At 32.9% G+C, this 72,089-nt stretch overlaps 2 protein-coding genes across 5 annotated transcripts; both read right to left on the reverse strand.

The window, feature by feature from the left end:
• Positions 1-21,604: 21,604 nt before the first annotated feature.
• On the reverse strand, positions 21,605-25,299 carry LOC112288707 (transcription factor HY5). The gene is made up of 7 exons (XM_090254314.1): positions 25,256-25,299; positions 24,930-24,975; positions 24,727-24,850; positions 22,830-23,114; positions 22,573-22,732; positions 22,144-22,300; positions 21,605-21,929 (listed from the first exon to the last, which is right to left on the reverse strand). Exons 4-7 carry the CDS (start codon positions 22,948-22,950, stop codon positions 21,864-21,866), a joined length of 504 nt encoding a protein of 167 aa, XP_090110440.1. The 5' UTR covers positions 22,951-23,114; positions 24,727-24,850; positions 24,930-24,975; positions 25,256-25,299; the 3' UTR covers positions 21,605-21,863.
• Positions 25,300-27,516: 2,217 nt separating this feature from the next.
• LOC112288706 (mitogen-activated protein kinase 15) lies at positions 27,517-32,548 on the reverse strand. Of its 4 annotated transcripts, none has more exons than XM_024533192.3 (11): positions 32,083-32,548; positions 30,846-31,254; positions 30,226-30,353; positions 30,015-30,074; positions 29,747-29,896; positions 29,342-29,497; positions 29,062-29,199; positions 28,867-28,940; positions 28,632-28,733; positions 28,383-28,510; positions 27,517-28,015 (listed from the first exon to the last, which is right to left on the reverse strand). In XM_024533192.3, exons 2-11 carry the CDS (start codon positions 31,249-31,251, stop codon positions 27,759-27,761), a joined length of 1,599 nt encoding a protein of 532 aa, XP_024388960.1. In that variant the 5' UTR covers positions 31,252-31,254; positions 32,083-32,548; the 3' UTR covers positions 27,517-27,758. The 4 variants fall into 4 exon arrangements, with proteins under 4 accessions (XP_024388960.1, XP_024388963.1, XP_024388962.1 ...); XM_024533195.3 differs by having other exon boundaries at positions 32,054-32,548; XM_024533194.3 differs by having other exon boundaries at positions 32,003-32,548.
• Between the last annotated feature and the right edge of the window lie 39,541 nt (positions 32,549-72,089).

The raw sequence follows: 72,089 nt of genomic DNA on the forward strand, positions 1-72,089 counted from the left end.
AGTCACTAAATTGACTTGCTTAGATATTTAATATAAAAAAGATACTTATTATGCTTTAAATGACAAATTTTGTGAGTTAGTAGAAAAAGTCTTTAGTAAATAGAAAAAAAAGATTGCTAGTAGCAGATATGCAACTTAGATAGAATTTATTGAAAAAAAATTTCATAATGAATATATTTTTTGTAGTTAACATTAAGTAATAGACTAATAAGATTAGACTTTATTATCAAAAGAAAAGAAAAAAGTTATTAATAATTAATATATATATATATATATATATATATATATAATAAATTATAAATTCGAAGAAAAAAATGAGAAGAAGGAGAAAAGAGGGAAAATAAGAGAAGAAGAAAAAAATTAGAAGAAGAGAAAGAAAAAAAGAAGGAGAAAGAAAGAAAAAAAAATAAGTAATAAATAATAAAAAATAATAAGATAATTAAGAAGATAAGAAACTACCCTTAAATGGCATTAGCATCCTTGTTAATAGGGTTCTAAGATACCTTGATATTGTATTATGTGAAGCTTGCTTGAGAATACACCAAGCAGCTAGTTGTACAAGGTAATATTATATTTTACAAGTATTTAAGAAATCTTAATAGGTTTTAATTATCTAAATACAAAGTAATTAAAATTTCAATGCAAAAAGATTAGAGCCATTATAAGTGCTCAAAGACACTTTTTTTATCAATTCCAAGTAAGCACAAATCCAAATTTCTTTGTTACTTCCATATCATTGCAACTTTCAATTTTCTTTTCAAATCCCAACTCTAAGCAATAAGCTTTAATAAGTTGTAATTTTAGATCTAACTAACTAATTGATACAAAATATTTTCCATTAATATCATTGCAAATCTTCTATATGCTTAAGTAGTTTCAAATTAATCCAACTTCTAGATCATGAAAAAATGCCACAAATCTAGTCTAATATCTCTCGGTAGTTATATTAAAAGTTGATGACAAATTTTGAATAGTAATTTTTCCTTCTCCAATTATTAACTTCTACTCTAAATTTTTATGCAGCTTGGTCTTTAAATCTTCTAATACCATATTAAATTTCACTTTGTTCTAATTAATAGATCTTTAGATATCACAAAAATCTTAATCAATCCTAAACTACCAACTTTTGGTATCTTTTTGCACCTATGATTGAATATCTCCAAATCGCATCTATATAATAACATAAAATTTTACACACCTTTGTGACATCCAAACAAATAGACATTGATAAATTTTGAATCATAGATATTACACTAATTGCATAAATCAACCAAGAGTGCTATTCCTAATTTTATTGTATAAATTCCAAATTACCAATACCAACCTTGACTTCAAACAATGATTACAAAGTCTTTTCAAAACTTAAAAAAATGAGTCTTATGCCTCTACAAGAAGCTTACTACTAGCTCTCCAAATCCATTTATTGATCTTTGCAATCTCTCCTATTTTATCTTTTGCCTCCGTTTTAGTGGCTAGAAGTTTGATTTTGATTATGACATACAAATGGTCATTCCACAAGTATCAATCCAACTTATCTTAGGAATTTTTAAGCAAAATCCTATCTTCAGAAGTTGTGCTGCTGGTTCATTTCTTGTAGCAACTGCGGTTAAGGGTGGATTTACACTGTTCTATTGTTTTTATTTTATTATTGGTTCCCGTTGGTAGCGGGTAGTGCGATGCGCGGAGGTGCATCGACGGAGTCTGGAGCCCATTACTGTTGACCTCGGTGCGGAGTCGAGCAGGGCGTTGAGCTTAGCTGGCCAGGGTAGTCGATTTCTGCGTGCGGTGGCACTACAATGCGACGACGGCGGTGAATGGGTGGCAAGGCGTTGTACAATCAGCCCGTAGGAGCTCCACGCTCTCGCAAGAACCTTATTATCGATGAAGCAATCTAGTCTGAGTCTTCTCTCCTCATTCTGCATCAAGTTGTGGTAGTTAAGAGCATTTACTTGCTTTCAGTGGATGCCAGAATTTAGAGTACAATAGTTGTTGGAACTGGAGTGTGAAAACACGGAAGTTCCTATTAGAATTTTGCTTCTGTTGCAACACCGTAGTATCAAGCAATCGTTGGAAGATGCTCATATCTGCATAAGACGATCTTTACGATCAGTTGAGACCTTGGGGTGCATTTTATGGATTCTTCGATGTTATAATGGTAGTGCGACGGTTTTGCATGCAAAGGAGAACCTGCAGTCGTGCATGCTTTAGAATGCACTGATCTCTACGTCGATAGATGAGGCTGTAGACGAAGAGTTTCTGAGGCTCAATAGGAACCTCGTGAAAGATTGTCAACTTCAGAGAGACGTTGCCCAAATTCGCGCTTGCTGTAATATTTTGACTTGGAAGTGATTGGGTGCTGATCGGATTCTGAGACATCTCATAAATTCAGGCAAAGAATTGTATGGATGGCGGCCTGAGGTGGTGAGGCTTCTGTGCTTGAAGGACAATCAGTTCACTGATAAGAAGTAGAATTTAAATTTCGAGAGCACAAGCTCAAGTTGTGCTACTTCCATATCGAGATCAGTAATCAGCACCAAGTCGGCGAAAGAGGAAAAAACAAAAGACTCTCACTACTTCGAATGCTGGAACAGCCGTACTTGATCATCACCTCGGTTGGCTTCCGGTTAGGCTCCAGAGAGGTAGCCTTGATCCCACGGGTTATGAGTGCAGTCTTCAATGGAAATTATTTTTTCTAAAGAAATTTGGCTTGATAATTGGATCTCATTTAGTGAATGCAGTTGTGGTTAATGCATGGAATTTGTGCATGGCTGACATTAAAAAAAAACGTACTAAATTATGTTAACTTGGATTAGGATTTTGAACGAATTAATTTTAGATGAATTTTTGTAGATGAAAGATTATTTAAGGATGAATTTTTATTCATGGATGATTTTTTTAATGAATGAAATTAGTTAAAATTAAATAAAAAATAATAATAACAATAATGATATAAAATAATAATAATAATAATATAATGATAAAAATATAAATAAATAAATAAATAAAGAAATTTTTATGGAATTAAATTTTTGAGTGATTTATTATTGTGAATATGAATTATTTGTAGACTTATGGCTTGATTGCTTAGATTATTTGAGAAGAATAAAGAATGATTTGATTAGGATTTAAATAATAGCTATAGCATTTAAAATTTACATAATTAATTCACATATTGTGAACTAGAATAAACTTCCAATTAATAAAGAGGATTTAATAAAGAGCCTCTTTATTAATTATTAATAAAAAATTATTAGTAGGAGATTTGAATGCATTGCTTTAGTGAAGTAAAAATATGAGCCAACTAATATTTTTTACTTGAAAGAGGCTTGATCTACAAAGGTAGAATTTTGGAAGTAGCTCATCAAGGACATATTGTACAAACATGGAGAGTTTAAAAGAGATGGAGAAGTTAGAAAGAGGTTCTTTTGTTATTGTATTTAAAGCAATGTAATTGAAAGTTGACATTGCTAAGAAGATATTTTTGTTATATTCAAGGCATTTTTATAGAAAAAAATATATCAAAATTTTCTTAAGATAGAATATTGTCACAATTAATAGTAGATGATAAATTTCTTCTCATAAATTTTTATTTGAATATTTTTCAAGATCCAAGTTTAATTATAAGATCCATGATAAAGAGCTTTTTCAATTGTTGATTCATTTTAAGAATGGCACCAATATTTGGTGTGAATCATGAAACTAACTCTTTTATAGCTTTAGAATAAAAATTGCACTTATGGTGCCAAAACCACAATTAATAGGTGAAGTTAGTATAGGAAAATTTTATATGAGAAGAAATTAGTATTAATTATAAAGAGAATTATTGACAAAAAATTATGTATAAAATTCTTAGATAATTATCTCTTCTTAGGATAAGACTTTTGATTATCTTATTGCTGATATTGTTCTTAAAAGCAATTAATAATGGATCAATCAAAGTCTTTCTATACAAACAAGATTCAAAGAAGAGTGTTAAAAAAAAATTCAAAAAAGACCAAAAATGAAGATTATATGAATTGAATTTTTTTATCTCATAATAAGCCCATATTAAAAAAATCTAGATTAAAAGAAGAAAAATTGCTAGAATTTAGGAAAAGAAGGCCAAAAAGAATCCAAAAAATATTATTTTATCTTTTTATTTTTTTTCTTCTTAGATTTTAATTATGAAAGATTTAACATAATGTGGCTAGTATTGTATTATTTTTGGCTTAGTTGAATCTTCTTTTATAGTAGAATTCTTTTACTTTGCAACAACTCTCATTAAATTTTGCCAAAGTAGTAATATTTTTTACTTTGCAGTCATTTTATGTTGTGCAAAGAATCTTTGATTTTTAGTAGCTCACCATTATATAGTAGTATTGCAGTAAGACTTATACTTTGCAATTTGGCGTGGTCCTTCTTTAGTTGATTCCTCTCTAGTTATATTTCTCTTCTTTCTATTCTTGTTTTGGCTAGAAGTATAGCAACGGTGTTGTTAGGTTAACTTGTGTTGCTTAGTTAAAATTGTTGCCTTGCAAAAGATTATTGCTACAACAACTGAAGATCTTAGATCTTCATTCATTATAGTTTAGGTGATTATAATATTATCATTCTAAAATCAATTGTTGATAGCTACTAATTCTTTTTAGTTTGGTATTTTCTTGCACTAGTATTGGATCTACTTTGAAGCTACGACAACTCTCTTGTATTATTTTTTGTTCTTTCCTTGATTGTTATTGTTGCAATATTGTTCGAAAAATCAAAGTATTCTTGTTATAGTTATTGTTCTTAGTTTTATTTCTATTATGTAGTAGTCAAGCATAGTAGAAATATTAAGTATGGCCATAATGTCAATTTAATTTTTTAATATTAGGTGTTGGTCATTTTTGGCATTGTATGTTGATTCTAGTTCTAGTTGTTATTTTCTAAATTCAAAGTCTTGTAGATGTTGCAATTAGAATAAGGCTATGGAGTACTATAAATTTGAAATATTGTATTGTTTTTTTGGCACTAGTCCCTATTTAGATCTATATTTTTTTGGTTTTGACTATAGATGTTTTTTTTTAAAAAAGTAGCAATATTGTATAATTTGTTATCTTAATTAAAAAAGTTCTAAGCACTTACCTATAAAAAAAATTAAATTAAAAAATTAAAAATTAAAATTAAAATTTCTTAATAATTCTAATAAAATCCTAGATAAAATCTAATTAAACCTATGTAATTCTAATCAAATCTTAATTAATTCTTATAAAATCTTTGAAAATTTCTAAAAAGAATTCTGAAATATTAAAGGATTTTTAATTAAAAACTTATAAATAAATTTAAAACTAAATATTTAAAAAATACTAAAAAATCATGAAGAAATATTAAAAATAAAAATCCTAAGTAAATCTTAATTAAATCTCAATAAAATCTCAAAAAAATCCTAAATAAAATCTTATATAATCTTTAAAATATCCATAAAATATCCTAAATAATTCCTAATTAAATCATGATAACATCTCAATAAAATCCTTAAAATATTTTTAAAAAAATCTTAATAAAATCTTAAAAAAACTTAATAAAATCCTAATAAAATTTCTATAATAGATTTAAAATCCCAATGATTATTATTTTTTTATTTTTATTAAATTATTTTTTGCATTTTAATCTTGAAGCAAAAAAAATTACACAAATTTTAAGAAAAATTGTACATACTAATTGGAAAAAAAAACTCCTAATATTTTTAGGTGTTGGTCATCCTCTTCTTTAAACATGGATGTTGTTCTTCTAGCAACAATTACTTCTTATTGAATTGTGTAGTTGCTCTTCAAATTCAAAGCAATATAGAATTCCAAATCTATAATGCCCTCACAAAATTTTGCTTAAATTAAATAAGCAGGTTTTTCAAAATCATTGAAAATCTCTTTGATCCTAAAATTCAGATATTTGAAATACTAATCCAATCAAACTCTTATATCTTTCATTCTAATCATTGATTGACTTGAGATTCATTAAAAACGTTTGAAACAAGCTCATTTAAAAATTCACAAAATTTCACTTGTATATCTATTATTTTACTTACAAATTTCTTCTATGTTTAAATTAATTTTTATTTTTTAAAATCCAAATACATTGAAAATATATTTTACTTTAAAAAGCTTTCAAATTTCAATATAAATCCAATTCACTCAAAATAAATGCTCATACAATCTTTTTAAATTTTTTTCTCTAATATTATTTTTTAATTAAAAAAAGAATCCCAAAATTGCCATAGATGCACAATTTTGTATCTTATGATCTAGTTTCAATCTTAATTCATAACAATTCCTCTATAAATATCAATTTCTAAGTTTTTAAGATAAATTTTGCTACAAACTACTCTTTATTTTTTCTTTAAGGTATTTTTATGTATATTTTTTTAATCTAATATATATATATATATATATATATATATATATATAGTTTTATTATGACCATATAAAATGAATAGAAGCCCATCTTATAAAAGGCAACATTTGCACTTATTAATTTTTCTACTTTCTTGACTATTATCTCAATTTTTAAGACAATTGCTTCAATATTTTAAATTAATCTTTTTTTCTTTTTTTGATCTAATAGTTATATTAAAATATAAAAATAATATATTTTTGCTTATTTCTAATTTTCTTTTTTCTTCTATGGTTTGATGGTGAAGATGTGGTGTAGTTGTTGTGTTGTTAGTTGCAGCATAGAAACAAGTTGCTTATGGTGGTATTTGTGATTCAATATAATTTAACTAGAAGAATACTATAGTTAGATATTGAAACGTAAAGTACACTTGGTTGGTAATAAAGACTATAAGCTCTATCTAGTTACTTAGCTTCATTCAATGTATAAAATTATTTAAGAAATTGGTATTGCTATTGAAGGTTGTTGTTACATAGTTTGAGCTGGAATTGTTGATTTTCTACCAATTTCCTTCCTTGTTGTTTTGCATGCTACAATAGTATCAAGTGTAATCCATGAATGGTTATAATGCAATCAGATAAAAATAGTTGGTTGGTAGTAGATTATCAATTATAGTAGAAAAATTATTTAATTGATAAGCTTAGTTTCTTCTTGCAATGAATCTTAATCTTAAATAATAAAATTTAGTATTGTTTGATAGCAATTAACAATAGAAAGTGCAAACAATATCTAAGATTAATTTGGAAGTAATTTTTGTTCAAAGTTCAAGTTGGAGGCAATTTTTGTTCAAAATTTAAGTTGAAGGCAATTCTTATTGGACATATCCAAAGAAAAATTACATCATTTCTATTATCATTGGCTTGCTATATCTTTTCACTAGGACATCAATAATTAGTATTATATTTAGACTTGTTTCAAAAATAATCTATCTTTTTTAAAGAATTTTCAAGAAAATAAACTTTGTAAAAGATAAACAATTGAAACTAGGATAAAGTTTGATTGTATGAAATTAAGTTGAATTTGGATAAATTTAAGATTTGGATGAACTTAGAATTTGAATGAAATTAGAATTTGAATAAACTTAGGAGTTTGATGAATTTTTATTTGTGGATGAAATTTTATTCTTAAATAAAAAATCATTAGTAGATGAATTATGATTAAAAAAAAAATTCTTAATTGCATGCAACTTTTTGAATTGATTGATAGACATGTGCTAGATAAAAATTTCTATAAAAGAAAACAAAATAGCTATTGATCAACAACAAACATTTTGATTGTAGATAAAGTAATTTCATCTTTGAATAATAGAGTCAATATTGATTGTTGATTTAATCTTTTTTAATCAATTTTAATTAAATATGTCCTTAGATGTTTTTATATATTAAATTAAAAATAATTCTTTTAAATCTCATTAATCTTTTAAATTTGAATTCAAAAATAATCTTTTCTATTTTAAAATATGCTTATATATTTCAAAAGATGAAGTACAATAAATTTTTCTTAAAGTTCATCACAATATTCTATTTGTTAGATATTTTAAATACAACAAGACCTTGGATTTAATTTCAAGAGATTTTTAGTGGCCTCAAATACAAAAGACAATAAAAGACTTTATACAATCATATGATACTTATTGATGATGAAAAATTCCTTATTATTAACCTTATGAACTTTTCCAACCATTACTTCTATTAGAACAACCATAGTCAATTGATTATATAGATTTCACTAAAAATCTTTTAATTTTAAGCTCTTATGATTTTTTATTTATATTATTATATTTTTTTACTAAGATGGCACATTTTGTAAAATATACAAATAAATATTATAAGTGAAGAAACAACAAGTCTCTTTCTTTATAACATCTATTGCTATTATTGAAGGTGAATATAAAATTATCTTTGGCCTTCTATCTTCAAATTGATAGACAAATAAAATAAGTGAATTAAATTTTAGAATAATATTTAAGATATACAATCAATTACTATCAAGATGATTAAAAAATTCTTTATTATTAAAAAAATTATTATAATAATTAGATACATTCTTCTAATCAATAATTATCTATCTATATTAATTATAATTATCATCTTTAATTTAATACCTTTAATTTTTTAAAGTTGATAATTTGATTACAAAAGATTTGGAGAATTATTTTCTCAGAGCTACATGTGAAAATAAAAGAATAATTAATAAAATCTTAAAAATAATATTACATCAATTTAGATGTTTATTGCAAGGAACAACCTCAATTCTATGTAAGCAATAAGATATGATTATTATTTTGCAATATCAAAATTATTTTTTTTTATTATAATTTGGTTTACCATAAACTTAAATCATTTCTTATATATAAATATATCAATCTCTTTGTACATCAATTATATTTATTAAAGTCTATGAAGACCTATCTTATATTCTATATGTCTCTTTTCAAGTCATATAAAACAATGGATAAATTGAAAAGAAGACAAATTCCACATCCTTCTATAGAAATAAATAACAATCAAGATTTTCAAATAGAAGAGATTTTAGACTCAAGGCATTGTTAAAATAAGTTAAAATATCTTATACCATGGAAATGATATGATATTAATAAATACATACATTACCATTCATAAATCTTGTAAATATAGCAAAGAAGATTGATAGTTTTTATTAACTACATGCATCAAAATCAAGATGAAGATTGAAGAAATTTCTTGCTAGAAAGCAAAGCAAGTTTAATAAAGATTGCATTCTATTTTCTATCTTAGATTATGATTCTCTTTACAATTGTGGCATTCAAAAGATGAAAGATAAACAACCTATACCTTCAATTCAAGACCTATTTTATATTAAATTATGAAATAAACCATTAAAATTGTCATAGCTTTCAAGATAATGTAACAAATATGAATATTCTCAAGAACAACATATTCTACATCAAATAGATAGCAAAGTACAATGTATTTAATATCACGGCCTTCAAATAGACTCTTGATGTTTGGTGATATTATTTGAAGTAAGAACCACTCTTCATGGTATTTCAAATATTTTTTTTGAAAGAATTTATAAAGATATCAATAATGATTAAAGAACAAGGTAGACTTTTAATCCTAATATGAGACACTATCAATAATTGAGAGCACATATCAACTACTATTGTCGTATTACGTGTTGTCTTGCTCGGGAATGCACCAGGCACTTAGTTGTAGAAGGTGACGTTGTGTTTCACAAGTATCTAAGAAATCCTAATAGATTTCATCCATACGAGAAGAATATAATCTGAAGTTCAATTAAAAAGTACTAAAAACACTCTTCTTAGTAGCCTTAACCAAACATAAATCCCAATTACCTTGTTACTTTCATATTTAAGCTATTTAGATTTTTCTTGTAAGCTCCAATCCTAATCAGTGAGCTTTAATAAGTTGTAACATCCAATCCGATTGTCCACTTGATGTAAAATTTTGTATGTAATTTTCAATGTAAGTCTTCTATATGCTCAAGAAGTTTTAGCCCAATCCAACTTATAAATTGTAAAAAAACCTCCAAAAATTGCACTGATGTCACTCGATCGCCAACTTGAAAAGTGAAGTAAAAATCCCAGCAGTGATTTCTCCCTTTCCAACTATTAACTTTGACTCAAAATAGATGTATAGCTTAATCTTCAATTCCTTCAACACCATGTCAAATTTCACCTTGATCCAATTGATAGATCTCTAGATATCATAGAAATCCTATCCAACCTCAAACTGCCAACTTCCAAAATCCTCTTGTGCTAAAAACTAGATATCTCTAAACCATGCCGTTAGATTATCACAAAATTTTGTATACACTTAGCCCACCTAATAATCCAAACAATATCAAATTTTCAACCATAGATGTTATACCAATTGCACGAATTAGCCAAAATTGCTAGCCCTAATTATATTATATAAAACCCAAATCTCCAATACAAACCCAAACTTTGAACAAAAATTGCTAAGTCCTCCAAAATCCTCCAAAAACAATCCTTATGCCTTTGAAAAGAACTTCAAGCTAGCTCTCAAATTCTATCCTCAAATCTTCAAATGAATCCTTATTTTGCCCTAGGCCGTCGTTTTTGTGGCTAGAGGTCTGATTTTGACCCTGTCTCACAAACGGCCAATCCCCGAGTATCAATCTAACCTATCCTAAGAATTTTTTAGCCCAATCCTACTCTCAACTTAATCTTAGTACCAAATATAGTAATTATTTACCTCTTATAATCTGATTTTATCAATTTATGGTCTTTCTAAGGTAGTAGAAGAGTCTCTACAACCTACAAGGTAAATTTACTAACTAACTTTCAACTTATTAACTATTAAGATAAGAAAATAACCTAAGAGGCTTTTATAAAAGCCATGTTTAGACACTTCAAATTATAATTAAACTAAGATAATTAGATATTAATTAGAAATTCAATTTTAATTATAATTTTATTATAAAGTCGTATTACATCACGACATCCCCTCCCTCTTAACCTACGCATCGTCCAGCATGCGACAAATGAATCATATGCCATAATTGGCATCTCATCCTTTCTTTATTTTCTTCATTAAATCTTTTATTTTTATTTTTACTATCTTCTTCAAAACAATTGTCTCTTTTAAAAATATCGATATCTTCAACATGATCCTTCATATTGATTTTTCTATCTCGTCTTTTAGAAATCTTCACTCGCTTCTCAACAACAAGTGTTTTCAACTTGATACTATCTAACCCCCTTAATGAATATGTGGCATTATCATGAACCGTTACTATCACACATGGTCTAAACCAACATTTTGAAAACTTTCGTAAAGTACTATGTTGGTTATCTAGATTGCTATCATAAACAAGTACTCAATCTCCTTCTTCAATTGCTCTAGGCCTTAATCGATGTTGGTTATCAAATCAAGTCTTATTTTCTAATCTTACTTTTTGTAACCTTTTTAATGTTAGTTCCTGTCACGGACACAGAATACAGACTTGATATCTACCAAGAAGTTTAAGAAGAACTGGCAAGAACTAGATTAATCAGATGAATACAAGAACAACACCGGAGAGGTGAGCTAGAGCTCCAAGAGATGTGTTGTCGAGACTGAAGAACTCTTCAGCCTCGATTCCAATATATACTCCTATTTAGGAAGCTTCTCAAGTAACTTCTACCAACTAGGAAGCTTCTAGAAGATTCCAGAGACTTGCTTCTAGAAGGTTCTAGAAACTTATCTCTAGAAGGTTCTAAGGACTATGTCCCGAACATCTTCTACCAACTAAGAAGCTTCTAGAAGGTTCCAGAGACTTGCTTCTAGAAGGTTCCAGAGACTTGCTTCTAGAAGTTTCTAGAAGCTTGTCTCTAGAAGGTTCTAGAAACTTGTCTCTAGAAGGTTCTAAGGACTATGTCCCTAACAGTTCCATATCTTCTGATCTTTATTGAAGTTGCTTAATTCTAATGGCTAGTAATTCCTCTCTTGTCAACCCATCTTCCCGTGGTAGCATACTCCAAGTTATCACATTTTCTTAAATTGGCATAATTGATTTTTGACCTATCATAAGTTTTATTGGCATATATCCTATCACCGAACTATGAGTTGTTTGATCAGCCCATAAGGCATAAGGTAGAAGTTGAGGCCATTTTCTCACTTTTCCATTGCAAGTTTTAACTAAGGCTTTTAGAATTAGTGGATGCCCATGTTCACTCTTTACATTCCTCTCTAGATTATAAGCAGTAGTTAATGATAATTTGATGCCATATCTCTTAAAAAAATCACGAGCTTTATATACATCTAATTCTCCTCGATTTGTAGTGAAATTTTCCACACATTCATAGCAAAAAATAATTTCTTCAAGAAAAACCTGCAAATTTTCTCTGTGGATTTTGTTCTTGGTGCCCTGCCTTCTACTTGGTTTGATAAATCTTCACGAGCCAAAACTAAATATCTCATTTGCCATAGTCCTATCGACATAATAACCAAATCCACAACCCATTTAAAATGAATAGCCAAAGGATGTGTCAAATATAATCCATCTCGATATCATATATTTGAATACATTTAATAAGTTACACAAGATTCTACAAATAAAGTTACATCTCAATACATATTTTTCTATCAATATCATTCTTTTATTTTAGCAAAAGTAGCCCAAATTCCTCTATGTCTTGCCCATAGACTTTCATTAAACTCCTTGAATAGTCTTTGTTGATCTTCTTTGGTACCTACTACTCGTCTTGGCATTCCAATTCCTTTCATTGGTCTCTTCCATAAAAACCTTTCTTGAAGCAAAAATCCATAAGCCTTTTTTCTTATTTGATTAAAGTTTTTTGTTAACCAATTTTCTTGTTTTATCAAGGTATTCAAATAAAGACCAATTTCTAGTAATTCTCTTTTATAAAGTTCTTCAAAAAACATCTTATCTTCTTTATTAAGATTTGATACTGAATAAAATTTTGTTCCAACATCATCAATATCTTCAAACCTCTCATCTTCTCTTTTTTATACTACTCAAGATAACATATTTGCTACCAGATTGTCTTTCCCTCTAATATGCCTAAATTCTTGATTTAGTGATTTGATATAAGTAATCCATCTTAACATCGCAATATCTGGTGTTGTATAATTGGCAATCATTCTAAGTAAAGGCAAACAGTCTATTTCAATTACTACCATAGTTTCAATCAAATAATCCTTTTCAGCTTTCATAGCTGAAACAACTCTCTATATTTTCCTTTTCACCTTTGAATATTCACGTTGGTGAATACTTAAAACCTTAGCTCCAAATCGCACTGCAAATCTGTGTCCATTTGAGTCATCTTGACCTACTGCCCATCCAATAGCAATCGAATTAGTATCCACAATAAGAATCACTGGTCTATTGCACTTATAATCAACTTTTTTCAATATTGGAGGCAATATCAATAATTTCTTCAATCTTTATATTATTTTAACATATTTTTCTTCTCATTTAAATTGATAGTCCTTACGTAGCAACTCATATAATGGATCTGCTATATGAGTATAATGAAGAATCTAAATACGATAAAATACACATGTACCTAAAAACCTACGAATCTCTGTTAAAGAACTACAATCCTCTTTCATTCTCTCAATCATATCAACCTTAGTTGGATCTAGTTTTCTTTCATAAAATCTACACAAATGTCCAACAATCACAATCTCTTGTACTCCAAATATAGATTTTGTATCCGATAATGTAAGATGAACTTCTCCAAGCTGAGTCAATATTTTTTTACAATCTTATATATGATCAGCAACATACTTGCGACATCCTCTCTTATCCAAAGCTTCATCCTTGTCTTCTTCTTTGTACCCTTTTATAAGAACATCATCTAAAAAAAGGCATAGTATTCTCAGGAATAAAATCTCTCAATACCTTATTCATTCTATTCATCATATGTGCAACTGAGTTGATTGTGCCTTGAAGAAGAGTACACATTTTAACTAATCCAAGTGGTGTTCTCATTGTTGTCATATCTCTACTTCTTTCTGCAAGTTGAAATTGATCAACCTGAATATAAATCACCCATTGAATAGATTGCCCTTCATGCAAACGCCTCAGCAAATTCATCTACTATAGGCCCAATTCTTACATTTTTGATAGTTACCGCATTCACTAGGTGCATATCTTGAATAAAATGTAATGATCCATTTTTCTTAGGCATTATAAACCATCGACTAGAATATGGTGCAAAAAAAGGTTTCAAAATCTTCACCTTCATCTTTTCTTTTAATAATTCCACGAAGCTTGGTAAATATGCTCTTGGTATTGGAATTGGCCTTAGATTCCAAGGTACATGTAGTACAGTGAAAATAACCATAGGCGTTATAATATTTGGACCTACACATTTAATTTCATAAGATTCAAAGCCAAATGATCTACCATAATTTGCCAACATCTCTTTGAAGTAGGTAATTTCCTCTTGCAATAAAGAACCATCAAAACCAATCTTCAATTCTTCAAAAGTCTGTTTAGTAAACTTGTGACCAATATTCCTTGGATCCCTCAAGCTTCTTTCTCTTGATGCTTCTTCCATTTATTCTTTAAAATCTTCTGGCAAAGGTCCAGCAACCGATTTAACTTTCTTATCTATTGTCTTACATTTTGTCTTAACTATAACCTCCAGTGCTTGAAAAGATTCAATCATATTATAAACTTCTCTTGAATAAATTAGTATAATTTTATCATCATTACCTAATCCAATAGATGCAATTAATTCCAAACAATCCTCTAATCCATTTTCTTCATAAATACTAGTAATCTTTTCATTATCTTCTAATATTCCTAATCTATACAATTCTTTTTCAATAGTACTTGATTCCTTCCTTTCTTTTTTTTTTTAAATCATCAATCTTCTTATACATAATGCTTCTATTTTCAAAAATACCAATAAATCTTCTATTAAAGGTACCTACATCTCGTGAGAGTATGTCTCTTTCTATACCTCTATAATCTCGCTTTATAGTGGTACCCCCAAAAAATCCTTGAATTCTTCAATAATCTTTCGCAATGGATTTTCTCTCAATTTGTCTCAATTCTATTCATGATTTAGAGACATAGTCAAAAATTGTACTACCTTCCTCTCATCTTCACTATGAATTCGTGCATAAGTTGAACCATCATCAAGTACCTTTTTTCCATTTGAGTTGCAATAATATATGGTTGTCTCAAAATAAGAGGATAAGATGTTGTATCTTGAACAAAAAAAAATTACTCTATTGCAACATCACTAATCTGAATTTTCACATCTGGGCAAGCACCATATAATTCTCCTCGTGTATTATTGGCTATCCATATTCTCCATCCATGCTCCATATCAATTAGCCATCTTCATTCCATATAAAGATCTTAAGACATAAAGTTTACCTCTGAACCATAGTCAATCAAAGCAACAACATGCTCGTCCATATCTCCAATCTTCACTAATGCCTCTATAGTTGCTTTAGCCCAATGCTTCCAAGTATAATGACTTGAAACCTTTCTATTTTTATTACTTTGATCATCAAAACGTACCCTTTGATTATAACTTCTCCCTTCACTTGCTGATTGTTTGTAACAACTATCAAATATATCTTCTTCACTTTCATATATATGTACATCAATAGCATGATTCAATCCAACTTCTCCCATTAATTACCTCTTTTGTTTAATACTATCAATAATGACATCATGGAATTCTTTCTTGGTATTTTATAAAATTTCTTTCAATGTAAAGTCAACCTTAGCATTGAACATACATTCTTCAAGTACCTCCTTTAAATCTGTTGCCAATTCAATATCAAAGAGTAGTTTATAAGTTGTCAATTTACCTTTATCTTTCTTCTCCTTTGTTTTTTCTTCCAATATTGTTGAAGTATCTTTTGTAGGCAATTCTTGTGAAGTCGTTGCATAAGCCTTATTTCCTCGAGTTTGTCTCTTAGAAGAATTTTCTTCTTTTGAATCATCAAAATTTTCTCTCTTCTTTTCTTCCATTAAAGCTTCATGTTGACTTTTAGCAATATATGCATGTACTAATAAAGCTTCTACAAGATCTTCCTAACTTATAGCACCACAAATTGTTGCAGTAGTTCTCAATAAAGCTTCTTGTGGCATCTTCTCTTTTTGCATTCTAGAAATTGCAAAAGACCAAAGTCTACTTGGTTGAACATTTCCAACAAAATTTTGTCTCCCATCATTATCCACCTTAGTTCCATATCTTGTAGCTTCTATTGTCGCAATTCCATGTGTTGCCAAATAAACTTTAATCAATGCGTTCATGCTTCTTTTACCAAAGTTAGTTTAGAGAAGATCACTAGTATCTTTCAATGCAACTTCCCCATCTTTTCAATAAATAATGCCTTCTTGTACCATCTCATCGAATTCACCACAATCATTTTGAGAATGAGAATCATCATCACACCAAATACATCTTTGCACATATCCTTGATTAAAAGTAGCCTTTGAACTTATTGTGGAAGTCTTCTCTTGAAGCCTTGTAAGTTTGATTTGAAGATCTTGCATCCCCTGTACAATCTCCTAAAGTCCCATATCTTCTTTCTTTGGTGTAGTCAATGGAGGTTTGACAATAGGCACAGTCAATCGTGTAGTAGGCATTAGAGACTTTGATACTTGTACTACTCTTCGAGTACCAAACTTATCCTTTCTTCTTTCTTTTTTGACAAGTAATCCAATAGGATCTTCAATAGCTCTCTTTTTTGTTGTCAATCCTTCCTCTTCTTCCTTATCTTCAAGAAGAACCTCTAACTTCTCTTGTAATTCTTCATCAATAGCTTGAAGAAACAATTCAAGGTTCATCAGGACCTTATTTGGTCCCAATGTTAACTTTTCCATTTTTGATAATCGAAAAAATTACCTTTTAAATTCTTTTAATAATTTTGTAGCTTGCAAATTTTTGTTAGGTCGTTCAATCCATTTCAAGAATGATTTTCTGGTAACTCGATCAGTGTCCTCCAAAAACTACTCATCCTTCAACGCATGTGAAAATATCTCCCATGAACTTGTAAATTACCTCATAATAGATCTTATATACTCTCTTATCTCTCATACCATAGCAAGTTCAAATAATTGAATCATCTCTTTCTTAAAAACGTGATTCAATTCTATTTCTCACACATAACATCTTAAATATTTGGAAATATCCCTCCCATCAAATTGGTCAACCTTGTTAACCCTTGCTTGCAATGCTTTGGTTGCCAACCTCTTTGCGATCATTGCACTATTGCTGTTGCATAAATAATATAAATGCTTGAAACATTTTTGCAGTGTTCAGATCAAAGTACATACCTCGTTCACTAGTAGAAATTCCACTTGAAGTTACACTTGAAGATCTACTTGAAGCTCCATCCAAAGCTCCATCAAAAAGTCCAAATTCAACCTTCTTGCCTTCTTGCGCCATCAATTCTAAATAATCACAAATATAATCCAATACCTTCTACCCCAAACTTTCACGTCAGATTCACCATTTATGTCATATTACATGTTGTCTTGCTCAAGAATGCACCAGGCACTTAGTTGTAGAAGGTGACGTTGTGTTTCACAAGTATCTAAGAAATCCTAATAGATTTCATCCATACGAGAAGAATATAATCTGAAGTTCAATTAAAAAGTACTAAAAAAACTCTTCTTAGTAGCCTTAACCAAACATAAATCCCAATTACCTTGTTACTTTCATATTTAAGCAATTTAGATTTTTCTTGTAAGCTCCAATCCTAATCAGTGAACTTTAATAAGCTGTAACATCCAATCCGATTGTCCAATTGATGTAAAATTTTGTATGCAATTGTCAATGTAAGTCTTCTATATGCTCAAGAAGTTTTAGCCCAATCCAACTTATAAATTGTAAAAAAACCTCCAAAAATTGCACTGATGTCACTCGATTGTCAACTTGAAAAGTGAAGTAAAAATCCCAGCAGTGATTTCTCCCTTTCCAACTATTAACTTTGACTCAAAATAGATGTATAGCTTAATCTTCAATTCCTTCAACACCATGTCAAATTTCACCTTGATCCAATTGATAGATCTCTAGATATCATAGAAATCCTACCCAACCTCAAACTGCCAACTTCCAAAATCCTCTTGTGCTAAAAACTAGATATCTCTAAACCATGCCGTTAGATTATCACAAAATTTTGTATACACTTAGCCCACCTAATAATCCAAACAATATCAAATTTTCAACCATAGATGTTATACCAATTGCACGAATTAGCCAAAATTGCTAGCCCTAATTATATTATATAAAACCCAAATCTCCAATACAAACCCAAACTTTGAACAAAAATTGCTAAGTCCTCCAAAATCCTCCAAAAACAATCCTTATGCCTTTGAAAAGAACTTCAAGCTAGCTCTCAAATTCTATCCTCAAATCTTCAAATGAATCCCTATTTTGCCCTAGGCCGTCGTTTTTGTGGCTAGAGGTCTGATTTTGACCCTGTCTCACAAACGGCCAATCCCCGAGTATCAATCTAACCTATCCTAAGAATTTTTTAGCCCAATCCTACTCTCAACTTAATCTTAGTACCAAATATAGTAATTATTTACCTCTTATAATCTGATTTTATCAATTTATGGTCTTTCTAAGGTAGTAGAAGAGTCTCTACAATCTACAAGGTAAATTTACTAACTAACTTTCAACTTATTAACTATTAAGATAAGAAAATAACCTAAGAGGCTTTTATAAAAGCCATGTTTAGACACTTCAAATTATAATTAAACTAAGATAATTAGATATTAATTAGAAATTCAATTTTGATTATAATTTTACTATATAGTCGTATTACATCAGGACACCATCAACAACAAAGAAGATTGGAATATAAAATGAATACAATTTGTTCCAATTTGAACTTCTTCAATATATGAAAATTGTTCCTAAAAGAAGAAATAATATCACAAACAATATATGTTAATAATAGTATTTACTTAAATAAAAGGAATTAAACAGATGAAAGTAGATTTGATAATATCTTATAAATATGTTTTTTATAAGCTTTATTGATACAAATTTAACTTCCTAATTGTTTGTAGATGATTGGTGGACAAAAAACTTGGTTAACAAGTTGGCCACATATCACACATGTTAACCACTTACTTTATAAGTTGATTACTTATCATACAAATTGGCATGTGGTGCACATGTGAGAAACTTGCCTTATAAGCTAGACATATGTCTCACCAGTTGGACACATATAAGATGACTTATAAAAGGTCAATATGTAGTTTTTTAATTAGATAATAGATATGATTATATATATATATATATATATATATATATTTTTTCAGCCTATAAGATGATGTAAAGTGAATATAAAGTGAATTACATTCTTCAAGTTTATTGTCTTATCAAGTATAAATATTGATGATTAATAACAATTGTATGATAACAAATGCTTAGTTAACTACTTTGAAACAAGAAATGTCTAACATAAACACATTATATTTATGGCTCAGGCTACAAGCATACTCCAAGTTGCTTTCCGCACATCCATTATTGCTATACACACACCCAAAGCTCCTGATTGGCTCATCCGGTTCTTTTTCCTTGTTCCTACGTGGATCCCAATCTCTCTCCTTCACTCCGTGGGTCCCGGCTCCCTTCCCTCTCTTCTTTGCTCCGGCGTCCTTACCCCGGCGTGGGTCCCTCTGCCTTTTCCGTGGCGCTGGTCCCGTCCTCCTGCCCCGGCGCCTGTCCCGGTCCCCCTTCCTCTCTTCCTTGCCAACGGCGAGTGGCGAATGAAGTCACTCTGTGATGCTGCAGAGCAGCCTAGGCAGCTTGGAATCCACAAGCTCAATCAATTTTTCCGAACCGTGTTTTTGTTAGTGTAGATGCAGGAGCTGAACGCCTACATTTTTATCATGGTTTCTCAAAACCTTGTAGATAGGGATGTTGGAATCAATGCAGATTCAATATCGGACAGCATTTCAGCAGAGATGAATCAGTATTACCGACAGCTGATAGACCTAGGTCGCAGCAGTATCCATTGACGGCGCATGCGTTGGGTGAATGGTATTGGGCTCCCTTCGCCTGGTTCGCACAACAATTGGTGATGGCTTTCCCCAGATGCATGCATTGCTGCTCAAGGTGTCAGAGGGGACCTCCAGCTGGTGAGATTTGTGATTAAGACAGTGGGTACAAGTTTTTTATACCCATGGAAATCGTGATCGAAGTGGGCTTGAAGCGGCTGTCGATGTCTCATATGGATTAGCGCAAGGAAGAGACCAAGCTGCGTGGGTTGTGCTGCAGCATCGCAGCATGACTACATTCGCCACTCGCTGTCGGCAAGAAAGAGAGGAAGGGGGACCGGGATCAGCGCCCGGGCAAGGGAGAGAAGGAGGGGACCCGCGCCGGGGCAAGGAAGAGAGGGAAGGGAGTCGGGACCCGCGCTGGTGCAAGGGAGAGAAGGAAGGGGACAGGGACTTGCGTAGGGAAAAGGACCTGGATGAGTCAATCAGACGCTTTGGATGTATGTTGTGCAACTTGGGGTGTGCTTGCAGCCTGAGCCTAGATTTATTTAAACTTATAGCAACTATAAGAAAAAGATTTGTTTTATTTTATTTTATTTTTATATTTAGATTTTAAATGTAATTTTTCTTATCACTAAAATAAATCTATTAGGTTTTTGAATCAATTTCTAATCTTATATAATTTGTAACAACAAAATTTGTCATTTAAATCTCATTCAAGATCTAAAGAATTAAAATACTTTTAAAATATAATATTTACAATATCACAAGTATTAAAAACTTTAAATTTAATCACAACCCATGTTGATATATACATATATGAATAGCATCTAAAAGTCAAAAATCAAATTGACTAATAAATACATATTCCAATAGAATAACTATTAATAGAATTGAGTATTAAGAATTTTTCAATGTATTTGATTGATAACAAAAAAAGAAAAAACAATAAAACAAAAAAAAAACAAACAAACAAACAAACAAACAAAAAAAACAAAAACAAAAACAGATGATTGGTGAAGAATAAATTGTAATATGTAAAAAATCTCATCTAAAATTAATGTTCATACTCATAAGGTTTATTACAATTTTGTATCAAATAGTGATGGAGCCTTCAAACTTTAAATTTGCATCATTGATCAACTTTGCTCTTTTCCAAATGAACCCATTTCTTCCAATTGTCTTAAGGCCTTATCGTTTGAGTGTAAGAATAGCAAACCTATGGATATCTTACATGGTGCAAGTTCCAAGCAACGGTGACAAATGTACACATCAACCTTGTAACCAAATTACAAATGAATAATCCGCATTTAACCATGAAAACTCCAAGTGCGGATTATTTGGATAAAGTCATAAATTTAGTTGAAAGAAAAAACAAAAAGAGTGAAGCATTTCCTGGTTCGTGTTCTAAAGGAAATTCCATGAGGCTTGTTGCAATGCAATAGCACATAGACCTCAATTTAAGATAGCATCTCTATTCGTACAACCTAGAAACAATCTAAGCTACCAGCATTCAGGAGACACATCAAAGGAAAGACGCAATTAATTCTTAACCAGGCAGTTTCACACCAGTGACAACGTGTACTTATTATAGATTGTTTAAAACACATAGAAGACATATCCCAACCTCAGTCCTTTTTTAGCGTTCATTGTGCGAAAAACTACAATGACTTATGCTATCAAGAATCGCTTGGTTATAATGAACCATGGCCTTCATACAGTTATTGAGAATTGCTTCAAAAATATGACTTCAATGGAAATATAGTTCTTGCGATTGTAACAGCAACAAAGCATCCAACGGTCATTCCATAAAACAACGGAAGTTGATGGAATGAAGGACAACGCTGAGAGAATTCTGACCTTCGATTACCAAACTTATTTTGAACTTAATGTGAAGCGGGGCATACTTGAAATAAAAACTTCCTGCATTACATACTAAATGGTTGATTATGAATAACAAAAAACGGTAGGCCACACATCTCTCGAATATTCCATCATTGCGCACCATCCTCAGCGTTACCACCACTATAAGTCTTCTTCAGAGCAGTGTTCTTGACGATCTGCACTCCACCCACAGTAAAAAGGGTCAACAAATATTAAATCATGTTCCGGTCAGTATATAGGTCAAATAACAGGATACACAACAATACTTCTTAAGTTCAACATGATAGCATGCGAAGTAACCACCAAACGATAGCAAAAGGACTCTTATCTATCATGTATTGCTACTACAATAAATTAAGCGCAGAGCAGCCAGTAATCAGAAGCGCGTACTTGACGCAACATCTGGTTCTCCCTTTGTAGGGTGGACACTCTTTCTTCTAATTCTGCATTTCGATGCTCCAACTCCTTTGATCTAACTTCCAATTCACCGAGATATGCTTTTTTTCGTTCTCTGGCTTGCTGAGCTGAAACACGGTTCCTAAGCAGCCTGTTCACATACACAAAAGCACACAATTGATTAGATGTAAACTAAACAGACAGAACATCAACTCCAAAAAATAATGTTTCTTTCTACAAAACGCAAAGTAGCTCGCATCACTGAGCACAGCAACGGAACCATTTTTACAACTCATAGATGTAAACACAAGATTTCCCATAATTCTCAAAGAGTATGCCTTGCAGATAATTTAACAGACAAATACTAGAGAAAAAAGAAAAATTAAAAGAAAAGAAAAATGAAGTCAGAAAAATAAAGAACACCTCTTCAGACGCTTGTGTTCTTTATCAGCAGAAGCTCCCCCTCTTTTCCGATGAGAAGATCCAGTGAGACCTTTATCTTGTGTATGCGACCCAGAAACCCCTCCACTAGTCTTCGCAGATAGCTCTGGAACCCTCCTAACATCAGAGTCGCTTTCATTGCCTGCTATTCCCAAATCTTACGCATTGAGTATCCTTGTAAAACATACCACAATTTCCAAACATATAGGAGACACTGAGGAAGTAGAAAAGCAAAATACCGTCTTTCATGAGTTTGTCAACAGCTGCAGTCGCCAAAGGAGGTGATACTGATATATCAGTGCCCGTCTGCTGCTTCGAAGAGGGCGGAGAAGAAGCGGGACCCACAGTAGAGGCCTGCATGGGCAAGATTTCGCCCAAACCTTGGTACTCACCAAAATTGACAGGTTTCCAGTTCCGGCCAATATCAACCGCTTCTCTGGGACCCCTCCTGCTACTATTTGCAACACTATTGATGTTTCCAATAACTGAAGTCAACTGCGAAAAGCCCTTACCATTTTGTGCGTCTGCCATCCCATATGAACGTTTAGTTTTACTGTCGTTGTTTCCAACACTCTTCAATCCCTACTGCAATGGGAAAAACATGAACAGACCTAGCTAAATAATAGTGCAGGACTCTCAGTTTAACTACAACGCATTACTGGCTCAAAGTACATACTACAATGGAACAAAACTGTGCAAATCGTCAACGATTTAAAATAAATACATGAAGTTACACATCAATTATAGTAAACCCGCTGACTCGCAAATTTTACGTGAACTGTTACCATCTATGAGCTCCTACAAGTTTATGTGGAAAACTTCTCCTATAACCCTGAACAATCTCCAAAGCTCTCTTCACTAGTAACGTAGAACATATACCAATTTTGCGTTCTTTGATGGCCACTTTCGCATCTTTGAGGCCAAGACAAGTAATTTAACAGCATAAGATGACGAGCTGTTGAAGATAGATCTAGAGAGGATTGTATTAATTGCAAAACCGATAAAAAAAAAATTGCCAATTACTATACCTTCATCATCAAAAATGCTTTACTTTTGTCGATATACTATTTGTTGGTTTATCAAGTATATAACAGGCTCGATTCACTCTACTAGTTGCAACCTCCTCAAGTTACCAATTATGAATAGTGGAACTTCAGTAATAGTTTTCAAGGCACCCGATAATTAAGTAACCAAACTGCGACTTCCCTATCTAGTGTGGCGTTAAGCTCAATGATAATTTCATTTATTTAAGCACAGCATAAACCCATAATTTATACCTTAAATCCAAAACGTTTACTCAATCGCTTCATAAAAACCTGTTTAACCGATTATCGATATGAAACCATGAAGATGTTAGCATCTCACTTCCTGGATATAATCCAACGAATCTTTCCTGAACCCTATTTTCACTTTCAAACAAATGTTTTCTAGAGCCTCAGGACAGCACAAACTTACATCGCAGTCAAGCAGTGTCTACTTGGAGGTTTTGGTTTCCTCCTGAGAAAAATTTCTGCATAATCAAGAAGAGCAAAAGCCAGCCCGAGCCATAAAATTACAAAAGCGATTGAAGTTTTAGTCCACCTGCAGAACCATACAACGACATGTGATACTCACATTCCCTGATTACATTTAAACCATGAACAAGTAGGTTTTTCCCAATTGAGAAGGCTCATGTTTGGAAGGGCAATACTCGAGTAGCTTGTCATCTCGAGAAATGAAGGTCGCGCAATCACACTCACCTGACACTTGTATAGGTCTAGAGGTACACGTGTTACATCAAAGACCCATTCCAAAAGAGCTCTCATCAACACCAAAATATATCACTTAAAACTCCAGATGTTTTGCAGGGATACTTAAAATCCAAATTTAGCCTTACGTTACATTGCGGATATGGTCCATTTGGCAATGTTACACAACGTGAACACAAACCTTTACGGAGTCATCAAGTGAAACAGTCATCCCAATTCTCGCGGAGATCACTATCATCTGTTCGGAATATCCAGCTTACACGATACAACTAAGCGCACACTCAGTTCCAGTGTTCTCTCACAACTGACAATCTTAAACACGCTTTGAACTACCGACCATATCAAAGTACAGACCTAGTAAGGAAAGGAGAAGGAAAAATTGTTGCACCTTGCAGTAGGTTGGAATTACAAGCCGAAGGATCTGCCACGTCCGGCACTTCAGCATCGGTCTCTTCACCGGATCCTGATGAGTAACAATCAGAAGAATGATCTGCCTCAGATTCTGCTTCACACTGCACCCTCGAGTCACCTTGGGGCTCATCAAAGTCGTTCATTAGTACTCTTTTCTTCAAACCCTTAAAACCTCTGTACCTTTGAAAATCCGACCTCTTTAACCTCCCGTCTCGCAGTAACCTCCCTGCGTCCTATTACAAGGTGCTGATTCTCAAAACAAACGAAACAACTCGGGCAAGAAGCCACAAATCCAAACTCTCGCTCTCTCCGACCAATCTCACAAACTTCGCAAACAAGGACCCAGCCACCGACCTCGTATCGAGCTCAAACAACGACCACAAAACTCTACACGAAGGGAACAATTAACGCCAATTAAACGCCAACAAAGTTCTCTATCAAACATCCAACTGCTAGTCCAAATATGGCAAACACTGCAAAAAAAAGGCAACGCGAGGAACACTCACCTCACTCGGTCCGTAGCTCCCTCGCTACAGCAACCGGTTCCCACTCAAACCTGCCTCATCCATGCCAACTAAGACAAAAGGCATCCCATCCCCACACAGTCACGAAACTCCCCGCTCCTATACTCCCTCCACTCAGAGAAAGACATACAAAATTCTGCAGTGTAAGAGGTGGCAGAAACCTGTGGAAAAAAGCGGAGGCCGCAACAGCAGGGCAGCAGGCGTTCGTAAAATGGCGCCGGTTTCGTGGAAAGAAAAAGAAAAAGAGAGAAGAGAACGGCGGATATGTGGCACAGCAACGACACCAGCAGGTCATGGACCAGATCAATGTGCTAAAATCGGAACTACACGCCAAAAGCCAAATTGCACGCACACACACACACACACACACGCACGCGCGCACGCGCACTCTCGTCGCTCGAAAAACACTCTTTCGTTGCGATGTTCTACAAATTCCAATACAAAGCAAAGCAGGTCACCGAGACCGCCCTCTCTGTCTGTCTCTCTCTCGCTCTCTAGTGAGTAGTAAGTAGTGAGTAGTAAGTAGTGAGTAGTGACACTCTCTCTAGACCGAATAAGAGAGAGAGTGAGCTTAAGCCACGTCGCTCGCCAGCCCAAAAATGGGGGCCGATGGGCGTGTGGTTAGTAAGGTCTCCTGTGCCCGCGTGCCATGGTGACAGGGTGCCCAGTGGCGGTCTCCACTCCCACCCACCTTGCGCTTGGCTATGAATGGAATTGTGTGTGAGTGTGTGAGTAGATCACTGTCACTACGCCATCACTAAGTTGCCCGTTATGGGTTGCCATGCCCCCACCCTCTCTCCGACGATCTCATGTGCTTTTATTAAACCTGTGTTCTCTTCGTCATGTCCCTTTTTCTTTGTTAATACCCCTCTCTCCCTGTTGACTTGTAGGACTTTTCTGACTTGTTCAATTCGTTGACCATCGTCTTGGTTTCCTGTTTTCGTTCCTGCTCTTCCTCCCCCTTTTTTTTTTCTTTTTTTATATTACATTCTTCCGCACTTCTTGTTGCGAGTTCTAGGAATTTCTACTTTCGTGGATTTTATATTTTTTTCTTTTTCTTTTTTTTAAGTTTATATTATGTTTGACAATGTTCACTGATAAAACTATTCGTGTTGAAAATCCTTGTATGCAAAGAGTTGTGCAGGGGTGGGGATGGATCATTTTTTGAAAAACAGATGAGAATGTTGATATGTCTGACATATTCTGCAGTAAACTGTGTATGACTTGATGTTGATGCCTTTCATCTATCTGGGTTGTAATTTACATCGTTCAAGCTCTGTTTGTAAAATTTGACATTCCAACCCTTTTCAGTACACAAGTGGCGTTGAACATTGTTGGAGAATCCCAAAACACAAAAACCTCACTCACTATCTCAAGTCATTCACAAATCTAAATCATACATCGATAGGGTGCGTGTTATGTTCAGCAATTATCAAGAAGGGCAGTATTTTAGTTTCGCAATCAGACAACTAATTAGCCTTCTACTATTTTATCAATAGATTTCATCACCCCACGAAAAGATACTAACGAGGGCTACAGTGAATGCAGCCAAAACCAGTATGAGTCTCTTCCAACTCCAAATGTCATTCATTTGTCTCTGATTTCCAAAAAAGTGTAGGCTGTCGTAAACGTAAACATTCACCACTACTGTCCACTTAAAGCTCTAAGGCATTTCACACGATCACTAACAAAAGTTTTAGAAACAAAAGAGTTCCCAGAGACAAGTCAGGAAGTCAAGATGATAGGAATGGGAAAAATTGTCGCAGGACGAAGTAGCCATGCAACATTTCATGCCGTTACCATACCAGGACTACGATCAAATAGCGTTTCCTTAAACTGGAAAATGTACAGCAGGACTACAAACTTGTCGGCCCAATGTTGAGCAGAAAAAGTGTTGAATATTAATTCATCAAGCGGAGTTAGTGCGCTTTACCAAGTCCGCAAAAGTTTCGACATGTGGAAAAGCACAAACACAGTCCGAAGGAAAGTCCAGACTCTAGCAAACTGGCAAGAAATCAGGAAGTGGAGATCAAGTACCTCACCTGCACTCATCGAGGTTACCAGTAGACTACTTTTTTATCCAATATCGGGATCCTATTTTTAGCTATGTGTTAAAATCAACATGACTTGTATGTACCCATGACAGGAATGACACAGTGCTTCTGTGCAAGTGGCGAAGTGAACCTCAGGTTTAAATCCGCAGCCACTACACCGAAGAAAAGGACCCATTCACAGCTGGAAAATATGGGGAAAAAATATAAAAATATAAAAAATAATTAGAAGATCAACACGAATGCTGATAAAACTCATATACTGCAACTTAACCTACATTCTGTAAATAATGCTTCTGATTAACCCCCCTCCTACAAGCAAAAGCGTTGCCACTACATCAACGGAGCTCCAGGTCACCCCCACCAGGACACTCCATCTGTGCAATTCAAGACAAGAACAATAATGGTTGAGACTAAAGGATCCATGTCGTAAATTACTGGCCAACACTTTGGGCTGCCGGGACTTTCCGCGAGCCTCCAAGCCCCATAGACTCCGTCTTTGACTGCACGGCATTGAGTTCACGATCATCCCTATCAGTTTTGTTGCTAGAGTGTCGTCTGCCGTAAGGGTTAATAGAACCAGAATACGAATTAGTGGTGCTCATTGAGGCAGTTTTAGACACTCGGCGAGGATCTGTGTACTCCTTAGCACCAACGTAAGCAGCTGGATTTCCTGCTCTTCCAACAGAACCTGCGGTGAGGAAACATATCGTCACGAAAGGTGAGTCCAGCTGCATTCTCTTTATCAACCGCAATATTGTTAACCCATACATCAAAGTAATACATCCAGACAATTCTCTTCACTATATTGTCCGACTGCAACTGGAAGCAGATAATAGCCAAGCCATGTTGTTCAGACCTTACCATTACAACAAAGGTCGAATCTTTCAAATATCAAATTCGACACAAACAAGACGTGCCCAGAGAATAGACGACCAAAAGAACGAACGCAAACATAATATAGGCAATACTTTACTAATACACACAAGCACTCTATAGCTACAGCTAGGTGTATGTAGGGCGTTTAAAAAATATGTGTGAAGTAAAGAAATGGATACCATCTTGAGATTTGGAGGAATTTTGAGAATAAACGTTCCTCTGACCAGAACTTGCATGCTTGTCATGCAACTTACTATCCTCTCTTTGATATTTTGATGCTTCTTCACGGAACTCTAAAACTCGCTCCCTGAAAAAATATTCAAAAACAGAAGCTTTAACATTCAAATTGTTGAGTTGATAATAGACTTATGTTCCGTTGAGGGAAATATATCACCCGAACAAATAAAAACGTAAATCCGATTATGTACCTTGGGAGTGAGGCATGTTGCCTCTCAAGGGGAGGATTGTTACCACCCTTGCCATAATGTTCCTCAAGGTGAGCAAATTGTCTCTTAAATTGATCCACCGCACTATTCAACAGCCAAGCATTTCAATTCTTTTTTGGTTAGGGCACTTTGTTAGAACAAAGAACTTTCAAAGTGGAGCAATATGTCATTAAAATCAAATGATGCCATTTAAACGATAAGACTGGATTGAAAAAACCTTGGGTACAAGAAAGTCGCGTTGTCTGAACCATTGAGATATTCCTTCAGCATTTGAGGGTGATACTCCAAAATCTGTTATAGCACAAAACTTCAAGTTAAAAGTGTCCATCCTCACAACTGAATTAGACGCTGACAATCAATGACGACACCACTAAACACAACATAAGCAACAAGATTCACGGAAGCTACAAACCTCACGATAAATAAGCTCTCTCACGTCTTCCTTGTTTATTCTTCTCCTCTCAAACTCGAATTCCATTTTCGTAATTGGTTGAGCAGAAGGTTCCCTATCCACTTTCGCCAAACCCTTGAAATAAGGATCTGCTAATGCCTACACCCAACGACATAGTTTTGATACATTAAAACATTGTTCAAATGCAAGAGAGGACTTGTTCCGTCCAGAGCAAAAGATCTACGTGAACCACTACAAAATAAAGCACCTGAAGTAAATTACATTAGTTACCGCGGATTACCTCCTCTGCAGTAGGCCTGTCTCTGGGATCAAACGCAAGCATTCTTTCAAGTAACCGAATCGCCAAGGGATCAGCATTAGGAAACTTCTGCACGAAAGGCATGGGGGGTTTTTTTCGCATTGTGCTCAGGTACCTCCGAGCTTTCTCGTTTCGCACCTGTATAAAATTCAATTTCATTTAAAACGATTTCTATTATGCAAGCTGTATCGTAACCGTTTACATGCAAGACACTCTTTTGTCAACCTACTAGAACATTTCCATTGATCCATCCATTAATTACACAAAGACATTCCAAAACTGTCTTCCCGAGGTTGTTACACTCAATTCAGCTGAAAATTCACAGTATGCAACTTTTCCTTACTTCAGACCTTCCCAAACTAAAATTTGACAGGACTATGATCTCACCCTCTGGACTGTTTCTGGAGATGGACTTCCAAGCATGTCAGTCATCAAATCCAGTTGATGAACGACATTCTTTCCAGGAAAAAGCGGCTTTCCAGTCAACACTTCCGCAAATATACAGCCTATACTCCAGATATCGATCGCAGGAGTATACTGCAGCACAAGTAACATAATCTTATTTAGTCACACCACACAAAAAACGTGTTCTTAATAACAATTTGCGTCACAGTACATAAAGTTCAATAGAACGAAGGGTACTAGTGCTGCTCACCTTCGAAAAGAATGAACCACAAAGCTCTGGAGCTCGATACCACCTTGTAGCCACATAATCCTGAAGTACCCAACAACAGAATTCATGCAGGTTACACAGCTTCAGAACTTTTCCTGGCAGTAAAGTTTGACCGTGCCTAGAAGGACTTAATAACAATGGTTTCCGAGAACCTATAATATTTTTAATTTCCAGCAATGGCGGAAGACCATACCGTCCAGAAGATAGCTGTTGGAGCATCACTAAAGGCCACTCGAGCAAGTCCAAAGTCACAAATTTTCAGTTTACAGTCAGCGTTTGCCAACACGTTCTTTGGCTTCAGGTCGCGATGAAACACATTAGCTGAACAATCCCAAACATGAAGACGTCAACATCCACAAAAACAGACAGAAATCCAAAAAGGACCACATCCCATCAGTCTTTTGTACAGTGAGAGTTGTGAACGTTCACGAACAATGACTCGCCACGTTTTCAAGACGTAGCCGTGGAACTGAAGGGCCAGTAACTAATAAAATGATGACTCCCGCCAAAACTAATAATCTGGGCAAGGCGAATTTCAAGTACTTGAGACTCCAACTGCAGGCATTGAAACCACGTACAAGGTACACGATGTGTGAACTAAAACCTAAAGTGAGATACATGTCATTGATGATGCAGAGGGAATCGGCTCACAATAAATTCGAGGGTTGTATTAACAGACATACACCTGTTGCATCCTCGATTGGCTAGAAACAATAGCCAACGAAACCCAACGAAAACCCGGGAATAGAAATACTGCACAAAGTTAGTACATAACCGAATGGAAGTAATTCCACTCCAAACTTTGGCACCTACCTGTATGGATATACTTGAGGGCCCTCAGTAGCTGGTACAAAAAGAATTGATAATGCTCAGGGGTCAAATCATCATTGGCTTTGATCACTTGGTGAAGGTCTGACTCCATCAACTCAAATACTACATAAATGTCCTTGAAGTCACGTCGTGAAGGAGGAAGCATAATGTGCTTTACTTCCACAATGTCAGGATGTCGCAACAGCCTAAGGAGCTTAATCTCACGCAGAATGCGGGTTGCATCAGACACATGCTCGAATATATCATTAATTTTCTTGATAGCCACCTTTTCACCCGTTAGCGTGTCGACAGCAGAGCAGACAACACCGTAACTTCCTTTTCCAATAACCTCCAGTATACGGTAGCGATTGGCTTCCCCGTACTCGGTAAAAAACTCAGCATCGGCCATATTCTGCATTCATTCAAAATCTATCAGCCGTCCACATATACAATTCATATGCCACAATGAACTTCAAAGATTCAATACGAATTAGCAGCTTCGACAAAACGCATCCACGTCTAGGCATCTGGCCATTCCGAATCATATTAGCGGAGGCTTCAACAGTCTCTCTCTCAACTTGAAATTCTCAAGTAGCTTTGGTTACATCGTTTGAACAAAGGATGACTTCAAGTAGGGTGATTCAAATCTACGAAAACTACGTAGCCACAACCACCTTCACCTGTAATAAGAGACGGTGCATAACATCGTCACGACTTAATCTGAGATAATGAACCACATACATCACATTACTATAAAACACCTATTTTCAAAGGACCTGTGGGTGGGAGGCGCTGCTAGCTGAGTGAACAGAAGATACAAGCACAGTAGCAGTCGTGGGACGTATAAGGTAAGGAGAAATAAGGCGCTTCCAGACACCAACAAGGTTTATGAAGCCATACGATGGCCGAGAAAGTGCATCGGAGGCATTTTTGTCGGAAAAAATCTAACCCTCACTGACGCACTTAAGGAGAGCTGCAAGATTAGTGGTCGGACTTCTGTAGAACGGTTTAGAATCTACGCTTCGAGCACGAGAAACTACAATAGTAAAAATTGACAGTTTAACATTCCCAAGAAAAACAAGAAACTGCAGACTCAGAAACAGCTTCACCTCCACACAGAAAAGAAAATCAAAACAAAAATCCACACAAATCACACGTACTCCAAGCACATTACACCGAATCGAAGGACGGACAGAAGACGCCAAACGCACAAAAAGAAATAGCAGTCACAATCACGGACTTTCCCCGTGAATCAGCTGGCCGCATCCAGGAACTCTGAGCAAGGCGCAACGGGCGTCCGACGAGGTCACACTGAGGTTTTCTCAGGATAAACGATCCGCTCCTGCTCTCACGCTAGGGCATCCATTCCACAACCGACGGCCTTCTACTCCCGCCGGTATGGCGTCTAGAAAAGCCTCACTAATTCCACAGGTGCTCCAACCGTGCGCTGCTGCTGCTGCTGCTCCTGCTGCTCCTCCTCCCTTGTTGCGGAACACCTACGCACCGTGCCTTTCGTAAAGGTGCACATGCCCTGCACGGGACACGACATAGGGTGGTGCCGTTGGCAATGCGGCACGGCTCGAAACCGGGAATCCTTGGTCGAGACGTGATACAGAGAATAGTTAGTTGAGAGAGGAGAGAATAGGTGTAGATGTTCGTGCACGCTTCGGCGACCTCACTGCGCAGCAGCAGCAGCAGCAGCATCAGAGCACAACACAATAGCCAGGGCTCGGCTCGGAGCAGCGAGAAGCGATGCGACAGAGAAAGAGCAGCCACGCAAGGTGGGACACCCTCGTTACTACGTGTAGCAGGTCACTACGTGTAGCAGAAACCTCCTTGTTCAATCGACTGGCTCGATACATATGGGCCGTCACATTTCCAGATTGAATCCTGGCCGTTACAGGGTCTATAAAGAACTCATGGGGAACGCGAGAGAACTGGCCGAGGACGCGGCCTTGTTGTGGAGGGTGGCATCGAGTCCCAACTACCTCCCCTCGCGCCCGCCGTGCTGCATGACGGGACAACAAGGGAAAAAATTTACCAAGAAAAAATGGGTAGTGATTGTCACCACCAAGACAAGGTTTTGTGTGAAAAGGATGGAAGTAATAAAAAACGGGCATGAATGGTGACCATTTATCAACAGTAAGAGGAAATTGGTGGTGATAAATGAGTGGAAAAAATTATAAAAAATATATATATGGTGACCATTTTTTACTGCTAAGGTGAAATTGGTGGTGAAAAATAGATGGAAAATGAATAGAAAATGGTTATTATTTGAGCAACTTTGTGGTGGGGCTCACCACCAATTTTTCAATTTAAAATATTAGCAATGACTAATGTAAAAATTTAGTCATGGACATTATTAATAAGTTAAATACTATTTTAAAATAACAACTTTATGCAATACTAATCATATTATCTCTAGTTTATGTAGGTGAAGTAGATATTATATTCTAGAACTTTAAAGACAAGAGCATGATGGAAACCATTAACAAAGTTTTTGAGGTCCTTAACCTCGAGGATATCTCTTCAAATGATGAAATTGACTTCAACTTCCTACGGCTTTTAGATAGTAAAGGAGAAGATGATGAATATGAGATCGAGGTGGTTCAAGATTCAAAATTGGATCCTCTAGCATTTATCCCTAATAGATATCATTATTTTAAATGTGAATTGAAGGAATGGTTAATTCAATGGTTGAAGGAAGATGTGACAACCACCATACTTAAGACTATTATTAGATGAGATGGTAATTTTATTCATTAAGAAGAAACTTTGATTAAAGTGTTTCATTTAATCATTATAAAAAACTACAGAATTCTTAGAAATTATTTTGGAATATTTAAGTTGCCTAATAATGAAGATGAATTATTTAATATAAAAATATTTGGGCTTCATTATTCCATGCATTGATGAATTAACATCAGTAGTTTAGAATAGATATTGTGAAAGAGGGTCTCATCTTGTAGATGCAGAAACTCTTTTAAGATTATATAACTTGAAATATATAGTAGAAGAGAACAAGTATAGAATTTCAATGACTTATATAGCAAAGTCATTAAGGCTTATACTGAGTGTCAATTTAAAAAATTTAGATTTGAAAGAGTGATTTGTTTAAAAAGTCAATAACTTTGATAATACATACAACATCATGCAATTTCTTATGTCCAAATATAAGAATTTATAAATAATTTAAAGACAAAAAATGTGTTGATATTACAGTTAATCCATTAATATCAAAGAAAAATACCTTATGCTTCAAAAGTAGTAGTCTTTGTGAACCATCAAGAATAAAAGTTTTGTGATGGGGTATTGATAAACTTAGATAATAATTATTAAAAAAACATGTATGATGTAAGTTTTTTGTAAAAATTATACATCCAAATGATAAATGACAAGTTTTTGAAGTTTATACCAATTCAAGTCATAATGACCATGATTCCAAATTAAAGAAGGATTATTATTTTTTACTTGTTCATCAAAGTACAATTAATAATTGTACTAAGATGTTAGATAATCTTAATAATATCAAATCTGTCTTAAAATATTCTAAGAGATGTGAAGACATTTTAAGACAAAAAAACTCCATTGTATAATCAACAAATATTTTGTTTGTTTTAGATCAAAAAGAAGCATAAAACCTATCATATTATCTTCAAATAAAAAAAATCAATAAAAATAACTATAAAGTAGTAAGAAAAATAGTCCTTAAATGGATAAAAAATAAAAAAAATAATTTTCTATCTAACTTATGATTCAAAGAATCCAACAGTAGAAAAGCAACCATTTGCATTAGTGATATAAATAAAAGACATGCTTGAAAGAAAAAAAAGATATTATTCCAAATTCAACATGGATTGTAGATTCAATATTGTTGTGATGCATTTAATTTAAGTACATCAAAGTTATTTGAAGGGCAATTAATTTTACTTGTACAAAAGAAGGAATATAATACTAATATATTTATAAATTTGAATAGGATTTAAGATAAGAGATTATTGCCTTGAATGAATTGTTTAAGCTTTAAAGGTATTATCTTTTAGGATACATATCCAATTCTATAGGAGTTCAAGGTTGGTACTAGAGGAAGGTTAGGAAAGAGATTTTTTAGCAATAAGTGGATTTTTCTTAAATAAGAGTGTGTAGGTGGAGGATTGTTAGAGTTCTTGAGGAGTAAGATTCAAGACTCAAGGCTAGTTTGAAATTTTCTATGCCATTTATTGTATTTTCATCTTTTTTTACTAAGATTTTGAAGGAAGTTAGATTATATCATTAGCTTTCCAATAAGCTTTAGCACGTAAGAAGAGGGGTTGTGAAAAAAGGAGATCCATGCAAATTTATGGGTGGAAGATTGTTGGAATTTTTTAGTGGCATATTTCAAGACCGGTTTGGTATTTTTTATGCCATTTATTAGATTTTCTTTTTTCATTCTCTTCAAATTTCAAAAAATCTTAGATCTTCTTCTTAGCTTTCCAAGAAGCCTTAGCACATAAGAAGAAGAGCTATGAAGAGAAAGATCCATGCAAATTTGTAGGTAGAGGGACGTTGGAATTTCGGGGTGATGAGATTCAAGACTAATTTGGATTTTTTTTATGCCATTTATTTTATATATATATATATATAGATATGTTTTTTTATCTTGAAATTTTGAAAGAAGATAAATCTTGTTTTTAGCCTTATAATAAGTTTTAGTATACAAAAAGAAGATTTTTAACAAGAGAGATGCATGCAAATTTGTAAATGGAAGGTCACAAGAGTTTTTGAGCAGTAAGATTCAAGATTGGTTATGGTCATTCCATTGCATTTACTATTTTTATTTATTTATTTTTATATTTTGATATTTTTTATATTTTGAAGAAAGTTAGATCTCATTGTGAGTTTTTTAAGAAGCCATTTTATACAAGAAAAAGAATTGTGATATAATGAACTAAATTTTACCTAGATTGAGTTAATAATAAGTGGTTTATAAATATTTTAAAAAGAAGAGGTTTGAATTTGAAATTAGAATTAAGAGTTGGGTGCATTTTAGCACAAGAAAAGAATTAATCTAAAAATTTATACTTAGCCTTTGGACTACCTTTTTGTATTTGAGTTCATTTGAAAAAACCTTGTGCTTTTTACAACTTACTTACAACCAAAGTTCTTATATTCTTCCAAGGAGGCTTGTCGTCTTGATACTATTGAGAGCATTTGATACTTTTATTGAAAGCATTCTTAAGGTAATTGAGAGTATAAATAGAGCACAATGGAGTTATAAAATTACGAAGCAAGCTTGGAGCATGAAAAGAAGTTCAAAGGTTAAAAAGAGAATGTGAGAGATTTTTGATATTTAAAGATGATGGGTGATTTTGGAGGGGCCGATGCAAGTTGCACTGAGGAAATAAGTGCCAATGATTTTCTCTTGGTTTTGAGTATGTTCATGAAGAGACAAAAAAAGATACAAGCCAATAAAAAAGAGGTGAATAAAACATTATTAAGGGTCGTCAACAACCATGTGAGGTTTGATGGGAAGAACATCACCAAGTTTCTTCAAGAATATATGGAAGAGATGGAGGTACATGAAGTCTCTAAGTCTCATTATATTCTTAATTTTGAATTGGCATGTGTGAGTCCAAATTTCACATGAAATTTCATATGAAAGCTATGGATTACTATAAAAATGAAAGTAAGAGTAGAACTAAAGAGAGATAAAAGCGAAGGTACCTTGATAAGGCCCAAGAATTGAGGGTAGTAAACCCCTTTCTACTCCAAAATTTGCCAAAATTCGTGATTAACTCCAAATTTAATGATTTTTAATTTTTTGCAAATTTAACTTGAAGGTGCTTCTAATTTAGTAAATTTAAATTCAATCCAATACCTAAGCCATGAGAAAATATCCTTCAAAGTTGAGTAACTAAGACTACCATGGTAGGCAACCTCCTTCTACTTGAAAATTAACTAAAAATTCAATTCACCTTTCAATTTAGTGAAATTTATGCCATTAGAAGTTCAGCTTAAAGATGCACTCACTATCAAAATTTCACAGTAATCCAATTAGAAGGCACTGAGAAATGTCTTTTCATAAAAGGTTGACATAAACTGCCAAGGTAGCCAATCCCTGTGCACTCAAAATTCCACCAAAATTTCGTCCTTACTCCAAATCAAGCGATTCTTACCTTGTTGGAAAGCTAACATAAAAAGCTACAACCTCAGAAAGAACTAACATCAAAAATCAAAAAATTTAATGACTGATTGAGGGGGATCCGAGGCTCTTGAATCCTTGGCATAATTAAGAGGCTGAGGGAGCTGTCTACCACAATGGTCTATGTCTTAAAACCCAATGACCATCATTCATTACTCCAAATCCATGCATTCACAACCAAAAGTTTACAATGAGATTAAAAATAAAAATAAATAAAATAAAGATTAGGGTTTAAGACCAAAATTTGGCATAGTTTTGCCCTTCACCAAAAGAGGAGAGAGAGAGGACTTGAGAAACCAAACCATTCTTATACAATTGAGTGGTGGATTGTGGAAGGGTGGCCACATCTCCACCCTTGATCTCTAAGATTTCTAATGTAGATCTATGGCCTTCATTCATTCAAGTGTCAATTTCGTTACCAATACTGATGGTTCTTGTAAGTAGTTAAGAAAGAATCTTTTGGTAAATCTAACTTCACTATTGTGTTCTAAACATTTTTTTATGCTAAGTTCAACTACTCACATGCCTCAATTCATGCTCAATTGCAATTTTTTTGAAAGTTTTTACTTACAAAAATCTTGGCAATTTTTGTAAAATTCTTCAAAATGAGAATTTCATTGCTCCACTTGTATTTTGAAGGAGAGGGTGCTGATCTTGTTTTCTTCACTCCAGGGGGTGAATCCAGTGCCACCATTGTATTAACAAGGCTTCCATTAATTATAAGATCCACTATGCTGCTTGAATTTGTTGAATTTGGAAGAAATCTCAAAACTATTATTGCTAAATTTCACTAAATCTTTTAAAAAATTATAATTCTAATTCACTTTAAATCATGTAAAATGATTATAGGTGAATTCATAGGCTTTTAATCAATCTTTATAATAGTAACTAACAACGTATAAATTATTAAAACTAATTAAGTTGCTATTCTAATTTTCTAAGTCTTATCACTTTGGTCCTAATTAACATAATTCAAAGAATTAGGCTATAATTTATACCATCAAAGGTTGTTATCCTAAAAATTCTATAAAACTAAATTCTACTTATATAAATACTAATCTAATATGATCAATTATCATTAAATAAGAAAATAACAAAAATTTAAATTTTATAACATAATTGAGAGCTCATAATATGCATTTCTAAAATTAAAAAGAGGGTGAAGGATTTACATTGAGATGATTTAGAAGCTTGGGGTGACTTTGAAGGAAAGTTAAGAGATGAATTTTATGATGAAGATTTTTATAGAATCACTAAGAGGTCATTTTTGGAGTAAGTTGAATAACAATCAAAGAGATCTATAGCCCTTAATGAGTTGCTTAGGAAGTTTGAAAAAAAATTCTTTCTACTTTCATCTTCAAAGAGACTTTCATTGTATACAAGAAAGATCAGGTTCTTCTTACAAGCAATAGATCAATTATTAGAAGATATGTTCTTTATTCTCTTACTTGATAAATCCATTGAAAGAGGTTTAATTAATATTTGGAAAAAAATAGAGGATACAGTGCTAATGGTGACCAAGTAATGGCAAGTAAAGGCAAAAAGAGGGACTTTGAGGTGTGAAGCTCTACAATCTATGATACCAATCATTCCATCAAGTTTGGTGATATTTACTCTAATCAAAGAGATATGTAAGATTCTTCTTATAAACATCCTTGAAGAGTTGATTAAAAACATAAAAAAATTAAGAGTAATGATAAAAGAATTAAAGAAGATCCAAAGAGATATTTCTTTTCTTACATCAGCGGGATCAAAGGGATTTGTTAAAAAGTACATATATTATGATAGTCTTGAGTATAAAAGAGCTTTCAAATTTCTAAGAAGCATCCATATAGCATAGGAGTACAAGGATGCAAATAAGTCTTTTATTCGTATACTCTCCATTGTAGATAGCTTTGAATTTTTGGATTTAACAACTTTAGAGGTTTTGAGATTTCAAAAGATTGGAGACTCAGGTCATGTCTATAAGGATTAGATGAAGAAATATGAAAAAAATTTAAAAAGTTTAGATGTGATTTCAAGTAATGAATGCATTTTAGATATTATTGAAGAAGAAGGATTTGAAGATGATTATATGAAGGTTTTAGAAGAATTGGCTTTGCATATAGATGGAAGTCGGGCTAACGTTATTACAGAGCTTCATTCAAGGTAAATATATGAAGAAAATTAGAATTTTCAAGGAAGCTTGGAGTAATTGATAGTCATGTATTATTGCAAGAAGCTATAGTGCATATTAAGCATAAGAATGTAACCAAGAAGATAAAGCTTGTGGCAATCCAATTACCTTAAGATATCAAAGAGCATATCAAATAAGCTACGATAGAGCCAGGATTGAGAGAGTCAAGAAGGATTAATCACAAGTTTATTAAAGAATCTTTAGATAAGTTGAAGACTAGAGGAGATGACTTTTTGACTGAGGTAGAAAAAGAAAAGTTTCTAAACATGCTTTCCAAAGATAATAAGGCATTCGTCTTTACATCCAAAGAAATTAGTTGTGTAGATCCTAGTATAGTAGTGTCTATGATTATTTTCACCATTCTACATGTACTTTCAAACTTGAAGTCTATTTCAATATCTAAGCTTTTACTTCTCAAGTTGATAGATTTATTGAAAGAAAAGATTTAGATAGGCATTCTTAAACCAACTATTGCACCTTATTCCAATCAATGGTTTATCATACCAAAGAAGTTTAGGGCACTTAGATTCATTGAAGACATGCAATTGGCCAACAAGATGATTATTAAGAATATAGAATCTAAATTGATGAATAATGAAGTAGTGGAAGCTTTTTCAAGGGATACCATTTACTCTAGTAGAAATTTATACTCAGATTATAATCAATTTTAATTAGCAAAAGAAAATAGAAACTTAATCAGTATGAAGACTTTTTTGGATCTAATGTATACATGTACTTTGTTACAAAATGCAACTAATTTGGTGGCTTAGATACAAAATTCAATAATTTTTTTTTTTAAAGAACTTTGTGCTGGAGAAGATTATATCTTTTTTGGATGATGTTTTAATCAAGGATTATAAAGAAGATACTAAAGATTTGATTTTGAAAAATAAAAAATATTGTATATATATATAAAAAATATATTAAAGATATGAAATATACTTTGAAGAGATTTGAGGAGGTAAATCTCACTTTATTCTTTAAAATATTCACATTTGGATTTAAAAAAATTATATTAGTTGGTTATTTATGTGAAAGCTATAGAAAGAAATTAAACTTGAATAAATTAAATGCCATAATAAGAATGAAGGCATATAAGAGGACCACTAATATAAGAAGATTTTTGAGTGCTTGTATATTTTATTATATATGGATTCTCTATTATGTTTATATTGTAAAACCTTTGTATCAATTATTTAAAAAAGAGAAACAATTTACATAGAATAAGAAGAAAAAGTTGGCTATAGATGGTTTAAAGGTGGTTGTTGTTCTCGTTGTGTTCAAGCTTCAATATACCAAAGCAATTGAACTAATAGAGGTGGGTTCAAATACAAGGAAAGACTGGTTATATGAATTGGATCTATTAGTATCACAATTGACTGTACTCTAGTTATCTGAAATCAATTATCAAACTACAAAACACCAAGGCTTACTACTTCCATCTTAATTCAACACATAATCCATTCTATGAATATCAATTCAACAATACTTTCATATTCTTATCGGTTCATCTCCCACTTACTCTCTTTGCAGTTTATATATATTCAATTACTGATCTCTTTCTTACTTATTATATTCAGTTTCTCAATTCATCACACAAAATTCAATATCTTCACTTAATATAATACAATTCGATAATCTCAATTCTCAAGGTCATAGATTTTCTCCAAAACGGTCAGTCCAAAGTCATATTCCATAATATTCTAATCATAGTTTCAACAATACTTCTCTCAATCACAATTCTTCATAAGCAAATAATCAAAGCAAAGAAAACAAAGAGGTAGCACCAAGCTTACCCCGGCCTATGACTCTCATAGTCTGGCCCCGATCTCCCTTTTTTCAACCACTTTATCCTACAAAAAGATGGACCGTCGGCTAGCAGATTCCAAAGGTTATGAACCTTTGAGTTCTTAACCATTTGTTCCACTAAGAACCTACTATTATCAAGTAAACTGCCTAACCATAAGTCTAATTCTCAAGGTTGTCAATAATCAACCAATAACTTATCACAAAATTTATTTACCTATTTTACATAGCCCCACTTCTAATTGTGCAGCTCCCTCGCAATCATTATTTAGCATCAACTTATAAAGACTATGATTGCTCATTTTACTTATTCCAAATTAATCTAATGGGAATAAACCCGTATAGGGGGATTCGAACACGAGGAATGACTAGTTGCTTAAGCGTTCATGTTAGGGTCATACAATCAATTATCTCATGAATATATCGTCTCTATTTTTAATATCTGAACACACAAGGAAACTATAATCTCCTCCTTCACCTTATCGGTCTCTTCTTTACAGCAATTCAGTTATACTAATAACTGCTATTTCCACAAATATATTCACCCTCATAATCTCCAATTGTAATACTGCGCCCTCACAGCTTTCAGCACACAATTACCCTCATTCCAATCACTGGAATTCTTCACACAGAACTGCCATTCACATTACGGTGTTTCACACAAACACAGACTCATTCTCTCTACTGAACTACAATCAGATTTTAGCATTCAATCTTTCTTCTTCTCAAATAATACCAATTACATTTCCATTCCATAATTCACTTTACAATATTCAGAAACTCTCAATCCTCTTATTCAAAGAAAATAACAAACAAAAAAAAGAGGCAACACCAAGCTTACCCTGGCTAACAACTATCACAGCGATGGCACCTTAATTAACTTCTACAACTCCTATATACTTTCCCGTGATTCTCCAGATTCTAACCGTAATTCTGTAATTAATCGCTTTTAAGAACTAAATCACTCATTCATCCTCCTGAATTTCTTATTATATGGACTATTAATATATTTTATAAATATCTTTCAAAAATGAATTAATATCTATTCTACAAAGACGTAGTTTTGTTGGCTTCTTCAGTCAATGGCATTGGCTTACCACCCTTTGAATTGGTGACTTCGTTGTCTGCTACATCTTCGTCGTCTGCCTCGATGTTGGATGGTTCTCCATCCAAACGCACCGTCAGATCTTCATTCAACAAACTCAATTTCCGTACCTGAAATTCAAGACGGCAATTTGGTTGTCGTGCTCCTTTAACATCTTCTGCCATTCTTCTATCAGTTTTACAAGTATTTCCGAAGGTGTTGTCGCTGAAACTAGCCTATTGGTCCTCACTAAATTATTGGCCTCCTTTTCTAATGCGGCTAATTTAGTCTGTAACATCGCAACCTCTACCTGCAGCCGCTCTTGCTGTTCCTTCCAATCGGTCTCCATCCTTGCTTTTTCAGACACCATGTTTGCCATCTTTTCCTTTTTTGCCATCCACTTCTCCTTAACCACAAATGAAAATATGATGTTTGTTAAGAGCCCCCCTCCTACTTCTTACTATGGTCCAATCAATTGGGTTGATTCTTCCTTTAATAACAGAAAATCCATCCCAGATTTATATATAATAAAGTTTAAGCCGATTACCATTGATCCGTGTCATAAATTTAGTATCCATAAAATCTTCCAATTATATTGAATTATTTAGAAATCCGTCAATAACTTGATATAGTCCATGCCATCAAACTTGAAATTTTTCTAAATTTTTTTTAAATCAACTATCATAAAGAAGTATCAAATCATTTGGCATAAAAGCTTTTGGTCTAAGCTTACTATCATAATAAGTCTTCTTTCGTTTTTGTGTAGTTTCTATTATCATTAATGCATTGGCTCTAGTTTCATCCAATTTTTTTAATTCTTCTAAACGGTGCTATAATGAATTATGATCTCCCAATCTATTATCTATAGCAATTTGTAAACTTTGAACTTCCAATTCAATAGGTAATATTGCTTCCTGGCCATAAACCAATTGAAAAGAAGTAATATTGGTTGTAACTTTATACACAGTACGGTATGCTCATAAACCTATGAACAACATAGTGTCCCAATCTGTTTTTGTCCATGAAACTATTTTTGTTAAGATTTTACATAAAACTTGATAGGTCTTTTCCATTTGTCCATTGGCTCTAGGGTGATACGGTGTAGTCTTATGATATTTTATCTCGTATTTAGCCATAAGTGCTTCGATTGTACTATTTATAAAATGAATTCCTCGATCACTAATCAATTCTCATAGAGAACCGAACTGTGTAATAATATTTTTATACAAAAAGGTTGCTATTGTACTTGCACTATCGGTTTTCATAGCTACGGCTTCAGCCCATTTTGTTACGTAATCCATTGCTACCAATATATACCATTTTTGTCTATTTCTTGAGGTTGGTACAATTGGTCCTACAAAATCAATTCCCTATTTTTCAAAAGGCGCTTGAACTAGAATTGGTACTAGTGGCATTACTGAAGTTCTAATAGGTCGACCCATTCTCTGACATGGGTCACAATGATGGATGAATTGGTGGGCATCTGCAAACATTGTTAGCTACTAATAACCAATCTGTAAAGCTTTACGAGCCGTTTTGTCCCCCGTAAAATGTCCACCACAATAGTCCAAGTGGCAACCTTCCAATATAGTACTCACTTCAGTCTGATAAATACAGCGTCACAAAACTCCATCCTTGCCTTGTTTATATAAAGCTTCACCAATCATCGTATAAGGTGCACATTTTAATATTAAGCGTTATTTAAGCTTTTCATTAAAATTGAGTGAGAAGGTTTGAAATGTCAAGTATTGAATTATTTCACTATACTTTGGAGTAATTACATCTACCGCAAACAGTTCCGCATCAGCTAGTGCATCGTTAATGGATTCATTACCCAATATATTGGATAGTCGAGATAAATGGTCTGCATTGGAATGTGATTTTTCTGGTCTTACCTAAATAATAAAGTCAAATTCTTACAAGAATAAAATCCATTGTGCAATACGACCACTCAATTGAGGCTTATTAATCATATATTTTAAAGAATCATGGTCGATATGGAAAATAAATTTATAACCAAGAAGATAATATCAAAACTTTTGTATGGAATAAATCATCTCCAATGCTTCTCTTTTGGTTGTTGTGTAATTTCTTTGAGCTGCTATCAATTGATGACTTGCATAATAAATAGGATGATCAAAACCCTGGTCAACTTTTTGACTTAGCATAGAATCAATCGCGACATTAGATGCATCCACATAAACTTGGAATGGTTTTGTCCAACAAGGTACCACCAATATTGGTGTTGAAACCAATTTTTGTTTCAATGTTTCAAATGCAATTGTACATTCCTTTGTCCAAAATAGACTAGTCCCATCGGTGGATGGTTTCTTTAAGAGATTTGTCAAGAGAAGGCATATAACTACAAATAGATAGATAAATCACTGATAATAACTGACATGGCCGACAAATGCTCGAACACCCGTAACAGTATCTGGTTGCTTTAATTCTACTGTAATCTTTATTTTATCCGGATCTATAGCAATGCCTGCCATCGAAACTATATGATTCAATAGTTTACCAAAAGGTACACCAAATTGGTATTATTTCCAATTTAAAGAAATTCCATATTTGGTACATTGATTCAAACATTGACCTAGACATTCTAAATACGTGACTCTCGTATTAAATGTATAGAAATGATCTAGAAATATTTCCATTGTAATTCGTAGATAATCTTAGAACGCTTGCATCATTACCCTTTGAAATATAATTGGTACATTATAAAGCCCAAACGACATAACCTTATAGGCAAAGGTCCCCCAATTCGTAGTAAAAGTAGTTTTTAACTCATCTTCTTTTGCAATTTTAACTTGATTATAACCAGAGAATCCGTCAAGAAATGAATAACATTCATGTTTAGCGACAACATCCAATATACTATCCGTGAATGGTAAAAGAAAATAATCCTTCTTGGTAGCCACATTTAATTTTTGGAAATCTTGACAGATACGAACTTTTCTATTTTTTTTCGATACCATAACAATTGGTGAAATCCATTCATTAAAAAGAATTGGATAGATAAATCCAATCTCTAAGAACTTATCAAGTTTGTCTTTTATCATAAGTGAGTATTTTAGATTAAGTCGATGTTGTCTTTGACGTATTGGTGTAGCGTTCTCCTCCAATATAATTCGATGCTCACAAACTTCAACTAGAATTCCTTTCAAATCTGCATATGATCATGGGAAAGCAATTTTATGCATTAAGAAGTAATCCACCCAAATTTCTTTCTCCTTGTCTTTTATACTATAGTAAATTTGAATGATTTGAGGAGCCTTTCTTGTATCTAAATTAATTGATTGACATCATGGAATTTCAGGAGTCTCTGGAATAATGTTTTGTTCAATTCTAGAATCTTTCATAAAATACGACAAATTAGAACTTTCCAACTCCAATTCCATAGCACTAATATGATTAATATCCCATCTATTCATCCAATATGCAATCATATGATCAGAAGCATCAATAACATCTAGAGGAACTGAATACTCTCCCGATCTCCTGTATTAATATTTCATTCTAGTGTGCTCGACAACTTGCCTTGTATCAGCATAAATTAGGTCAAGTGCACCAATTTCTTCTTCTGTAGACACATCTTCATAATCCCTCGTGAATTTTGAACTGACAAATTGAGTTTCTCTGTGATATTGGACAAAGTATATTTGAAGCACAATTTTATCATTACCTTTTCCAATTGTCAATGTACCATAGTCCCAGTCATTTTGAGCTTTAGCTTGATACAACCACGGTTGCATCAATAAAATTGAGTATGACAATATAGAGCTTCGCAATCAAAAAACAATATAATCAATTTTCTAGGTAATTTCCACAATTACTGTATCAATACTTCATAAAATATCCATAGATTCAACTCGATTGGAGTCAGCCATCCTCAAAACTACTGTAGTAGGCAATAAGTGATCCAAATCCAACTCCTCCATTGTAGCAGCATTCATAAGATTTACACTAGATCCTTCATCTACTTGCACTTCCGATACTAATACTCCATCAATTGAGACATCAATCGTTGGTACACCCAGATCTGAATTCAAACTTACTTCTTGGATTTTTTTATTTTGAGATCCACAACGAATTAATGGAAAATTCAAGATAGTTTAGCACTCAGGTACTACTGCTAATAGTTGCTTCATAGAGATTGTGGGCTTTATGGTATCCAAATCTTTTAGAATATCATATGATTCTATATTAGTGGTAATTCTCAATGTCCATTTCTTCTTCCCAGTCCTAGACACCGATGCAAGTAAATTGGTTTTCTCTATATTGGAAATTGATAAAGTTACTAGAACTAAATTTGACAGAGCTTGTAAAATCGGTTCTTTCAACGGATAAGATTGTTCTCCCAATTAGACTGATATTGGTTCTTTAGAATTCACGTCTCTAAGAGGATCTTTCAACAGAAAGGACGTTTCTCGAAATTGTGTAGAGAACGAAACAGCTTACAATGGAACTGAAGCCTCCATAATCGGTATCTCATTAGGGTGCACAACCGATTCAGGTCTTATGCTGAGTAATGGGCCCATGTTAGAACTTGGATTGGATAGCCTCGTGATTGGGTCTAATTGGCCCTTCGCTTCTGAATCACCCAAATATTGAATTAGTCCCTTTTCTTTTTATTGACTTCTTATAAGGACAGCTTGGACTACTTCTACCCAATGAACTGGTGATTCCTGTATTTTTTTGTCTACAATTTTTATAGTTGATTATATCTTTTGATCATGATTATTAAGGTTAAATGGAATATTGCATTGATAATGAAAATGACCCGATTGCTTGCAATTTCCACATGCTAGAGTATATTCATCTATAAACCTTGGATTCAGACATTCACTGGCATAATGGCCAATCTGTCTGCAATGGAAATAACAAAGTGGTCTTCTTGCACCTCCATCAAGCATATTGGGTGTCTCTATTCGTATATACCTACTATGCTTGTTCCATGTATGATTAGAAAATGATCCTAGTTGTCCCGTTGGTACGAAAGGTACTTGGTTCGATGACGTTGGTGGAGCATATTGCTGATACCTCTGTTGCTCCTTCTCGTAGGTCTACGAGTTTGATGCAGACCCCAGATTAAAATAAGAACTTTAAAAGTTATTGAATGCTCGATTTTATCGATTAGATTGATTTTCATTCCATCCAAATATATTTTTCGTTTAAACTTGATTGACATCCCACTGAGTCGATGGGATCATGGTCTGATTATTGAATTATTGTTACCTTTGCCAATCCCAACAATTAGCTGTTAAGTGCTTTGCTCCGCAATATGTATATTGATCCATCATTTGTGATGGTGAAGGGCATTCTGTTACGAATTGACCATGACCCTTACAATTACTGTACCATACATTGGTCCTAGTATTGGTAGGCTTGTGCCTCTTCTCCTTATCCTTGGTCATATTAACAACCATTTCTTCCATTTTCTCCGTTAGGTTCAATAACAAGGCTTCATTGGAATCTTTTGGGACTGGTATTATTAGTAATTCTATCACTTATTGTTGATATGGAAAATATGGAGCATACGTTGTCGTATTACGTGTTGTCTTGTTCGGGAATACACTGGGTATTTGGCTGTGGAAGGTATAGTTGTTTTTACAAATAACTAAGAAGTCCTAATAGATTTTATCCACGTATGAAGAATATAATTGAAATATCAATTTCCAAGTATTTAAAAACACTCCTCATAGTCATTTTAACCATACAATATTCCAATTGCTTTATTTCTTTTATAATTAAGTTGTTTTTGTTTTTCTTAACAAGCCCTAATCCTAGCCAGTGAGCTTTGACAAGCTGTAACTTTTGATCCAACCATCCACTTAGTGTGAAATTTTGCACCCAAATACCAGTATAAGCCTTCTATATGCTCAAAAAATTTCACCCCAACCCAACTTACAGATTGCAAGAAAACGCCCAAAAACCGCATTAATGATATTCAACCGCAACCTTGAAATTTAATGTAGAAACTCCAGAAGTGATTTCTCCTTTGTCAACCGTTAACTCCAGCTCAAAATTGAATAGACGCTTGATCTCCAAATCTTCTATTGCCAAGCCAAAAATTACGTCGATCCAACCAATAGATCTTTAGATATCACAGAACCCTATCCAACCCTAGACTGCCAACTTTCGACAACCCTTTGTACTAAAACCCAGATATCTCTTGATTGCATTGTTAGATTAACACAAATTTTTGTATACACTTAGCACACCCAACTATCCACACAATACCAAATTTTGATCTATAGATGCTACACGACTTGCACAAACCAATTGAGAATGCAAACCATCAATGTTTTATATAAAATCCGAAACACCAAAATAAACACTGACTTTGAGTAGCGATTGCTCTCCCCTCACAAATCCTAATGAAACCAAACTAGTGACCTTGAAAAGAGCTTGAAGTTAGCTCTTCGATCCAAAAACCCTGATCTGAAAAAAAAAACCCCTCTCATTTCTTAACCTTCTTCTCCTTTAACCCTAATTCTCTCCTCTTTCAAACCCTAGCCTCTGAATTTCTTCAATCTTCCATCTTGGATCCAGAATTGGCTCCTTCCGTTTGTCATGGACACAAAATACAGACTTGAAATCTAACAAGAAGTTCAAGAAGAAGTGACAGAACTAGATTAAACAGATGAGTACAAGAACAACACCAGAAAGGTGAGCTAGAACTCCAAGAGATGTGTTGTCGAGACTGAAGAACTCTTCAGCCTCGATCCCTATATATACTCCTACTTAGGAAGCTTCTCGAGCTACTTCTATTAACTAGGAAGCTTCTAGAAGGTTCCAGAGGCTTTCTTTCTAGAAGGTTCTAGAAACTTCTCGAGCTACTTCTATTAACTAGGAAGCTTCTAGAAAGTTCCAGGGGATTCCTTTCTAGAAATTTCTAGAAACTTCTCTTCTAGAAGGTTCCAGAGACTTCCTTTCTAGAAGCTTCTAGAAACTTCTCTCTAAAAGGTTCCAGAGGCTTTTCTTCTAGAAGGTTCCAGAGGCTTGTTTTCTAGAAGGTTCTAGAAACTTCTCTCTAGAAAGTTCTAAGGAATATGTCCCTAACATCACCCCCTCCTTTAGCTTCGAGGTCTTTGAGAAGCAATGTTGTTGATCAGTACCAACGCAAGAAAATGAAGATCTGTTGCATAACTTCTGCTATGAACTCCAACTGTTGTTCACGAGGCAAGTCGTTCATCGACCCTTGAAGCCAACGGTAGTGGCCCACGCCTTCGACTTCTGACCAAGCATGAACTTTCGTGTCCTCATTGTGAAATTGTCTTACAAACACGCCTTCTGGTTGACCATCGTAAGCAGGCTCGATCTCAAATACAATCACCAGTGATCGGTTACTCGGTATCCTCCGTCGTGGTCGTGGTACATGTAGATCTTCATCTTGGGGAACCTTCGTGAGCAACTCGATTGCGATACTCTGACTGGCATAGTATCTATCTCTTGGCTATCCATATCAAAAGACCAAACTACGATCTATCTTGGAGAAAATAACTACATCAACTATGAATTTTGCTGGTGCTCTCCCCTTTTCTTATATTGTTGGGAGAACAAGCTTCAGAAAGAAGCTATCATCGAATTGATTTAGGTTTATCGGGATGTCGTTGATGAAACTCGTGTACCTTTTGTGGCGCATTCGCAAGATTTTTAGCTGGCTCCCACGTTTGCTCATTAATGTCATAGCCGCACCAATGAACAAGATATTCTAACTTTTCCCACCTTCGCCGTGAATCCAACACCTTTTCAACCTCGTATTCTTCGTGGTTCTCGATTTCAATACTAGGTGGCGGATATTGCACTCTTCCAGGAAAAGATGACTCTCGATAAGGATCCAACAGAGAAATATGAAAGACTGGATGTACCTTCATAGAAGCCGGTAACTCCAGCCGGTATGCCACTGGATTAATTTGCTTCTGGATGATAAATGGTCCCAATCTTCGATAGTCCAACTTATCACATGGTCGCTTGGTCTTGATATTTTGTCGAAGAAGCCAGGCTTTGTCTCCAACTTTGAAAGTAGGTGCTGGATTCCGAAATCTATCTGCAGACGTCTTATAGGATTCTTGAGCGGATTGTAATTGAAGCTTCAACATAGTTTGAAGCTCTAATAGTTGCTTCGCAAATCCTTCAGCTTCTGGATTGTTATTTGTTGACGGACTCAATAAATCAAGCTTCGGATGATACCCATAGTTGGAAAAGAATGGTGTTTGTTGAGTCGACGCATGGAGGGTGTTGTTATATGCAAACTCGGATAGCATTATCGAGAAAGAGTCTTGTTGTGACTTCACTGGACGATGTCTTCTTACAAGAAACAAAGTGTGCCATCTTCGTAAGCCGATCTACCATGACAAAGATGCTGTCAAATGAGTTTGATGAAGGCAAGTCCGTGATGAAGTCCATAGAAATTGAAGACCATGGTCGACGTGGAATTGGCAATAGCTGTAGAAGTCTATAAGGGCGATGCCGAGGATTCTTAGATCTTGAACAGATGTCACAAGAGAGGACAAAATCTTTCACATCCTTCCACATTTGGGGCCACCAAAAATCTCGGGAAATAAGCTCCAAGGTCTTGTTGAATCCAAAATGTCCCACAGTTGGAAAATCATGGCGAGATTGAAGAACTCGGAGTCGTGCTAGTCTTTTTGGAATGTAAAATCGCTCTTCAAAGTATAAAAGATCTCCCTCCACCTTGAACTTGTCGTCATTGGTACGTTGCTTGATATCAATGGCTACTGAATCTTTAATGGTCATAGCACGTATCTGGTTTAGGAAGTCAGCATCAAATGATACAATAGTAGCACAAAGTAGAAATCTCTCTGGCTTCAATAACGTTGTACATTGTTGATCAAACGCTGCTTCTCCGGCCTTTGGTGCAAGATACGATCTCCTTGATAAAGCATCGGATAGTCCTTGCTGCCTTCCAGGTCGATAAGTGATAACAAAATCGAATCTAGATAGCAACATATTCCACCGAGCTTGACGCCGATTTAAAACTCGAGCCGTCATGAAATACTCCAAATTCTTGTGATCCGTATATACGGTTACTGGATGTGCAGCTCCTTCAAGAAAGTGACGCCATTCTTCAAAAGAATCCACTATAGCAAGAAGTTTCTTATCGTGGATCTCATAATTGATTTCAGTAGCAAAGAACTTTTGAGAATAGAATGCAACTGGACAGAGCTTCTTATCTTCACTCATTTGTGAAAGCACAGCTCCCAAAGCAAAAATCTGAAGCATCAGTTTCTAAATAGAAGGCCTTTGTAAAGTCTGGATGTACCAAAATTGAAGCTGTAGTAAATGCTGTCTTCAAGTCTTGAAACGCCTTCTCCGCCAAAGGTCCCCATTCCAACTTATCCTTGCATGTTAATCGAGTGAGAGGAGCAGCAACTTCAGAATAATTCTTGATGAAGATCCGATAGAAGTTAGCAAAATCAAGAAAGCATTGTACGTCTCTAACCGTCTTCGAAACCTCCCAAGACATGATTGCTTCTACTTTCTTGGGATCCATCTTCAAACCTTCCGTAGTCGCAATGAACCCCAAAAATTCCATCTTCGTCTGGTGAAATAAACACTTTTCTAATTTGGCATATAGTCCTCGCTTGCGTAGTTTCTCCGAGACCAAACGAACATGCTCCTCATGCTCTTCCTCGTTTTTAGAAAATATTAGAATATCGTCCAAGTAGATGACAACAAAATCGTCGAGGTGTTTTCGAAAGATGTCATTCATCATATGTTGGAAAACCGCTGGAGCATTGGTAAGACCAAAAGGCATGACATTATATTCGAAATGACCATACCTTGTACGGAATGTTGTCTTCCACTCATCTCCTTCCTTGATTCGTACGAGATTATAAGCTCCCCTTAGATCAATTTTTGTAAAGATCTTCGCACGTCCAAGTTGTTTTAAGAGACTAGAAATCAAGGGTAATGGGTAACGATTTTTCTTTGTTACCTTGTTGAGGCCTCGATAGTCCACACACATCCGTAATGATCCATCTTTCTTCTTCACAAATAAGATGGATGCTCCAGTTGATGATTTTGAATGACGAATGAAGTTCTTGGCTAGATTTTCATCGATGTATTTTTGTAACTCTGCTAACTCCGTTTGCGATAGATTGTAGATTGGGCCAAAAGGTGGTTGTGCTCCTTCTTGCAAGTCTATGGCACAATCATATGGTCGGTGTTCCGGTAGTATGTCGGCGTTCTTCTTTTGAAACACGTCTTCAAAATCTTTATATTGCTCCGGTATACTTGCTGTTGAGATCTTCTCCTCGGTAGTTGGAGCCGCATAAATGACAAATGGAGTGCCTTCCTTAGATGATCTTATAAAGGCTCTTGCTCCAATGAATAAGGATTTCTTTTTTCGAGGTTTTTTACTAGGTTTTTTCTTGGGTGGTTTTGTGGGAAAAGTCATCTTCCGCAACCTCCAATCTATCAATGGATTATATTTTTTCAACCAAGAAAGACCAAGAATAATAGGATTTGATGGGGTTCTAATAATATTAAAAATAATATGACTACTATGGTCTTTAAACGTTACTTCTATAGCTTTTGATTCATGGATGATGCTACCAGACAATAGAGGTCGCCCATCTATGACCTCAACATGAACAGGTTTTGATTTTTGTACTAAAGGGATCTTATGACGCTTTGCAAATTCTTCGTCTAAAAAATAAGCAGATGCTCCTGAGTCTATTAGTGCTAAGGTTCTCAGTTTTTGAGGGCCGATAAACAGAGGGATTGTAAAACAAAGTGCAGGTTGGGCAGAAAGAAAAGAACCTGATTGTTGTTGGGATATTTCATTGTCCAGCCGCACGGTTCCTACTGTGGCTGGGCATCCTTGTTTTCCTGAACAAATACTCCCCTAGTCTTGACTATGCCTCGATTTTGCTTTTTGGGGCAGTTTCCGACTTTGTGGCCTTCTCCACTGCAATACAAGCATAAATTTTCCTCCATACGTCGCTTTTTTTCTTCTATAGTAAGAGATTTGATACGTACCGCATTAATTTGCATGTCTTCTACCTCTGAATGCGAATTCACACCGCTTGCCGACATAGTTGGAGCATGGCGAATTGTATGTTGTCTTGAGCGTTGGTCTTGGCGACATTGGAATAGGCGATTATCGTACTTCACAGCTTGGCTAATGGCTTCATTGAGCGTTCGTGGATCAGGAAGAGTTAACAGTAAATCCTTCACATCATCTCTTAAACCCCAATAGAATTGACTCATCAACGCTTTTTCATCCCAATTGATGTCGCATACTAATTGCCTGAAATCCGAAGCATAGACTGATGTAGAATGCATCCCTTGTCGTAGCGACCGGATCTTTGTTGTAGTCCATCGAACCTTATCGTGTTCACCAAATGCTTCCGCAAATGCTTCCAAAAAGGTTTCGAAGTTGTTTAATATGGATGATCGTTTCTCAAACAAAGGAGCAAACCATGATAGAGCTTGTCCCGTAAGTAAGGTTCCAACAAGCCCAACACGTGACTCCTCCGTTGGATATTGTTTGGGCTGTAAAACTGTTATCAACCTGATTTGATTGACGAATCCTCGAAACTTGGAACGTGTTCCATCAAACTTATCTGGAAGGCTAACTCGAGGCTCCTTATGTTGTAGAACTAGTGGTTCTTGTCGAACCTGAGGTAAAGTTGTTTCTCCAAGTGCCGAAATTTGAGGCTGGTGTAGTTTAGATTGTACTATCTCAGATACTCCATCATTATGAAGCCTTGCCATCATTCCTTCAATCTCTGCAGTTCTTTGTGATAACGTAGCGAGGGCATTCATAATAGCATCTAACTTAGACTCCGAACTTTCTGTCATACTAATGTCTTGACCTCCGGCCATTCTAAAAGAAGGACAAAAATGACTCTACAAGAGGCAATATTGGTTTATAGGAGGGTAATCTACAACCTATAAAATGCCTTAAGAATTTCAAGAAGAGGGGTAATCCACTCTCTCCAAGAAGAATAAGACTCCAATATTGTAACAGAAAAAGTATCAGTTTAGAAGAGGGTAATCCGCAACCTCTAAAAAATGCTAGTATACCTTCAAGTAGAGGGGTAATCCACACTCTACTAAGAAAGAACTAGCTCTGATATCTCAAGTTAGTGTAGTCTCGATAAACTGTCACGGACACAAAATACAGACTTGAAATCTAACAAGAAGTTCAAGAAGAAGTGGCAGAACTAGATTAAACAGATGAGTACAAGAACAACACCAGAAAGGTGAGCTAGAACTCTAAGAGATGTGTTGTCGAGGCTGAAGAACTCTTCAGCCTCGATTTCTATATATACTCCTACTTAAGAAGCTTCTCAAGCTACTTCTATTAACTAGGAAGCTTTTAGAAGGTTCCAGAGGCTTCCTTTTTAAAAGGTTCTCGAAACTTCTCGAGCTACTTCTATTATCTAAGAAGCTTCTAGAAAGTTCCAGGGGATTCTTTTCTAGAAGTTTCTAGAAACTTCTCTTCTAGAAGGTTCCAGAGACTTCATTTCTAGAAGCTTCTAGAAACTTCTCTCTAAAAGGTTCCAGAGGCTTCTCTTCTAGAAGGTTCAAGAGGCTTGTTTTCTAGAAGGTTTTAGAAACTTCTCTCTAAAAAGTTCTAAGGAATATGTTCCTAACACCGTCTTGGATCCGAAATTGGTTCCTTCCATCTTGGATCCAAAATTGGCTCCTTCTGTCTTGGATCCAGAATTGACTCTCGCCGTCAGACCTTTCTCCTTCGTTTTTACCTTTAAGAGATCTTTTTATCGAAAACAATGTTCCCTGAAACGGCACAGAGAACAGAACAGTGTGAAACAAAATCGAAACCCCGTAATCGGGACCACATTGAGTCGCTCGACCAATTCAGGTCTCATATGGGCTAAGAGTCCAGTAGTAAGACTCGGATGTTCTCGTAATTGGATCAAATTGGTCCTTCACGTCAGATTGGCTGAGGCCCGTAGTAAGACCTGGATTTTCCCATAATTAGACTACATTGGGTTGCCCGACCAAATCAGGTCTCATATTGGGTAAGAGGACCTGGATTGGATGTCTTGAAATTGGATCCAATTGGCTCTTCAAACCAGGCTCATCCGTCGTGTGAATTGGTCCTTTCCCTTCTTGCTGACTCCCGTTATTGGAATCGAACGGAGCATTTCAGTATGCCCTGGCTGATTGTAACGGGGTGACTGAACCTAGCCTCTCAGTATTTGCATTGGAATTAGTCGTTGCTCCCAATATTTGAGGTAACTGAACATTAATAAAAGTCCTCTTTCTTTATATTTTCACAGTATACTCGTGTTACAACACGACATCCACCCCCTCTGAACCTGCACATCCTCCGGTATATGCCAAATTTAGTACACCATTATTCTTTATCCAATACCAAAAATCCATGTATCTATCTTGTACAAGTAAATTGGAAACATCCAACTTTGTACATGACCAAATCATTGGCGAGGTACAAATTTTGAAATGGAAAGATTTAATTGAAACTTCTTCCATATGGCCACATACATCTTGCTTGCATCTTTTTTCTTGTTCCTTTGATTCTATGCTTGATTTAAGACGTCCATATAATCCTTAAATCCATTGCCCATGTCTTTATATTTGAAGATTTTTAGATTTTCAACCTTTGAATTCCACACTTCATGATGAATCTTTTTCTTATCAAAATCCAATTGTGCCCCCAATACATGTGTATTATCCATGTAACCTTGATCTTCGTCCAAAAGATTAGTACTCACAATTAACTTGATTAAAGCCATTGATTTAGTACCTTTACCTTTAATTCCACAATCTTCTTTCGCCACATTATCTTATGAAATATCTATCATTTCTTCTTGAATGTATCCTTGTAAAACATCCTTCATTTCTTCTTGAATGCATCCTTGTGAAACATCATAACCTTGTGTTATCTCAATATGTTGTATTACTTCATAATATTGAAAAATTTCATAGCCTTGTGAAACCTCATGTTCTTGAAAAATCTTCCAACTTTCACCATAATCTTTTTTACCACCATGAGATGTTCCATCCAAATTGCCATCATCCACTTGCATAAACATATTCAATGTAGAATAGCCATAATTTTCATCCTTATTGTCATTAATTTCTAAATCCTTGAGTTCCATATTACCTTCAATTTTTTTGATATTTTGACCTTCCATAGTAATAATTTGATCAAAGTCTTTGTTCTTTCCTTCACCATCCTTGATAAAAGATTCACTTTCTTTCATTTGCAAAAAATTGGCTCCTCCTTCGAAGTCCTCCAGTTACTGTTCCATTTCTCTTTTTTCAAGATTAATCCCTTGTATTGATAAAGATGATATAGAAGCCAAAGTAGAAGATTTCTTAGACCACACTCCAACTCCTTTAGCTTGTGCTCTTTGTTGCTTTGCTAAAATAATTGTTACTTCTTTCAACTCTTCCCAATTGTTAGTACAACCACTCTCTGTAGACTCATCTGTAAGAAGTATAAAAAGTTTGTCTCCCATGGCATCATCAAGACCATTTAAAAATAATTCTATTTTTATAGCATCCAATGACTGTCTCTCTGAGGATGACAGTTGATAAAACCTCTTTTCAAATTCTTTCAGGAATTCATAAAGATCCATATGCATGCCTGGTTGTAATTCTATCCAGTCCAAAAACTGTCCCTTGGTAATCTTATCTTCATTTGCATCAATAAATTCTTTCTTCAAAAGTTCTTGAAATTTTGACCATGTCTCCACACCCCTTTTAAGTAATCTCTTCACTTTTTTATGAATCCCAAGTTCAATAGCCAAATAAAAGCTTGAAATCATCTTTGCCTCAGGGATTTGGCATGTCTCCATCTCACATGTATAAACTTGTAAAAACTTAGTGATGTTGCATCCGTTAAACCTCCCAAATTTGTTAAAAATTCCTTGTAATGCTTTTGTGATATCCCTTTCAATTGCTTGTATCTTTTGTTGTTCTTCCATAAATATACAAAAAGCCTCAAAAAACTCTTTAACATTTGGTCCATCCAAAGTATTCAACCTATCCAAAGACTTCATTGAAATATCTTCCATTTTCTTCCACAATGTTAAAAAAATATCCCTGGAAATGCTCCAATAAATAACTTATGATATCTCAAAATGCCCCAAGATGTCTATAAGTTATAATATACTCCATAATAATCCAAATATCACCATTGCTTTTCAAAATATCCTCCAAAGCTCCAAGTCTTCCAAAAACTCTAAAATCAACCTTGTCATCTTGCACCATCAATCCAAATAACCACATACAAAATTCAATACCTTCCACCCCAAACGTTCACGTCGGGTTGACCACTTGTGTCGTATTACGTGCTTTCTTGCTCGAGAATGTGCCGGGTGTCTGGCTGTAGAAGGTAGTATGGAGATTCGCCAATAGTCAAGCAGTGTATCAATTTTTGACTGTTGGAATATAAATGACTGCAAGAATATACCGTAAATCTATACGGATGCCCTTCGACTGCTCGTCGAAGTCCTTTTTGTCCCAGCCGGTGGGTCTCTAGACGTTACAGAGAACCCCAAATAATCCAAACTGCTAATCTTCAATACCGCTTTATACTCACGATCTTGTATCCACTGACTGTCTCGTTAGATTAACCCAATAAATTTCATTCACTCCGCATACTCAATCCTAAAGACACCCTTTTAATTCTTCATCACAGACGTAACTCGATTTTACAAAACAGCCAAGAGTAATCAAACCCACTTCATTAAAAATCCTGATTCACCATTACAACACTGACTTCAGCAACGATTGCCTCAGTCTTTCGAAAACCCTATGAAGAAAAAAAAACCCAATTCTCTGTCTTTTTTCTCTGTCCAAAGCATGAAGCTAGCTCTCTGATTCTTCACAAAAAACTCCCCTCAAAAATCCTTCAAAATTTTTATTTTCATTTTCCATAAAATAAAGATAAAATCAACCGAAATCCAATACCTTCCACCTCAAGCTTTCACGTCGGGTTCACCACTTGTGTCGTATTACGTGTTGTCTTGTTCGAGAATACACTGGGTATTTGGCTGTGGAAGGTATAGTTGTTTTTACAAATAACTAAGAAATCCTAATAGATTTTATCCACGTATGAAGAATATAATTGAAATATCAATTTCCAAGTATTTAAAAACACTCCTCATAGTCATTTTAACCATACAATATTCCAATTGCTTTATTTCTTTTATAATTAAGTTGTTTTTGTTTTTCTTAACAAGCCCTAATCCTAGCCAGTGAGCTTTGACAAGCTGTAACTTTTGATCCAACCATCCACTTAGTGTGAAATTTTGCACCCAAATACCAGTATAAGCCTTCTATATGCTCAAAAAATTTCACCCCAACCCAACTTACAGATTGCAAGAAAACGCCCAAAAACCACACTGATGACACTCAGTCGCAACCTTGAAATTTGATGTAGAAACTCCAGAAGTGATTTCTCCTTTGTCAACTGTTAACTCCAGCTCAAAATTGAATAGCCGCTTGATCTCCAAATCTTCTATTACCAAGCCAAAAATTACGTCGATCCAACTAGTAGATCTTCAGATATCACAGAATCCTATCCAACCCTAGACTGCCAACTTCCGACAACCCTTTGTACTAAAACCCAGATATCTCTTGATTGCATTGTTAGATTAACACAAATTTTTGTATACACTTAGCACACCCAACTATCCACACAATACCAAATTTTGATCTATAGATGCTACACGACTTGCACAAACCAATTGAGAATGCAAACCATCAATGTTTTATATAAAATCCGAAACACCAAAATAAACACTGACTTTGAGCAGCGATTGCTCTCCCCTCACAAACCCTAATGAAACCAAACTAGTGACCTTGAAAAGAGCTTGAAGCTAGCTCTTCGATCCAAAAACCCTGATCTGAAAAAAAAAAACCCCTCTCATTTCTTAACCTTCTATTCTTTTAACCCTAATTCTCTCCTCTTTCAAACCCTAGCCTCTGAATTTCTTCAATCTTCCATCTTGGATCCGGAATTGGCTCCTTCCGTCTTGGATCCGAAATTGGCTCCTTTCGTCTTGGATCCGAAATTGGCTCCTTCCGTCTTGGATCCGAAATTGACTCTCGCTGTCAGACCTTTCTCCTTCGTTTTTACCTTTAAGAGATCTTTTTACCGAAAACAATGTTCCCTGAAACGGCACAGAGAACAGAACAGCCTGAAACAAAATCGAAACCCCGTAATCGGGACCACATTGAGTCGCTCGACCAATTCAGGTCTCATATGGGCTAAGAGTCCAGTAGTAAGATACGGATGTTCTCGTAATTGGATCAAATTGGTCCTTCGCGTCAGATTGGCTGAGGCCCGTAGTAAGACCTGGATTTTCCCGTAATTAGACTGCATTGGGTTGCCCGACCAAATCAGGTCTCATATTGGGTAAGAGGACCTGGATTGGATGTCTTGAAATTGGATCCAATTGGCTCTTCGAACCAGGTTCACCCGTCGTGTAAATTGGTCCTTTTCCTTCCTGCTGACTTTTGTTATTGGAATCGAATGGAGCATTTCAGTATGCCCCGGCTGACTGTAACGGGATGACTGAACCTAGCCTCTCAGTATTTGCATTGAAATTAGTCGTTGCTCCCAATATTCGAGGTAACTGAACATTAATAAAAGTCTTCTTTTTTTATATTTTCACAATATACTCGTGTTACAACACGACAACGTTGTTGTCGCGTTCGGTGGTATAGCTTGCAATGGAGTGACATTAATTGGCCCCTGAATATTAGCATTGGAATTGGCCACTATTTCTAACATCTATGGATTACTATCCCTTGATCCGTTCCAAGTTGGATTTTGATAGCTGCCTTGAACTGGAATCATCGTGGCACCCGTAGTTAAAAACTGATTATAATGGCATTCTTCCCAAACCTTGGCTGTATTAAGAGATGTAGTTATTGTATTTGGTTGAGCCTCTTTTATAAATATTTTTAATTCTGGTGGATGCAAACCATTGATTAATATCGACAATATAAACGCATGTGGCATTTGATTATTTGACCATTTACAAAGTATATCCACGACCTGCCATAATAGGACTCTATTGATTCTCCCGCAAACATCTTGCTATTCATAAAACTTTCTCTAAGTCGATCTTGAAATCCAATTGGTCTAAAATGGGTTAGGAAGGCATTCTTCAAGGCCTCCCAATTGAAAAATCTATCCATTGGTTGCTGATTATATCATTCAAAAGCTGTATCTTTTAAAGTTGATGGCAACCATCTCAACCAAATGTCTTCAGTTCTACCATTATTAGCGACGCAGGCTGTCAAGAATGTAAATATATGTCTGGTATGCCATATGATAACACTAATGGCAGCGAGAGTGCTAGAAGTACTAATTGTGGTACAAATGGGAGCAAGAGGAGACCGCACTACAAGTGTGGTACCATTACCTACTTTTAGTAGTTGGCCAGACTTTGATCATGATCACCAGGTTTTACTTGGACCTACAATTTGTTTTTTTTGTCGTTTCCATAGGAGATTTTTTATGCGTAATCACTCCTCTCTTTCTTTTACTTGTAGATTAATTCTTTGATAATTCTCCCCTTCATAATTATCACTCATAATCTTTCATTCTTCTTTACAAAATCAATACTGCCTTGAATTATAACTCACATATTTGTAACCTTAAAATTGGTTCTTTTCACGTTTTCATTCAACATATAATTCCATCTTCCATACAATCAATTTCTAACATTTCATATTGTTATCATTTCCCTGGCAGTGGTGCCAAAATGTTATTCTTGTTGTGTTCAAGCTTCAATATACCAAAGCAATTGAACTAATAGAGGTGGGTTCAAATACGGGGAAAGAATAGTTATATGAATTGGGTCTATTAGTATCACAATTGACTGTACTCTAGTTATCTAAAATCAATTATCAAACTACAAAACACGAAGGCTTACTACTTCCATCTTAATTCAATACATAATCCATTCTATAAATATTAATTCAACAATACTTCCATATTCTTATCGGTTCATCTCCCACTTACTCTCTTTGCAGTTTATATATATTCAATTACTGATCTCTTTCTTACTTATTATATTCAGTTTCTCAATTCATCACACAAAATTCAATGTCTTCACTTAATATAATACAATTTGATAATCTCAATTCTCAAGGTCATAGATTTTCTCCAAAACGGTCAGTCCAAAGTCATATTCCACAATATTCTAATCACAATTTCAACAATACTTCTCTCAATCACAATTCTTCATTAGCAAATAATAAAAACAAAGAAAATAAAGAGGTGGCACCAAGCTTACCTCGGCTTACGACTCTCACAGTCTAGCCTTGATCTCCCTTTTTTCAACCTCTTTATCTTACAAAAAGATGGACCGTTGGGTAGCAGATTCCAAAGGTTATGAACCTTTGAGTTCTTAACCATTTGTTCCACTAAGAACCTACTATTACCGAGTAAACTGCCTAACCATAAGTCTAATTCTTAAGGTTGTCAATAACCAATCAGTAACTTATCACAAAATTTATTTACCTATTCTACAGTGGTTTTGAAATCACGACTAGTATTAAGAAAAATATACTATAATTATAAAAGATCTATATTGTGTGTTATGAAGTCTTACTTAAAAATGTGTCAAACTCTTAGCTATAGAAGGTAAAACAAAATTGTAAGAATAGAACCTAATAACTCTAATAGTATCACATATAAATTGTAATTAAGTTTTAATAAATATAATCAAATATTATTAAATTCTAATTAATTTTTAAAATAAATTATAGAAGAAATACAAAGAAATTCTAAATAAATCCTAATTGAATCCTAATCAAATCTTAGACAAATTTTAATCAAAACTTAGAAAAATCTTAATCAAATCTTAATCAAAACATAATAAAATCTTATTCAAATCATTATCAAACTATAGACAAATCTTAATCAAAACTTGATCAAATTCTAAAAAAATTCCAATCAAATCCTAGAAAAATTTTAAAAAATCCTTATTAAGTCTTATACAAATCTGAATCAAAGTCTAGACAAATTTTAATTAAATCTTATTAAATCCTAAATCTCAACCAAATCTTAATCAATTTTAATTAAATCTTAGTCAAATTATAAATCTTAAGTAATCTCTTACCAATCCTTATCAAATCTTAGTCAAATCCTAAATCTTAATTAAATTGTAACCAAATCTTAGATTCTAAATCAATCCTAATCAATCTTTAATCAAATCTTAAATCTTGATCTTAATTCTAAACCTTATAATAAATTATGAATTCAATAATTAATGATTAAATCATTTATTTTTTTCAAATTTTTTATATCTTGAAATAAATAAATTAAAAATAAATACACAAATTTTAAAAAATGTTACACGTATCAAATAGAAGATAAATCATAAAATTTGCTTAAGTCTTGGTCGACTTTCTTTTTGAATCTTGATATTAAACTTTTTGAGCCAAATCTCTTAATTCTATCATTAAATAACTTTCAATATTTACATATATATTAAAAATAAATTCTACTATCCTTATACAAATTTCACTTCAATCCAAATAGCAAATTGCTTAAGATCTTAGAAATCTTCATTGACTCTCAAAACTCTATTTTTGAGATCCAATCTACTTAAACTTCAATAACCTTCAATCTAACTACATGATCATGTTCAAATTTTATAGCATACAATAAACACATCTATATTGATAAATCCACCAATTTTCACTTATAGATCTATTATTAAACTTATCAAATTCTTCCAAATAAAAATCCTTTAAAATTTCACAAAATCAGATTCATCAAAAACAATCTTGATTTTGCAAAGTTCTTATAAAGTTAATAAAAAATAAGCTTATCCAAAATCCATGCATAAAAAAATCTTATGAAGTCTTGTCTCAAATCCTATTCTTTAATTTGCAAAAGAATCCTAAAATCACCATAGATATATGGTTTTGTACCTTGAGGTTTGATTTTGATCCTAATTAGCAATTGGTCTTTTTTGGGTATCAATTCTTATTTTTTTGAAGTATTATTTACTAAAATCATCTTATAATTCTCTTGTGTATATGTTTATATCCTTTATTTTTCTAATCTACCTTATTTTATCTTATTTATGGCTCTACAAAGTAAATAGAAGCCTATTTTGTAAAAATACAATATTTTTATTTTTAATTTTATTACCCTTTGATTATTATTTGTATTTCTAAAATATTTTTTATAATATTTTAATATAAGATCTTTTATAATATAATATTTTTTTACTCTTTTATCTATTTTCCATATTATATCATGTCACTAGTGATAGTGACTATTGACACAAGTCCTATAGCAATTGGGTTAATTATTAGACAAGATGATAAGGACGATAATCAATTTTTAATTAGGTTTGAAATAAGAATTATCATTGAGAGACAAAGAGTTTATCCACAAGTGAAAAGAGGGATTCAAATCACACTTACTACATTGAAAGATGAGAGGAATTATTTAATAGATGTTTATGTGGTATTAGAGACCAATTGCTTGTCTTTGTTTGGAATGGTTTTTAATTATATTATACCAAATATTATTATTCTTTGATAGATTTTTTTCATTAAGTCTCTAAATTCTATTTTAGTCCATATTATGGACAAAAAATACTTGATGGTGGATATATTATCTAGGACTAGGTACTCAAGGGAGAAAAAAATGCTTATATAAAAATGCTTATAGAAGAAGATGGAGACTTGGCCCAAGACTTTGTATTTGATACAAGTGGAAGAAACTAAGGTAATAAGATTCTATCCTTTAAAATTGATTTGTATGAAAGGAAGTCGAGAGACATTGGCTTATACTTAAGTACAATAAAGAGGCAAGAAAATTGGTTGGATAAGATCTTTAAAGATATTACATACTAATCTTACAACTATTTTTTACATGATGGATTTTTATCAAAGAAGCCAAAGGAGAGAAATGGTGTGTCATTGAGAGTGGTAGATAATTTTGAGATCAAACATAATATATTAAGTGATTTTAATGATACATTGTAGATTGAACATAGAAGAATTTGGACTACCTATATCAAGATCAAGGAGTGCTATTGGTAAAAAGACTTATACAAGGATGTAAAAGAGTTTGTAAGCTCTTATCAAGAGTATCAATTATAATTTAAACTAAAATATAGAAATGGTTTATGTCCTACCTATCTACATATCATTCATTTTCAATAGGTGATTGATTTGGTTGCCATGCCAATATAGCTTTGGAGTATAATATATTTAATTTTGGTAAGAGAGACTTTTTAATTATATAGAAAGAAAGATATTAAAGTCAAAGTCTACAAAAGTAATATGTTGATTTATTTTAGAAGATATTATATGTTGTTATGGAAGCATTGGAAGAATAAAAGCAAATCTGAGTGATCTTAATGTGGTACAAGTACATGATTTTTTCACAAGGTATTAGGTGCAATTGAAATTGACCACCTCTTACAATTCCAAAGCCACTAGTAAGAGTGAAAGGAGGCATCTTCTAATTATTCAAGACTTAGTCAAAGCATGTAAGAATCAATCAAGGTTGTAGCTTAGACTTTTGTTATTTACTTTATTGAGACAAAAGCCTATAATGCCTATAAAAGAGACTATTTTATATTGATTGTTTTTATTTTGAAAAGATAACATTGATAAAGAGAGATTATTGGAGCTTTATATTTGCCAGTTGTAAAATTCCTCGAAGACCATCAAATTGCTATAAATATGCTTAATACGGCAAGATTGAACAACAAAGAGAGATTTGATAAAAGAAGGTGATTGGATTTTGAAGCACCTAGCTGTGGATTTATTGATTAAAGAGGGTGATTGGATTTATTAATTAAAGAGGGTGATTGGATTTATTAATTAAAGAGGGTGTCATCAGGATTAGAAGTATTATGAGTCATATAACTTTTGAACTATTGATTAAAAATATTGAGGCTCAAAAGCTTCTAAATCTTCTATATAATTCATTCCATCTCCCTCCTTGAAGACTTTAATATTCTTTCCTATAATCCTATTCTTTAATGGTATTTCATCTAATTATTGAAGAGAATAAGTTACATTATCATACACTTCAACCACCACATAAGATCCAAAATAATACCATGCAAATTTATGAAGAGTAGAATGTTAGTGCATCAAACTACTATCATAAACCAAAATCCAATCACCCTCTTTATTCAATAAATCCTAGCTATGGTGCCTAGTTTAGCTAACTCATGAGGCACTTAGTTGTGGAAGATAAGTAAAAATGCAACAATAATCCTATCAAGTCTAATAGAATCTTAAATAAAATTTAAATAAATCTTAATAATTCTAATCAAACTTTGACCAATCCAAAATAAGTTTGAAAGAAGTTATAAAAAAAATACAAAGAATTCCTAAATTAATATAAAAAATGACAAGATTTTTAAAAAAATATATAAAAATAAATCTTTAAAGTAATAAAAATAATCTTTAAAAAATAATATAAATAAAAACTTTTAAAGAAATAACTAAGAATCCTAAATAAATATTAAAAATAAAAAATAAAAATAAATATTAATAAAATCATAATTTAATACTAATTAAAATTCTAATGAATCTTAATCAAATCTTAGATCAGATACTAGTTAAAATCCTAGGTCAAATCTTGATTGAAATTTTAATGAAATTCTAAATTCTAGAGAAATTCTAAACCAAATCCTAAGAAAATCTTAATCAAACTCTAAATTTTAAACAAAATCTTACCAAATCCTATAGTAGATTTAAACCTCAATAATTGATATCAACTCAAATTTTGCACACTTTTTAATAACTTAGTTAAAAATAAGTACAAGAAAGATGAAATCAATTGCACTTACCAATTGATAGAAATGCAAGATAATCCAATTGAATGTTAAGCAATCTCCTACTTCAACTTTAATACTAAACTTCTAATGCCAATATTTCTTTTCTAAACCATGGAATTATTCTCAAATTTCACATAAATACTGAAAATTAAGTCTATTATTATATAAATATATTTTTATTTCAATCAAATTGGAAAATTACTAAAGATCTTAGAAACACTCATTGACCCTTAAACTCCAATTTTTGAAATCTCAATCCACAAAAACCTTCATACGTTTTAATTTAATTATTAGATTGACCTCAAATTTTGAATAAACATTTACAATAAACATACCAATGAATTTTCCAAATTTCATCCATATATATGCCACAAAAATCAAGAAACCTTTAAATTTGTAAACATATTCTTATTTTTCAAAACCTAGATCTATCAAAAATATCTTTAACTTTGAAAATCCTTCAATATTAATTTAAATATCATAAAAATAAATTTTAAAAATCTTCTTTTAAGTTTTTTCTAAAATTCAACTCTTTGATTTCCAAAAAAACCTTAGAGTTGCTGTATGTATGTAATTTTGTATCTTAAGGTCTGATTTTAATCTAGATTGACAACTAGTCTTCTTTAGGCATCAATTTTTGATGATTTGAAGTAAGTTTTGCTTTAAACTATTTTTAATTTTTTTAAAATATGCCTATATTAATTTCTTATTTTATCTACTTTAATTTGGCTTATTTATATGTCTACAAAATAAATAAAAGTTCCTTCTATAAAAGATAATAATAAGACTAAATCTTTTATTACAGTTCTATAATTTATCCTTATTTTTTTATTACATCTTTTTACTAAGCTCTTCTATAATAACATCGATATTTTTAATTTTCTTTATATAATCATATCACTACACAATACTAGCTTTATAGGAGTTTAAGGCTCGTATTAAAAGAAGATTGGAAAGGAAGAGGAAGGATTTTTTAGTATTAAGTGGATTTTGCTTGAATAGAAGTGTATGGATTTAGGATCGCTGGAATTTTGGGGCAAAAAAATTCAAGATTTAAGACTAGTTTGGAATTTCTCAATGCCATTTATTGGATTTTTTTTTTTTTTAATTTTTAAATTTTTTTTAAACTTGAGATTTTGAAAGAATCTAGATCTTATTTTTAGCTTTCCAATAAGCCTTAGCATGTAAAAAGAGATGTGAAGAAAAAAATCCATGCAAATTTGTTTGTGGAAGATTAGTAGAATTTTAAGATAATAAGATTTAAGACTAATTTAGATTTTTCTATATTATTTATTATATATTTTTTTATCTTGAGATTTTGAATAAAACTAGATCTTATTATTAGCTTTCTATCTAGTCTTAATACGCATAAAGAAGGGCTATGAAAAGAGAGATCTATATAAATTTGTAGATGGATGGTCATTGAAATTTTTGAGCAGCGGGATTCAAGATTAATTTGGATTTTTCAATGTTAGTTATTAGATTTCTTTTCTTTTTGTTTTGAGATTTTAAAAGAAGCTAGATCTTATTGTCTGGTTTTCAATAAGCTACTTTACATAAGAAAAAAAGCTATAATAAGGGAGATGCGAGCTAATTTCTACATAAGAATTTTGAGAGCTATGACTATAATAGGTAGCCAAATTTTTTCTTATTTTGATTCTCAATTTCTTTGAAATATATTTATTGACTTTAATATTTTGAAGTTTGTATCTTGGATTAAGCTGAATAAGCTAATTTTTTTCTAAATTGAATTAGTAATAAGTGATTTATAGGTATTTTAAAGAGAAGAGGTTTAGATTTGAGATTAGACTTAGGAACTCGGTGTATTTTGGCATAAAAAAGAAATTAATTTAAAAATTTTACTCAGCCTTTGAATTATTCTTTTATATTTGAATTCATTTGAAACAACATTATACTTCTTACAATCTACTTGCAATTATAGACTTCATGTTCTCTTAAAGAGGCTCACTCTTTTAATAATGTTTAAGGCCAATTGATAGAATATGGCATAGTATATTGGAATGTATTGTAATGCAATAATATTGGAGATGCCAATGTTTTAAATATTTTATAGCATTATCAAGAATAGTAGTCAAAAGTAAATGATATTGTATCTTAAAATATATTCAAAACATGAATATAATTTGATTAAATGCAATAGTAATTGATTTAAATAATACAATGTATAAGACTTTAATGAGATCCATTAAAAAAGACTATGTATATTGAAAAAATAAAAAAATTGGTGAAATTCAAATAAAGTGTCATATATTTTTGTATTGATTCTATACAAAAAAACATGGATAGAACATTTGTTACCTAAATTACATAAAATTTAGTATTTTGATTTGTACAAGATAATGTGTTTTATGTTAGAAGCCAATACTAAGTAAAAAAATTGACACTAAATATAAAAGATTCAAGATTATATATATTAAAAACAAAAAGATATTTAAATATGTAGAAAATAGTTGAACAGGGTACAATTGCCAATCAAAGCTAATATAGTTAAAATGAACCAAATTATATCACCATAGACATGTCAATATAACTAATCTTATAGAATGTATATAAAAATATATGAAATATATTTTTTTAAATGAAAAGATAAATTGATAACTTGATGAATTTATTATTATATTGATAGGTAAATCAAATATATTACATTATTTTAGAAGAATCACTTTGGTGCAATACTACAACAATATTCATATATTGAATGAATCAAAGAAATAGTTTTTTTAAGAGGTGGAGACAAACAACAAATATTAAGACTACAAAGAGCTAAATAATTAGTTGAATGTTACAAATAAGATCAATTTTTAAATTTAGAAGTTCTTAATGCACATCACATAGAGTTTGCATTTTAAAGTCAAGATATTTCAACAAAATAGTATATTGTTACTTTATCTCATAAATAGTATAAATGAGCTAATTATGATTTCATATGTAAATACATGTGGATTGTAAGATGGATTGTTAATAAAAAATATTCACATCTATTAGATTTATTATCAAATACATATGATAATAATAGCTTTTTAAACCTAAAAGAAGATACTCTTGATGATGGCCCAAGTGATAGATCATATACTTATTTAAGTAATAGATTAAATGATGATTTAAGCACTGGTAGAGATAATAGAGTTTAAATTCTTGGATATGGTATTTAAGTCTGCAAGTTGTTTCAGATAACTAATTTAATGATACCAAATAAGATGGATGCCTCAAGTATAGAACAATATATTACGTTCAATTAAACAACAAAATCATTTTTAACACTTTTAGAAGATATGAAAGACTTTTTATCAAGACTCTTATAAATCTCTATGCCAAGAGAAGGTCGAAGTATCATCCTTATACAAGCTCATGTTACAAGTACTAGATTTGGATTTGGAACCTAAAAGAAGAAGAAAAAATTAGATAATGATGAAAGAAATGGCAAAAAGAATCTAATATTGCCAAAATCTAATGGACTCAAAGTTTTACAATAAAGATAAGAAGTTGTTCAAAAAAAGTGTACATGAGTGAAACTACCTAAATTGTGTAAAGAAACATGTTGAAAATATAGTAATCTAAACATATTTTTTACTGAAATCACCGAAATCAAGTATAAAAATTGCAAATACAAGATTATAAAAGAAGATAGTAGTGTTGCATTATATAAAGAAGGATGCAATATTGATCAAGATGTAGAATTATTTTTTAAAGATTAAGATTTTTATTAAGAGTGTAGATACAAAATTTGGTGCTATTTATAAAAATTTGATTTAATTTGATGATAGTTCATATGTAGTATTTAATATTATTATAATAAAATTTTATTTTAATAGTGGTTTTTATGATTCCACTATTATGATTATTGTATTTTTTTAATTATAAAACTACTTAAAAATATAATGCTTATAAAAAATATTTTATGATTTATAAAATATTTTGAAGAAATTTTTTATAATATTTTTATTAAATTACGTATAATTTAAATATTTAATAAAAGATAAAATAAAATAAAATATTTCTAATCTATATATAATTTCTTATAAATAGAAATAATCAATAAAAAGTCTTTATTTATAAAATATCTATGTTTGTAAAAAAATTAATGAATAAATTTTTTAACTTGCAAAATTTCTTTCTAGAAACAAAAATATCATATACATATATGAATTTTGTTGTATATGTCAATAAAATAATAACTTTAGAGCAAAAATAATGGTTGAAAATTGAGATTGAGAGGCAGCCCCTAAACAAACATCTACACCCATGTGAATGCAGATTAATATGGATCCAAATAAAGAGATAGAATATGGATCCGTATGGGCCGAATTATGAATGGATTTTGGATTTCTAACCTACTACCTTCAAAACTTCTCATCTTCTAATATGTTCATTCTTTGATTTTTTTTGTTTTTTCCTTGTGTTTTCAACAAATAATTTAATGGCTAAGATTTAATCTGAAAATCTGATGGTTTAAATTTCTTAAATCAATTGATTGAACAAAAAGGTTTTTAAAATACAATTGTATGTGAGTAGATTATGAATATCGATATCCAATTCTCCATTCTTGTCATTTTTTAATCTATTATTGTAATTGGCTTGGCAAACATTGATGGCCTAAGCTTATTTCCATGCTTCAAATAGCCTTCAAAATTTTATCATGTTTTTGTGATCAAGTAGAAAAAATAATTTAAGTTCAGCAATGAACTTACACTTGCTCATGAAATTACAATACTTAAATCACTTACTATCATGGACATACATATTTATTCCAATAATTATCCATATGATTAAATAAAAGTAGATAAAAATAGACTAATTTCATATTATCTTCTAAAAAAGATTCTTAAAAGCTTCATAGATATGATTTTGATTTTAAATATATTTATACTTAATTGATAGATTAAAAATTTAGTAGTCAACAACTTAGCTACTTATCATATGTATTGATAGCTTATGAAATAAGATAACTATGTGGCACATATATAGAAAATTTATCTTATAAGTTAAGACATGTATCTAGCAAAGTCAATACTTGTTGGAAGTCCTATAGAATATTATTATCTAGCTTCTAATTAGATAGTATATATAGAGGTAAGAATGAAGTCTTCTTCACTCTTGTCAATACTTTTTTTAGTCCTTACTCTTATTTTAAGACTTTTTAGTCTTCTTGTCTTTAGCAATAGTTATTCTAGTTCAATATATTACCATCTTTGAAACACTTTTTAATCCTTTTAATTGACATAAGAATGTATTGAATTTTCTTTCTTTGAAATTTATATCCTAGATAATTTGACAAGAATGCTCATTCATTATTATTATCTAATTTTTGAAGTGAATAGATTATTTCACTTCTATTATTTTATTTTGAAGAATAAGGACTATCTACTTTTAAACAAAGAGTTTAGTTTTTTAATACTAGTTTTTTTTTAAAAAAATTAATCATTCTTTTTGTAAAAATCTTTATTTGATATTAAAATTTACAAATTATCTTCCTCTAATTTTACTTAGGAATTTACTAAGTTGTTTGAAATAGAAGAAAAAATTATAGATGCTATATTTTGTCGAAGTAAAAATAGATTTACAACTATTACAAATCTTATTAAGCTTGTCAAAATTTTTAGGATTCAAATTTCAAGTATCATTAATACTAACTATCGAAGTACTATTCCTACACCTATAAAAAAAATCTAATATCTATACCAAGAAGTATCACGGTTATACATATTTATTCTAATATTTATCTATATGATTAAATAAAATAAATAAAAATAAATTTATTTCATAATATTATTTAGAAAAGCTTCTTAGAAGCTTTATAGATGTTACTTTGACTTTACATGTGTTTATAATTGATTAATAAGATGAAAACTTAATCAACAAGTTAACCTTGTATTAATAGCTTGTTGAAAAAGATAATTATATGGCATATATATAGAAAACTTGTCTTACAAGTTAAGATATGTATCTTGCACAATCAACACATTTTGGAAGTCATATAGCATATTGCCATGTAGTTCTTAGTTAAGAGTATATATAGAGACAAGAGTGAAGCCTTCTTGACTCTTGTCAATGCTTTTTTAGACCTTAGTCTTGTTTCAAGACTTTTTAGTACTTTTGTTTTTGATAATTGCCATTCTAATTTAATATTATACTATCTTTAAGTGACTTTTTAGTTCTTTTAAGT

The sequence above is a fragment of the Physcomitrium patens genome, chromosome 11 (assembly GCF_059467195.1).
Source record: "Physcomitrium patens ecotype Gransden chromosome 11, ASM5946719v1, whole genome shotgun sequence".
Classification (NCBI taxonomy): Eukaryota; Viridiplantae; Streptophyta; class Bryopsida; order Funariales; family Funariaceae; genus Physcomitrium; species Physcomitrium patens.

Excerpts from the sequence above, each read along its gene's own strand:
- LOC112288706 (XM_024533191.3), bottom strand. The coding sequence starts at position 31,260 with ATGCAGAATATGGCCGATGCTGAGTTTTTTACCGAGTACGGGGAAGCC. Across the intron at positions 30,354-30,845 it reads CCTCAAGTATATCCATACAG|CTAATGTGTTTCATCGCGAC; the intron begins GTAGGTGCCAAA and ends GGGATTGTTCAG. Across the intron at positions 29,498-29,746 it reads CTCCAGAAACAGTCCAGAGG|GTGCGAAACGAGAAAGCTCG; the intron begins GTGAGATCATAG and ends AATTTTATACAG.
- LOC112288707 (XM_090254314.1), bottom strand. The coding sequence starts at position 22,950 with ATGCAGGCCTCTACTGTGGGTCCCGCTTCTTCTCCGCCCTCTTCGAAG. Across the intron at positions 22,301-22,572 it reads GAACACAAGCGTCTGAAGAG|GCTGCTTAGGAACCGTGTTT; the intron begins GTGTTCTTTATT and ends GTATGTGAACAG. Across the intron at positions 21,930-22,143 it reads AGAACCAGATGTTGCGTCAA|ATCGTCAAGAACACTGCTCT; the intron begins GTACGCGCTTCT and ends GGTGGAGTGCAG.